We start from the raw sequence: 72,089 nt of genomic DNA on the forward strand, positions 1-72,089 counted from the left end.
AGAGACACACACACACAGAGAGAGAGATTGGGTTTTGGGAACCCAAGATAGTGGATTATTATCCACTCAGTGTCCCAGATGGTAGCCCCTACTCGCAGCCTCTTTATTATATTCATACATTCAGGAGATTCCTCCTCGTTCCCATCCTTACGTTTCATAGCCAGTGTTGGAACTCATCTTTCAAAAGAATGACTAACGGATTCGAACACGTACAGTAGCACCAATCTCACCCATGAGGTGACTAGTGTAACCAACCTAACCGATAGTTACTGTTGCTTCAAACCTCGAGCCACACATTAGAAAAGAACTCAACTTGCGTCAGTAGCAGCCAACTTTCCTGCCCGTGGCCACATCGTGCCCTATTGCCTCTCGACAGTTGCCACCTGCTTGCGAGCGGATCTTCTTGATTCCCATTAATAAAACATTAAACCAGATTGGGGCCCCCCTACTTGCCAAGGAGGAGGAATTTCTTTTAGTCCACCTATGCGTAGGATGTGCGCACATCCATAGTGTCCAGTATATTGAAGTACATAAGACAAATAACTCAATATCAAAGATGCAATTATTTTTGAAACAAACAAATTTTTTTGTTGCATCTCTATAGCGTACCCACGTTGTGGCACTTGTGGTGTTGGAGGGTGCAAAAACCTAAATTCTTTTGCTCTGGGTTTGGGAGCAAGTCGCTCGGATTTTTCCTTGCTCGAAAATATCCGCTCGCCACTTGGTAAGACTCACAGTAATGTAAGCTCACAGGACATTTATGACACTTTGTTGCCTCTTTTCAGTGGTGGAAATACGAATGTAAGTTCCAATGAGGCAAATGTACAGCCTATGGGGGTTTTTGAAAATGTTACAGATCAGCCTATTACTGATGCAGATGTACATGATGTACTTGATGAGGAAAGGGCTGAAAAATGAGCAGGCTAGAGGTATGCCAAAATGGCTGGTGCACGCTTTGCATGACAATAAATTGGATGCACCTTTGTCTAGTCGTACTCCTACAGGCTCTCGCCATGCATCTTATGTATCAGATTGTTATCCTTTGGTTGTGTCTAGCTTACATGATGTTGAGGAGCCTCTGTCTTTTGATGAAGCACAGAATTCAGAAAATTGGATGGCTGCCATGCAATCAAAATATGATGCACTTATAGAAAATGACACATGGAATTTATGCGATTTTCCTCTTGGCAAAAAGGCCATTGGTACGAAGTGGGTTTACAAGTTGAAACGCAAGCCGGATGGTGAGATCGATCGCCATAAGGCTTGACTTGTTGCAAAGGGTTATGCATAGCAAAAAGGCATAGATTATGAAGAGACTTTTGCTCCCACTTTTCGTATGACTACTGTGCGTTTTCTATGTGCATTGGCAGCTCATTTTGGTTGGGATGTACATCAATCAGACATTGTTACTGCTTTCTTGAATGGTGACATATTTGAGGAAGTTATGTAACGCAACCTCGCAGTTTTGTCATAAAAGGACAAGAGGACAAAGTGTGCAGATGTAAGAAGGCTTTGTATGGGTTGAAGCAATCTCCTTGTGCTTGGTATGAGAAAGCTGACACTCATTTGGTCAAACAAGGCTTTCGTAACAGTCCAACAGAAAGCACATTGTATGTAAAGCGTGAGGGTGATGTACTTCTCATTGTGGTTCTTTACGTAGATGATTTGCTGATCACTGGACCAAATGAGAGACATATTGCTGAATTTAAGGCTGATTTGAATGCTACTTTCAAAATGAAAGACTTGGGGCTATTGCATCATTACTTGGGTACACGTTTAAGCAGTGTGATGGTGGTATTGCCTTGTGTCAGAAAAGTTACATAGAGACATTGCTATGTAAATTTGGACTTGAGGATTGCAAACCTATTGACACTCCCATGGAAACAGGTTTGAAGTTAAGTCTACATGATGTTGGTCCTCAAGCAAAGTTAAAATGGAGACTGATATCAAAGCAAAGCTTATTGAAGATGATTCATCTCCATCAAACAGAACTTCAGAAGAGCTTAAAGCAAATCAGGCAATAGCAAGTGCACATCAAATAAGGCAAAGAGCAACCACGGAAGCTATTGAGCAGTAAATGCTACCAAATCCAGAAGTTAAGAAGAATGAGGTTGCAGACAACCAGAAGCAATAGGAAGTCCAAAGATCAATCACTCAGTGCCAGTCGAATCAGCAGATACAAGTCAGATTGGAAAACAAAGTCTCAAGTCACCCTCCATAGAGACACATCTAGATCAAGATGAGATCGTGTAAAAGGCAGGAAAAAGATCTTCAATAGAACGAGCAATGAGAATATCTCCAGTTCTCAACAGTACAAAAGGAGCAAGTGTCAGACGCAATGCTCTATTGGAGAAAGAAGCAAATTGCAATATGGTTGCACCCTTGTGTGGATTTTGCTTATTGTGGTTTATGTATGATGATTCTTGCAAAACCGAGCATAGATGAGAGATACTAGGTCTAAAGCTAAGCCATTCAAGCCTTCAATCACTTGATTTGATGGAGAATGTGTGGCGACGGTCGTGGTCATCCTTCTACCCCATTTTAGGAAATGTCGATTGGATGGTCTAGTTGTGTTGTCCATAGTCCAAAGACCTAGATCTTGAGTTTCACGTTGTTTGGAGTTTGTTTGATGTCGATACGACAAATTGAGAGCTAGATAGCCATACATGAGACATTAGGCATTTGCAATGGTTGTTTCCTTGTAGATTTCCCATGACTCTTCCTCCTCAGTGCATTGTCGTACATGACATTGCATCCGACGCCTCCATGCCCTAGTCAGGTTGACTATGCCCTCCGATTGACATATTTATGTTGGTTTGAGTTCTCACTAGGCTACTTCTTTTGTCATGGTGATCTGCCAACAATTATGCTTCCCGAATTTCAAGGCCAACCCTAAACTACACGAGCCACATAGATCTCTGCAAGCATTCGGCCTATTTTGACCTATTTTGGTTTTAAGCTCACAATAAATAGAGTTTAATGTTTTTTGGGTTTATTACTGATTCCTTAGAGAAAATCTTCGCCTATACCTAGGGGAAATTCCCTCAAAGTTTCACGCTTCTTCATGTCATATTCAAAACACATGCTTCTCTGCAACAATTCACTTGTTTTATCTTTTGAGGCTTCTAGCTTTTTAAAGACCATGATAAATGCAACTTATTGATTAATTGTTTGTTGATTTACTTCAATTACAAGAGAAGTCCAACTCAAAGCTTCAAAGAGGATTTGCTTTTTATTAAGTATCCAAGGATTTTACTCTTTACCTTTTAGCAAGTAAAGCTTCAAGAAGACGGTCACCCATCATCGACAAGGAGATCAAGCTACCATTGCTATTGGCTTCAAGGATGAAAATTATTCATTACACTCTCAGCCATTTCTTTGTATACCCATCTATTTTGCAATGAATGTCATGGTGGTCATCCTCTTTGGCAATGATACTCTCATCTTGTTCTTGTAAGACACTTGTGGATTAGACACTGCCCTAAAATTGTCAAGGGTAAGAACTCACATTTGGTAGAGACCACGATGGGCAAAGATGCAATTGACAAGTTCCAAGGGCACGGCTTCCATACATGGCAAACCAAGGTAAAAGGGTACCTGATGAAAAAGAACCTACGAGCCATTATTAAACCCTTTAGGAGATGGAGAAAGAATAGAAACTACGTCAGCTCAAGCACAATTCTAATTGAAGGATGAACAAGCTTTTGGTATCCTCCTCACATCACTCAACGACAACTACATCCATCAGCTTGACAATTGGAGGACTGTAATTGAGTCTTAGACCAGTGAGAATAAAAGGTCCAAGAAAAGGTAGGAGAAGTGTTAGGTAAACCCTACCTTCATCCTATGTAAACACATTAGGGGAAAGATGGAGTTTAGGAGGGCCACTTATCTTGGCACTTTAAGGAATTAAGGATTTCAACTGAAGAAGCTAATGTAGAGGCATCCCACTGACCATATTTTCAAATTTGATATTCAAACAAAAATTAAATTTGAAGTCGGTAGAGAAAAAGCATATCATGTGACATATCTATGGAAAGCTCTTGTTGAATAGATTCAAGAACCTTCTCTACAAAAGTTTAAGCATGTATGAAAAGGTTCAGATGACCCAAAATTTGAAAAAGCCATCGCACACCTTTTTGGGAAGGAAAAGTATACCAAATATCCCCTCTTACACACCCAACATTTTTGTACAGATGGCATGTAGCCATTTGCCACTTCATTAAGCACCCCAATTAGATCTTGCCAAGATAAGTGGCCCTTCTACACTCCATCCATCACCTAATGACCTCTAGTAGTGCATTCTCCCACACTCTTGTGGAAAATAGCTCTTACACCTAGTTTGCCGCTTAGCATGCCATATCTCTTCACATGAGCTTGCCCACTACTAGGCTGTATGGCTCATTCCTATCACTTCTCCTACTCCTATATCAAGAGCCCTTGTACAAAACTCTAAGCTCTCTTAAATCTATGCAACTCTAGTATTTGGAATAAGCTCTTGCATATTGTCTCTACTTTAATTAAGTGTCATTAAAATAATTATGCAATTATGAATGCAACGAATCTATATCCTCCATAGCAATTAAACTTACTATTGGTATCAATCATGTAGTTCCTAGGCTATTTAGGTATAAACCCACTTATAAGCTAGAGCAATTATATTTTCTCTTGTCTAATTGATTGAGTCAAATTCTTGCATTTGCATTTAGATTTCTTACATTTCTTTTTCTAATCATTTTGGCTTAACTCTAACTGTGTGGGATATGCACATGTGTCACTACTCCCATTTATAGAAGAACTAAATTAAGAAGAAAATCCCTAATACTGGAGTTTGGAAAATATCTTATTTATGAGTGGAAAGTCTTTGAGCTGTAGACACTTGGTCAATATTTGGCTTGGTGTGTACTACAAACTTAAATGGTCTGTTTAGGTTGTATGGGACTTCTTGATTGCTTTTGAGGTGGCAAAAGGAACTTATATTTGGTGGCGTGACGATACTTCCAATGCCTTGTGTGCCACGTGTCTTTCACGAGATAATCTTAACTTGGCATACCTACCTCTTTTTTTCCTACAACAAGCGCTATCCCAATAAGTAAAGCTCGGTTGCCATTGTGCCACTCCCATGTTCTTCACCGATTCACCTCTGCTTTCTTGACCTAGCCCAACAACACTTTGACTCAAAACGCTGCATCGCTAGCCCTTCAAAACGTCATGGATCTCATATACGTACACGAAGTCGTAATTGCTTAGTGCACACAAGCTCGCACCAAGATCCCACTTGGCATTTGTTGGCGGTTGCACCTAGCCTCGCGTCAAGTCACTGCTCCTTCCTTTGAGCCCATAGGCTGTGGCCACACCAACATCGTTCGATTCCTCTTTTTTTTTTCGAGCATTCTTCATAGCCAAGCTGATGTGGCCTCTGAAGGAGTACGAGCGGAAGTGCGACGCAAGAGAGAGTGCGAGAAGAAGAGCATGACGATATGGTGAACTCGCTCTACTGTAATGTGTAGAGCATAGTGAGTTCTTATTAGGTTTTTACAAAAGAATATGTGTACATACCTGGCGGCGCGCCCACTTACCTGGGCGACCACATTGGGCTTTATACCCCAACAACCTCCCACTTAAAGTCCAATGTGGTACTTTAAGTGTGAGAGAAGATACTATACAAGCTAATATACAAGAGATGTAGAGAAGTGATGTACTACCCTACACCTAACTGCTTGCGAAAATGCGCAAAGCTCTCTGAGGGAAGTCCTTTTGTAAGTAGATCAGCAGGATTTTCTGTGGTGTGAACTTTCACAAGCTGAATTTGCTTATCCTCGAGCATTTCTCTGATGAAATGATACTTCATATCCACATGCTTTGTCTTTGAGTGATAAACTGGATTGCGAGCCAATTGTATAGCACTTTGACTATCACAATATAACACATGCATCTCCTCTTTGATTCCCAAATCTGTTACTAGTCGATTAAGCCAAATTGATTCTTTGCATGCCTCTGATGCTGCAACATATTCAGCCTCTGTAGTAGACTGAGTAACACAATCTTGTAATCTAGAACGCCATGATACTGCTCCACCAGCCAATGTAAAGACATACCCTGACGTAGACCTTCGCTTGTCTAAGTCACCTGCATAATCTGAGTCTGTAAAACCCTTTACACTTAGCTCCTGACTCCCATAGCATATATGCATACTCTTTGTAGCTTTCAGGTATCTCAATATTCCTTTCACTGCCTCCCAATGTTTCTTGCCTGGGTTTGACATGTATCGACTTACTACTCCCACTGCAAATGCAATGTCTGGGCGAGTAGCAATCATTGCATACATCAAACTACCCACTGCAGACGCATATGGAATCTTATCCATTTCAGCCTGTTCTTCCTCACACACAGGACAATCTTGTTTGCTAAGTTTCACATATGGTGGAAATGGAACACTCAGTGCCTTTCCCTTCTCCATATTGAAACGTTGCAAAACCTTGTCAATATACTCTGTTTGAGATAACCAAATCAACTTCTTTGATCTGTCTCTCTCAATGCGCATACCAAGTATATGACTTGCCTCACCCATGTCTTTCATGTCAAACGATTTTGCCATCTTTGACTTTAAAGCTGAAATTTCTTCCAAGTGCTTGCCAGCAATCAACATGTCATCCACATACAAAATAAGGATCAGCCAACTACCATCCTTAGCCTTCTTTGTATATTGATCGAACCCACTACGTTTGTAGCCTTGAGAAAGCATAAACTTGTGGAATTTATGGTACCATGCCCTCGGTGATTGTTTTAAGCCATAAAGACTCTTTAACAATTGGCATACCCAATCTTCCTTGCCTTTCTCAACAAACCCTTCTGGCTGCTGCATGTAAATTTCCACATCTAAATCACCATGCAAGAACGTTGTCTTGACATCCATTTGGTGCAACACCAAATCTAATATGGCAACCAATGCAAGAAAGCATCTCAATGTAGTCATCTTGACCACCAGAGAGAAGACTTCATCAAAGTCAATGCCTTGTTCTTGCTTAAAGCCCTTGGCAACAAGCCTTGCTTTGTACTTTGGCTGACTATCATGAGCGGTGATCTTATACCTGTAAACCCATTTACAAGGTAGAGCCTTTTTGCCCTGTGGTAATTTAACTAGCTTCCATGTCTTGTTTTTATGCAGAGCTGTCATCTCTGACTGCATGGCCAATTGCCAATTCCCGGAGTCCTTCATTTGCACTGCTTCCTTGTAACATGAAGGCTCATTGCAATCAGTCAACATGACATAGTTCATAGATGGAACAAACCTATCAGGAGGTCGAGTGACACGTCCAGATCTACCCACAATAGGTGGCTCAGGCTCAGCCACAACCTGTGGTTCCACTCTATCCGGTCCTTGCTCCTCTTGAGCCCTGACATTATGTCTTGCACGTGCAGGTCCATCTTCTTGGAAGACAACTCTTCTAATCTCCTCAACCCTCTCTGGTTTAGAATGATATTTGGATTCATTAAAGTGAACATCATTGCTGCGGACAACCTTTCTGGATTCGGGATCCCAAAGTCTGTACCCCATCTCACCATAATTACCATAGCCTAGAAAGATGCACTTTCTACTCTTTGGCTCAAGTTTGTTCCTAAATTCCTTTGGAACGTGAGTATATGCCTCACAGCCAAAGACTCTGAGATGCTTGTATGAGGGCATTTTGCCTGACCATACCATCTCTGGCACTGAATCCTTCTGCAAAACCTTGCTAGGATATCTATTTACAAGATGAACAGCTGTTGATACGGCTTCAGCCCAAAATCCATTTGGCAGCTGTGCATTAGACAACATACTTCTGACCTTCTCTTGTATGGTCCTATTCATCCTCTCAGCAACACCATTTTGAGGAGGATTGTAAGGAGCAGTAAGTTCACCTTTTATACCTTTTGACTCACAAAACTCTTGAAAGGCCTTTGAAACATACTCTCCACCATTGTCAGTGCGTAAGCATTTAAGCTTCTTGCCACTCTGATTCTCCACAAGTGTCACAAACATTTTGAAAACACTAAACGCTTCATCCTTGTGCTTGAGAAAGTAAACCCATACTTTCCTCGAGTAATTATCTATAAATGTCATAAAGTAAGAAGCTCCCCCTAGAGATAGGTTAGGCATAGGTCCACACAAATCACTATGAACAAGTGCGAACTGTGTATCTCTTCTACTGCTTCTATGCTTATGTGGCTGCTGTGTTTGCTTACCATACAGACAATGTTCACAGAATTCAAAATCATTAAATGAAAAGCTAGGCAAATAACCAGAACGAGACAAGATTTCCATTCCCTTCTTGGACATATGTCCTAACCGGCTATGCCACAAAGAAACGTTCGGCTGCTCGGTTACATTGATTACATTTTTAGAGACATTTGATACATAAATCATGTAAAGTCCTCCAGACTTTACTCCATCTGCTACTGTCATAGAACCCTTGGATATCTTCCACATGTTCTGTCCAAAAGTGGTGACGTAGCCAGCATCATCAAGTAAACCTGTGCTGATCAAGCTCTTGGTAATTGCGGGAACATGTCTCACATTCTTCAGCGTGAAAGAAGAGCCATTCTGAAACTTCAATTGAACATCTCCAACACCTAAGATCTCACATGTCTGCCCATTGCCTAGCCGAACATGATCTTTAGTGGTCACATAAGAAGTAAACCACTCCTTGTTTGGAGACACATGAAGTGATGCCCTTGAGTCTATAATCCAGTCACTCAGTGCATTTCCATCAGATGCTGTAAGAAGAGATGAGTCCATTGTATTCTTCAAGAAGTAGATGTCTCCTGACACTAGACTGTCATCCTCTGCAACAGTGTTTGTCACATTTATTTCTTGAATCTTCACTGAGGACTTGTTCTTCTCACCATGGTCTTCAGCTTTCTCTTTGCCTTTTTCTGCTTTCGATTCTCTGCAGTCTCTTTTCATGTGACCCTTCTTGCCACAATGGTAGCATTCTATGTCACTCTTGCCTTTAGCACTGCGGGACTTGCTACGAGACTGATTCCTCTTTCCACCTTTGTACTTTTCTTTGGTCCTTCCCCTGACAACTAAGGCTGTTCCTTTGCCTTTGTCCATTGTCTTTCTATTGGTTTCTTCAGTAAGGAGACTTCCTTCTACACCTGCTATGTTCAAACCATCTGGAGGTGCAGAATTACTCAAAGCTGTGCGAAAAGTGTCCCAACTTTTCGGCAATGTGATCAACAGGAACATAGCTCTAACAGGTTCATCAAACTTGACACCTTGAGCTGACAACTGACTATAGATTGTGTTGAATTCATTCAGATGATTGGACATAGGTGTCCCTTCTTTCATCTTCAAGTCAACAACCTTCTTAAGCCAGTATACATGTGAAGCTGCACTCTGCTTCTCATAAAGATCACTCAGCTTTAACCATGCTTGATAAGCCGACATCTCGTCTGCTACATTGAAGTAAACGCTTTTTGCCAAAGTCAGCATAATGGTAGAAAGTGCCAATTCATCCATTTCGATCCATTCATCTTCGTCCATATCTTCTGGTTTTATCCCCTTGAGCTTTATAGGTTTTATCTGCTTCTTTTGTACCAGCACATGCCAAATCTGCTTCTTCCACAATGGGAAATTGGTTCCATCCAGCTTCTTGATATTGTAAAGAGCAGTGTCCTGTGATCCAGCCATAGCTACGCTTCACAGTAGTTTACTTTCCTGGGAAAAATTCGGCAGAGTTTCTCCTGTAAACTGACCTCTGAACCAATATCAACCTGTCAAATGAACCAAGAAAGCTTCAGATTCTGCAGAAATTTTGGCAGAGTCTCCTTTGTAAAATGGCTCTGGTGTACTAAAAACAGACCAAAAAACATCTCCAAAAACCACTGTCTCTCTAACACTGTAAGCTGTGGGTAAACCTGTCCTGCACTTGTACTGTCTCTGACTGTCCTGTCACTGTCTTGTAAGCATAGACTGCGACAATGCCTCAACGGCAGTAAAGCAAAGATGCAATCCCAACTGTCTAACTCACAGTCAATACATCCTAGATGCCTATCTAAGGGTGCTCGAGGGATCGCTCCAAGACCTGTATCACCGAAAGGATCTCAACATTCGAGAATCCCCCAGCTCAATAAAACCTCACTCGACCCTCAACAAAGGCTGCAGTAAATCTGACAGTACATAGACTTCCCACAAAGTCATACATCCACAAATTTCCCATTGTATGCTGTAACTGTTGCGGCGGTTGTTTGTTGCGTGACTCACAGCCAGCAAACCCTCAACAGACATACATCATCTCTGACAATACATCCCATGTGGAAGTACCTGCAATGTCATGATGAAATCTGGAATATCAAGCAGCAAACACAAGCTACCTGATGAACTAGTGGATGTCGCCTATAGTCTGTGTGTAGATGCGCCCGTGTCGTATGTGACACACCTCCAAGAACTGTGAGCCATCCTTCGATGTGTAGACAGCCACAAATCAACACTCTGGGAGTGTCGATATCCTCAACACCTGTAGTCGTAGGTCGAAAACCCCAAATTTGCAGAGTCGGATCTGCACCCGTCGAGACCACGCAGTCGAAAATGGCTTGTGCAGACCTTTGTCGAAGCCGAATGGTGGATGAGATGACCTGAGAATGAAATTTTGAGAACACCGAGCCCTACGGGTTCGCCCACAGGATTTGGGGCCGTGTCTTCGCCTGTCGAATTTCACTCCAATCTGAGCTGGTGACTCTAGCCTCCTGCAGTGCTGCCCCGAGCCTCGATCTGAGCTCTGATACCAGTTGAAGGAGTACGAGCGAAAGTGCGACGCGAGAGAGAGTGCGAGAAGAAGAGCACGACGATATAGTGAACTCGCTCTACTGTAATGTGTAGAGCATAGTGAGTTCTTATTAGGTTTTTACAAAAGAATATGTGTACATACCTGGCGGCCCGCCCACTTACCTGGGCGACCACATTGGGCTTTATACCCCAACAGCCTCAACCACATTTGGGTTTTCTTGCTAGCCCTTACCTCTACTGCCCATGCACTCCCCACATGGACTTCTTGTGGTCATCCTACTCAGGAACTCATCAATACACGTACACTCCTACACGTGCTTGAATTGTTGTCCACAATGCTGCCCTCATCAATTCAAATCCCCAAACCATGGGCCTGCTCTTCACGCATGGCCAAGTGCCTTTACACCTGAAGCGCATGTCGCTTTCTCACTCACACACACACACACACACACACACACACACACACACACACTCATGGGCACATCCTACCCTCTGACTCCATTGCTCACGATCACATGTTGTGCAGTGCCATCTTGCCAATGCTTATTACTATTCCCTTTTCATCTTTAGTTAATTTTTAAGGCTTTCTTAAGCCTTTTGTAACACGCTAGTGTTCTCGCGCTGCTTTGACAAAGAGGAATCTTCCTCCAAAGGAATCAACCTTTTGCGACTCACACAATGCCAAATGCGAAGCAAGCTTCCTAGCTAGCAACAACAAGGCAGAAGATTGAATTCAAGATTTAATGTTGCTCTTTATCTTTGTCGATGGTATATTAATTATAACACGAATATAAAATGTGTGTATTAGACACTAAGTGAATCTCATTCTCATCAATGTAATGAGTTCAGACACTGCTTGAGAGAGTCTCTTAAGTAAGACCACTATGTCAACAAGAATCACAAGAATCTAGAAAAGTTCAACGGTAAAATTTCCACACGTAGCAGGTGAAAGTAAAGGGATACCTAATGAAGAAAAATTAATGGGCTGTCGTAAAACCAATTGAGAAAGGGGAGAGTAGCACAACATTAGGTGCACAAGAACAATGTGCAAGTAGAGCCACTAAGCGCTAGGAATCATAATCACTGCACTAGACAACAACTATATACATTACAACGACGAATGTACCACTTCACTACAAGCATGGGGAAATTTGTCACAAATGTTTGGGGCAAAAGCTAAACACTCTAAAATTAGCTCAAAGATGCACCTTATAGGGGCTCATTATGGAGTCACATGAAAATATTGCAAGTCTCATCAACAAACTGCAATCCATTTACACTCAATTGACATCCCTAGATGCTAAGGTAGAAGATGAGGATAAATTGCACTTCTGCTTAAAGCGCTTCCAACCATGTTTGATCAAATTGTAACGGTGATAAAGGAGAAGTAACCTGCTCCAAAATTTGAAGATATTGTCAACTCATTACAAGATGAAGAAAAGAAGCATTCTAACAATGGCTCTATATCAATAAACAGAGCTTATATTGCATTCAAGGCAAATTGCAAACATTGTGGTAGAAACAACCATAGGTCCAATGATTGTTTCAAAGTAAAAGCTTGTACTATTTGTGGTAAAAGTAGACATTCTCCTTCTAGATGCTATGAGAAGGATCAAGGCAAAATTCACCTTACCAGCAATGATAATGAAGTAAATGCTACGAGAAATCTATAAATTATCTCAAGAAATCCTTTTGCAAGCTTATGATATGAAAGCCAAAGTATGTATAAAAATTATAGTCCTCCACTTTTTTAAACAAACTCATAAGCAACTACACTCATGAAAAGCACCTACGCAAAACAGCAGTTGACGTTTCTCTAAAACTTGTACCCTAGTTTAAGAAAAAACTAAACATGTTGCTTGCTATAATCTAGGGTGATTAGTTATGTTCTCTCTTCACATTTTTGCAAGTCTCATGTGAAAGAAAATCCCTTTATGATTCAAATTAAACGTACAAAGTTGTGTGGGTGTGATATGCAACTTTCATGGATTCAGTTAATGGCAACATAGAACATGATGTTCATAAAAATTCACATTGTATTATGTTACATATGTAGTAGCTCTACCACATAAATGTACAAAGTTGGGTGGGTGCGATGTGCAACTTTCATGGATTCAATTAATGGCAATGTAGAACATGATGTTCATGTAAATTCACATTGTATCATTTTACATATGTAGTAGCTCTACCACTTCATTACTTAAGCTTCGAATTAAATGTACAAGTTGTGTGGGTGCGATATGCAACTTTCATGGATTCAATTAATGGCAACGTAGAACATGATGTTCATGTAAATTCACATTGTATTATGCTACATATGTAGTAGCTAGATACCACTTCATTACTTAAGGTGATACTATTTTGAGGTTTATGCAAGCTACATTTGGTGAATTGAGTCATTTTGCAAAAACTGCGCGTGTTAAAATTCTCATTCTTAATTCATCAAACATTAGCCTAAAATTTGAGTCAACTCTTCACATTTCTCATTTAGCTTAGTCACTTGTATGCAAATACTTCATATGGAGACAATTGGGGAATTTATATGCACACTTTCATAGGTTTTTGATAGAATGTTGGTTTTGCAATATATTTTACTGTACAATTGTTTTTAGAACAAGCTTAAATTACAAGAAGAGTGGGAGTTTGAAATGTCTAGTTGATTGGTCTTGGCAGATGGATATACTATAAACCTTAAGATTTTCCCCATAACCTCATCATGTAGGTGAAACAGGCTCTGTAAGGCCAACTTTTACCTCTTTGTCAACATTTTCAAGATTTTGGTTTTTTGCTTGTAACACAAATTTGGTGTGAGATTTAAGTTGTGAAGCTTGAGTTCTTGTTGTAATAAGTGTTTTTCTATCTATAAACCTTGAAAACTATGCAAAATCTTGTTTTGATAAGGAGCTATATTCATTTTGTCAAAATTTTGTTAGCACTAAATGTTTAAGGATTTTTTTATCTTAAAACTTATCACCATAATGATACTAAAGCACTCATTTTGATAATTTTTTTTTGACTAGTTTGTTGACCTCATAACTAACCTAGGGTATGAGCATGACATGTAAATTGTGTATCTAGCTTCACCAAATAATTATGACAAGTTAGTTAAAAAACAGGACACTTCAGTGTCTTAGGACATTCGAGTGTCTGATTACAAAACTAGTGTTAAGCTCTTTTGAATCTATGTAACTCTAGTGTTTGGAATAAGCTTTTACATATTGTCTCTACTTTAATTAAGTGTCAAAAACATAATTATGCAATTATGAATGCAACTAATCTATATCCTCCATAGAAATTAGACCCACAAGAAGTGCATTGATTGCTATGAAACCCGAAGGTAGGAAGATGAGAGAATCACACAACACAAATTGAAATGTAGAATAACCGATGCCTTTTTGATGCAAAGCTAGCTAAATTTTGAACATAAAAACCTCATTAAAATTGCATTGCTTATAGGAATAGTGCCATGTGTTTTTGAAAACGTGTGATATTATGAGATGTTTGAAATATTCATCCTTAATATTAGTCACAATGAAAAATCCCAAAAAATGACAATTACTTTATTTAAAATGACTTGTAGTAGGTGGTCCCAATTCTTTTTTATTCCCTAAATAAAGGGAATAAAGAGATGATGCCAAATGAAATTCTTTGAGATCTCTCTCCTCTCTCTCTCTCTCTCTCTCACTCACCCACACACACACACACACACACACACACACACACACACACACACACACACACACACACACACGTGGTGAACATGCCTCTATGTCTCTTGCTTGTGTGCGTGGGGGGTTAAGTTAGGGGTTTAGCAGAGCACTTCGTTCTCTCTCTCTCTCTCTCTCTCTGTGCGCGCGCGCGAGCATACAGATTGTTGATGATCGATAGTGGCTGCACTTGCACAGATTGCGGAGGGATCACAGACTAAGCATAGGTGTTTTGGCAGCCGGTTGCATCGATCACAGAATTGGGGTCATCATTGAGGTAGCAGGGTTGCGGCAATAGCTGAGTAAAGGTGGGCACTATAACAAGAGGCGCACCTGCTATGTGTGCAGCCCGTATGGGGGGACTTGCCTTACTCTCTCAAAATATGGGGTTGGCGATGGGAGGGTGAGGGAAGGAGGGATGGTGGAAGAGGGCGAGGGGAGGCACTGGGTGGGGCGAGGAGGGGAGGCCTGCAATAGGGGCAATAGGGGAGGAGGGGGAGGAGGTAGCGGTGGCGCAGAGGCAGGAGGGGAGAGGAGGTAAGGCGGTTGCGCAGAGGCAGAAGGCGGGGGAGCACGAACAGGCAGATAGCATCAGGCAGATAGCATCTCGCTAGATACCGCTCCTTTTTATTAAAAGATGACCCAATAACTATTTTTTTGAAACTATCATCTTAGACCGCCTTGCTACAAGTGCCAAGCCTCTCAAAAAATAAACCTGCGAACGCACAAATATTCGTCCCCTGCTCATCACTCTCAATACACATACACTGCTCACCACTGCGTGCGTTCATCGCTCCTTCAACCACACGCGGTTCCTGCGTCCCTCTCTGCACTCGTCTTGGACACGGTGGCCCACTCATCTCACCCTGAGGAACACACGAATCCTGCTCCCCTCTTTGCAAATGCTGTGCTGACTACTGAGTACACCTACGACCAATCTTGGCAAAAACAACAGCCCACGATTCTCTGATATTCAAATTTCTTACACAGGTTTGCAAGATTTTATGGCTTCTTGTATGATTAAAATTTACAGCATGTTGTGAGTTACTGTATTTTCGAGAGAGGGATTTCCTTCATTGTAGACTTACGTGATGCATACATACCTGAAGGATGTAATTTGTGATTCTTGATCCTAATCAAAATTGTGGTGTATTAAACTTGCGAGGTTAAAACTTCACCAGTCAGGTGTATTAACTTTCATGATATGTTGGTCTGATTTCTTGTAGCTCAAATAATAGAAACGCAGCCTGTCATGGTCTATTTTGGGATTTTCCTACACTTGTTGGCAACAACATCACAATCGCATACTGTTTCTATATACATGCGCAGCCTCATTACATATCCCTGCAAGTGGTTTAAAATTTCACCAATCAAGGTGTATTGTACTTTCATGATTTGCTGGTCTGGCCCTTTTCTGGTTCAAAAAACGCAGCCTGGTGTGGATACCCGTATCCCTGCAATTGCTTAAACCTACACCATGCATATAGAACTGTACCCTCAGGATGCATACATACATAAATGATGTGAATTAGGTTCCTTTGAAGCGACACCATACTCGCATGAAAAGACATTCTTTCTCATGTTGATTCATTTGTGTACAAACGACACCATACTTGCATGACGATTCTACACATTTGTAGGGGCTGGAAATTAAGACCAAGTGTTTACACCTTGGCTCTGGAATGTGTGACAAGCAGGTGTATTTCGGTGATTGTTTGAAACTACACTAGTACTATACTGTCATATGCGCATGATGCTTACATATATTCATAAGGGCTGATTAGCTATGTCCATTTATGACATGATTTGGAGGGAGTAAAGTAATAAGTTGATTGCCCTAATGACCTGTTACCTACAAACGTATGCTTTTGTTGATTAACTTGCCAGCATCATTGTCAATTGTAGCATGTATTTACAATCTCGTAGGTCTCACACTTTGATGCACATCTCATGAATACGTGTTTTCATAAGCAGGTTTTGTTCCACAAACTTTGGAGTCCAGGTGATTTTCCTCCACAATCAGGTCTACACTACTCAACAAAATCACGTGATATGGCGGCCTCTTCAACTACCCAGGTAAATTCACACATGAATTTACTGAGATATGCTCTAGTGTGACCTCTTTAGTAACTTAATACATAGTTTATATGTCATAACAAACTTTGGAGGATGTGATCTGATCTAACCAGGGCTGGTTGAAAGTATATCTTGAAGGTTTTTTACAGGTTAAGAGTTGATTCATATAGAGTACTCCTTTAACATGGAGATGGTGAACCAAAGGAGTTAAAAGTCTCTTTTATTTTTGAAACTGGTTTGGTCTTTGTTATATTCAGGTTGCAAAATCCTCAATGTGAGGTCGTTATGGTTAATCGGCGCATGATTTTTTTTTGAAAAAGTATTGGTTTTGCAGGGGAAACTTTGCCAAAATTTTCAAAAAAACAAAAAAACAATTAACATATGTGGTGGCATATTCACAGCACAATATAGTAATCACCGCTAGGAAGTAATGCAATAGATATGGTTACTTTTCTTGTATGGTCATCTTATATACTAGGTTACAATAAAGATACATTTTAGTCTTGAAATCCTCAAAGTGAGGTCACTGTGGTTTGTTCGGCATTGCGAAATTTGAGAATTTATCGAATATACAGAGGAAGCTCTGCCCAATTTTTCCAAAGTTTGAGTTAGTCTCGGCTATGGATTTCTACACATATGCCCAAATTATAGTATATATGTGTCAGTACTGACCATCTTGGTTGTGCTTGTGCTTCCTATTTCTCTAAATCTCTACTCACTTTGGATTGGACGGTTTCTTGCTCTCTTTATCTCTATTGTTCTTTTTCAGTCTCTCCTGCTGTCTACTGGTGCTTTTATCTTGCTCGCTAAAATGCTCTTTCTTTTTTCACTCCTTTACTCTGTGATGCTCTCTCTCACTTTATTTCCTATCTCTCTCTTTCTGTCTGTGACTCTTTCTCTGTCTCTCTCTCTCTCTCTACTTATCTCTCCTTTTCTTTCTCTCTCTTTATCTTTCATCTCTCTCTCTCTCTCTCTCTCTCTCTCTCTCTCTCTCTCTCTCTCTCTTTCGTTGTCTCTGACTTTGTTCTCCCATTGTTCTTTCTTTTGTCTGTCTATGATTCTCTCTTGCCCTCTATTTTCTCTCACTTAATCTCTCTCTCTCTCTCTCTCTATCTTTCTGGTTCTCTCTCTCTCTCTCTCTTCCTCTCTTTGTTTCTCTCTCTTTCTAGTGTTATCTTTCATTCTTTGTATTTCTCTCTCTCTCTCTCTCTCTCTCTCTCTCTCTCTCTCTCTCTCTCTCTCTCTCTCTCTACATGGTTAAATCTTGGTCCGTGTAAGGGTGATCTTGACATCTGATTCTAGCGATGTGGTTATTCATGGATCAAATGCTAACTTTGATGTGGCTGACCTAGTGGACTTTATCCTTGATTAACATAAGTTTCCCCCTTAAGTACCACTGATAATGGTTATCATGATATGATAGGGAGTTACAAAGGAGCTGTGTAACAAACTGTTGACGTGTCGAAACCCTAATTCTGTTGAAACCCTAATCCTAAAATCAAAAACCCTAATTCTGTCCGGAACCCTAATTTTGCTAAAACCCTAACCCTAAAAGTAGAAACCCTAATTTTGTTGAAACCCTAACCCTAAAATCAGAAACACTAATTTTGTCCGAAATCCTAACCCTAAAATCAAAAACCCTAATTCTGCCCAAAACCCTAACCCTAAAATAAAAAACCCTAACCCTAACCCTAACCCTAACCCTGATTTGCTGACGTGGCAGGCTGACACGTGGCTTGCTGTACGGACACCAATGCGATTTACGAAAAGCTGGCAGCTTTTGCCATTGCTTTTTGGACCAGGAGCTTTTGAGTTTTGAAGGCTTTTCACTGTAATTGCTTTTTAGGCCAAGGGCCTTTAAATATGAGGCTAGGGCTCATTCTCTGGCATGCTTCTTGGCGAAGGTGCAGAGTCTGGAGTACCGGCTTGTATTGTGTTGATGCAATATAAAGAAATACCGAAAGGGGCGCCAAGGTTTGGGGCCAATACTCTATGGGGTGGAATTCCGCCACTCCGTGTCGCGTGTCGTCTCTCTCTCTCTCTTTCAGTTCAGTTGTTATTGAAGTGCTAAAAGTTTGTTTAGTATGTTCTTTTCTATTGGGACGTGGTGCCTGTCTTGTGCCAGTGGTATCAGCGCATCAGGCGTGTGCTTTTTTGAAAGCATACCGGTCCTACAAAAGAACAGACAAAGCTATTGATGGAATTTTATTTGAGAGATCTTCGCCCTTTAACCCGGACCTATTAGTGACTCCCACCCTTCCTTCATCGCGCATCGGGCGCGCTCCCGTCTTCACCGCTCATGTCTTACAGGGCATAAGCCAATTAAGATTACTTGCAAGAGAAGGATCCAGATTTGTTTCAAGTCACTGTTTTTCTCAGAAGCAGTGCCATGCAGATGTTGATGTCTACAGCGACCAAGTAGCATACTCCAAGTACTTGGTAAGCTTTCAAGAAAAAATTTGCCCGAAGTTATATGGTTTTTGAAATTTTCCTTCAGAGTGCAACTTCTGGCAGAGTGGGGTATCCTGAAATGCTTGCCATGGAAACCCTAGCAGATTATATCTTGAAATTTCTCGACATCTCTTAGTAGATGTCTCTTCACGAGTAGATGACCTTGGAGGTTTAGTGCGATTGCTATCTTGGGACTACCATCGCCGCCAAAGCAACAGTGTTTGTCCAAGAGGTGATGGATCATGCTGTGCTCGGCTACGATCTCATGGAAGGAACTTAACCCTAATTTTTGGTGGAGGTTTCAAGATGGAAAGTCAGTCGACTTTTCGAGTTCGACTAATGTCGAGATTGCTTTTTAAGTTGAGTTCTGTTTGATCTTGTTTGGTGATCCTGTTTGGAATTTGTTTGAAATGGATGGTATTTGTTTTGAACCTGTTTTGGTGCCGATTTAAATTGTTTGACTCTGGTTTGATACTGATTACTTCGTTAGCGTAGGAGCCTCTTTTGAAAATCTGGAAGCACCTTCGTCCCTGTGGCTGGAATTTTGTAACGATTGCATCCATATTATTAACATTTGCAAGCTTTTTTAATCGCAGGCAATGCTTGCTTTTTAGCGCTAGCTTTATTAATTGCAAGAGGTAGTCGAACATCCTCTCTGTGATGTCATCTCTTGGAGCACGTTCATTGCAGGATATGCCCAAGCTGGCCATCTGTTTTTACCAGATGCAAAGGAAAGGTCTATTGATCCAAGCACACATATTGAAGGGAAGACCTTTGCAGAAGGCGGAGGTGCCAACATAAGTGAGAGAATTCTCAATGAGATTGCTAGTCAGGGGCCATTGCCTAATGTTGTCATGTTTGGCAGTTCTTTAGTTGATATGGATATGTAGGCCAAATGTTATGCCCTCGCGGAAGCACAAAAAGTCCAGATGGGCATTCTCTTCGTGATGTCATCTCTTGGAGCACGTTCATTGCAGGACATGCCCAAGCTGGCCATGGAAAGGAAGCTCTGGGCTGTTTTTACCAGATGCAAAGGAAAGGTCTTTCTCCAACTACAATCACCTATGCTTGCACCTTGAAGATGTGTGGCCTTATTCGAGGCCTTCAAATGGGTGAGAGAATTCACAATGAGGTTGCTAGTCAAAGATTGTTGGCGACACATGTTGTGCTTGGAAATGCATATGCCAAATGTGGCGCCCTTATGAAAGACAAAGGCTATTTCCCAATGATGTCATGTTGTAGGTTTGTGCGCCAGGGTACAAGACGTCCCTTCATGGTGAGTGGTTCCATCAGTGCCCTACGAAGGCTCTTCTACGCTACGAGTTGACCCAACAAGGAGGCCATGAGTTGTGCACTGTCAAGCAGGTTCATGGAGCAGATTCAGTGTAGCAAGGCATTAGCCTCTCACTATCATTTGTTTCAAGATTTGGTGCCCGCATTGGGCTGTGATAGTGATTCCTCTCATTGGAGTATGTTCATTGCAGGATATGCCCAAGTTGGCCATGGAAAGGAAGCTCTGGGCTGTTTTTACCAGATGCAAAGGAAAGGTCTATTGATCCAAGCACACATATTGAAGGGAAGACCTTTGCAGAAGGCCGAGATGCCAACATAAGTGAGAGAATTCTCGATGAGATTGCTAGTCAGGGGCCATTGCCTAATGTTGTCATGTTTGGCAGTTCTTTAGTTGATATGGATATGTAGGACAAATGTTATGCCCTCACGGAAGCACAAAAGGTTCAGATGGGCATCCTCTTCGTGATGTCATCTCTTGGAGCACGTTTATTGCAGGACATGCCTAAGCTGGCCATGGAAAGGAAGCTCTGGGCTGTTTTTACTAGATGCAAAGGAAAGGTCTTTTTCCAACTACAATCACCTATGCTTGCACCTTGAAGATGTGTGGCCTTATTCGAGGCCTTCAAATGGGTGAGAGAATTCACAATGAGGTTGCTAGTCAAAGATTGTTGGCGACACATGTTGTGCTTGGAAATGCATATGCCAAATGTGGTACCCTTATGAAAGACAAAGGCTATTTCCCAATGATGTCATGTTGTAGGTCTGTGCGCCAGGGTACAAGACGCCCCTTCATGGTGAGTGGTTCCATCAGTGCCCTACGAAGGCTCTTTTACGCTGCGAGTTGACCCAACAAGGAGTCCATAAGTTGTGCACTGTCAACCAGGTTCATGGAGCAGATTCAGTGTAGCAACGCATTAGCCTCTCACTATCATTTGTTTCAAGATTTAGTGCCCGCATTGGGCTGTGATAGTGATCCCTCTCATTGAGGGTCACGTTGCCATTGTTGTTGGGATGTAACGCAGCAGGGTTGATTATTGCAAGGATCAGATGCGAAGCAAAGACCTCTCTATACAGGCAAGCACTTTGAAAGCATCACGCTTCCCAAGATGTTGACATGGGTGAGATTTCATGATGAGAGTGCTAGTCAAGGGTTGTTCAAAAAGATGTCTTTCTTGGTTGGGAAGACCTCTCTCTAAATGCAAATCTCATATGCCTGCACCTTAAAGGCCTGTTGCCTTCTGTAAGATGTTCACATGGGAAAGAGAATTCACAATAAGATTCATACTTAGGGGCTGCTGGACAAACATGTGCTTGGCAATGCTTTGGTCGATATGTATGTCAAATGTGGGATCCTTATAAAAGCACATAAAGTTCTTCATGAGCTTTCTGTCCAAATGGTCAACTCTTGGAATGTATTTGTTGCAGGATATGCCCAGCATGGCTCTGGCAAGGAAGCGTCAAGATGTTTTCACTAGATGTGAAGGAAAGTCCTTTCTTCACAGCTAAGATGCTCACTAGATATGCACAACATGGTTGTGGCAAGGAAGCATTGAGATGTTTTCGCCAAATGCAAAGGAAAGGCCTTTCTTCAAATGCAATCACCTATGCAGTCGGGCATTGTGAGGGGGCCCTTGGAGAAACATGTTGTGTGTGGAAATATGCTGGTTGATATGTACACCAAATGTGGTGCCCTTATGAAAGCACGAAAGACTTTCTTGATGGGCCAAATGTGGTGTAGTTAAGAACACAAAAAGTGCATTTGATATGCTTAACATAGAACGCTCTAGGTTGTTTTCAGTGGATACGAAGTGAGCGTCTCTCTCCAGGTTTGCAATCACCTATGCTTGCATCTTGAACGCATGTGGCAATTTGGAAGATGCTTGCATCTTGAATGATGTGGCATGTGGTTCTACGCAAGGTGCTGAAATGGGCACATAAATTCACAATTATATTGTTATTCAGAGGCTGTTGAAAAAAGAAGCCGTGCTTGGCTTTGTCTTGGTTGATATGTGTGCCACTCAGTAGATGCAAAGCGAGGGTCTCTCTCCAGATGCAATCACCTATGCAGGATGCTGAAGGCATGTGGCTCTACGCAAGGCGCTGGCAGGGCACAGAAATTCACAGTTATATTGTTGATCAGAGGCTGTTAAAAATAGAAGTCGTGCTCGGCATTGTCTTGGTCGATATGTATGTCAAATGTGGTGCGCTTGAGAAAGCACAAAAAGTGCTTGAGGAGCTTCTTATCTAGAACGTCGCCTCTTGGAATGCATTGTTTGCAGGATGTGCTCACGAGAGCAAGGCTAGAAAGCTCTAGGCTATTTTCAGCAGATGCAAAGCGAGGGCCTCTCTCCGGGTGCAATCACCTACACATGCCTCTTAAAGGCATGTGGCTCTACTCAAGATGCTGATATTTCTGTCCGGAATGTCGCCTCTTGTAATTTGCAGAATGTGCTCACGAGCGCAGGGCTAGAAAGCTCTAGGCTATTTTCAGCAGATGCAAAGCGAGGGCCTCTCTCCGGGTATAATCACCTACACATGCCTCTTGAAGGCATGTGGCTCTACTCAAGATGCTGATATTGCCGTCGGGAATCTCGCCTCTGGTAAGGCACTGATTGTGGGAATATATTGTTAGTCAGAGGCTGTTGAAAAAAGATGGCGTGCTTGGCACTGTCTTGGTTGATATGTATGCCAAATGTGGTGTGCTTGAGAAAGCACAAAAAGTGCAGGAGGAGCTTCCTGTCCGGAATGTCACCTCTTCCAAGGAATGCACTAATTGCGGGATTGCGCAACAAGAGCAGGGCCAGAAATCTCGAAGTCCAATTACCTGCACATGCATCTTGAAGGCATGTCGCTCTATGCAAGATGCTGATATGGGCACAAAAATTACATTGTCAAAAAATATGCTGTGCTTGACACTGTCTTGGTCGATATGTATGCCTAATGTTGTGTGCTCGAGGAAGCAAAAAAATTGCTTCAGGAGCTTCGTGTTTGGAATGCCAGCACTGATTGTGGGAAGTGCGCAATGAGAGCTGGGCTCGAAAGCTCTAGGCTGTTTTCAGCAGATGTGAAGCCAGGGCCTCACACACAATAGGAGCAGGGTCAGAAAGCTCTCGACTGTTTTCAGCGGATTCAAAGCGACGGCCTCTCTCCAGCTGCAATCACATACGCATGCATCTTGAAGGTATGTGGCTATACGCAAGATGCCAATATGGGCTTTAAAATTCACTCTGATATTGTTAGTCAAGGGTTGTTGCAAAAAATTGTCTTGCTTGGCAATGTCTTGGTCGATACATATGCTAAATGTGGTGCACTTCAAAAAGCACAAAACGTGCTTGAGGAGCTTCCAGTCTTGAATGCCTCTCTTGGAGTCCATTGACTGTGGGATACACGCGACAGGAGCAAGATAGAAACCCTCTCAATTGTTTTTAGCGGATGCAAAAAGCTCTGGGGTGTTTTAACCAAATACGAAGGGAAAGTCGACCCCGCCTCCAGTATGCACCTACTGTGCTCAAAACCAGTATGCACCTACGCACTCAAAATGGTCCTCTACCACTGTAAAAAGGAGCCCTCTTGGCGCTTCCATATCAAAGCTTGGTAACGCAACTTTAGACTTTGCAATGTCCACTCCGCCTCCACTATCATGTTTGTTTCGAGCAGTGCTGTTATACGAAAGCTTAAATGCAACCTGCGTGCCTTGAGGATAGTCAATCTATTGTACTGTGAGTAACCATTACCATTTCTTGATTTTTGACACTGAGAACACAGTTAATGAACTCACTGAAAATGGCGCACTGCCCTGGGAATGGCACGTTCCCTCGTATTATAAAAATTGGGGAGGACTATGCAAACTCTCCCATGCAAGGAGACTTGCATGTTTTCTTTTTTTTCGAATCATAAAAATGGGACAACAAACAATTAGTAACAGTAACATCTTGTATGATTACAAATATCGAGCTTGATAAAACTCTAACCCTCGTGTTTTTTTGCAAGGTAAACCTCTGAAAGACAAGGTCGATTTGCTCTAGATTGTCTTTGAGCAGATACAATGTGAGTGCTTCGCCAAATGCAGTGACATACGTTTACGCATTGTAGCTTGTGCCACAATCAAAGCTACGAAGCTGATTCATGATGAGATTCTAAGGCAGCGGCTTTTGCAAAGCCATATCGTGCTGGGTGATGCGCCCATGGACATGTAAATTTGAAATGTCGTCTCTTGGACAATGTCACTCGTGGATGGGAAGGGAAGAGTTGTCTTCAAATTCAAATCGCCTATACTTGCACCTTCTAACCTTGTTGCCTTACGCAAGAAATCAACATGGTTGAGAGAATTCATGACGAGATCACCATATGAAGCAACTTTGGGTGGAGTCTGCAAAAACTACTATCCACAAATTAATCAAGAACCATTGCATGCCAAACTTGCATGCGTGAAAGGTATCAAGCTCTCTCTCTCTCTCTCTCTCTCTCTCTCTCTCTCTCCATCCATTTTCTTTTTCAGGGATATATACTCTTGTTGAATCTTAAAATGACACAATCACACTTACACAAGAAGATTCAAGATTATGGCGTTGTAAACACAAGACCGTGTCTAACTTCGGGTCATAGGATTTATAGAAAACAAAGCATAAGCTCTCTCTCTCTCTCTCAGCTTTTCCCTTCTAGGTTCTAATTACCTCATTAGTACATAGCGAGATTCAAAAATTTTGTTTTCTCTTACCCTCGGACTCACTTCAATTCAATACAAATGTAGCTAACGAAGCATTCTAGTTTCAATGATTGGTGATTTTACTTTCGGGTGGAGAAGTGAGAAATATTGTTTTGGTATTGTTTGAACCTCGGAACGACGCAGGCCGATGCCTGGGGAGCGTTTCGTTGTATGTTTGAAAACCTCCGAACGACGCAGGCCGATGCTTGGGGAGCGTTTGGTTGTATGCTTGTAAAATAATTGTTGTTATGACTTCCGGCCCGGACCTGGATGGCTGTGCGGGAGGAGAGAAGTCTGAGCAGTGGTTACTCTTAGCACCTCCAAACGACGCAAGCTGCGGTCTGAGGGGCGTTTGGTTGTAAAAGGCCTCTATATCTCCTGGCCTGGACCTTTTTAGGTTATGCGGGAGGAGTGATGAGGGAGTCGTTGAATATCTCTCGGCCCGGACCTTGTTAGGTTATGCGGGAGGAGTGTTCATCGGCGGCTTTATGTTTCTATGTCTTGTAACAACATATGTAAGCATTTGTGTTGCATTGTGATGTGCCAACCACTGAATATTCCTAATTGGATGAGATTGCGTGGGTATGTAATTTTAGTGCATCAAGACGCCCGTGGAAGATCAGTACGCTCTGGGTGCGATGGCTAATTTTACTACGCCGGAATATCAAAAGTTCCAATCTGGACGAAAGGAGAAGCTAACTCCTTGATCAAAACAGCCGAAAGGAGAAGCTAACTCCTTGATCAAAAGAGCAGAAAGGAGAAGCTAACTCCTTAATAAAAAGAGCAAACTGATTGTCCCTCAGAATGTCCCTCGGAATGACTCTCGGAAATTTTTGAGTTGTTTTGCAGATATGTTATAATCGCGGACGATTACTCTCTTTCAAGAAGGGGAGATGTAACAAACTGCTGACGTGTCGAAACCCTAATTCTGTTGAAACCCTAACTATAAAATCAAAAACCCTAATTCTGCCTGAAATCCTAACCCTAAAATCAAAAACCCTAATTCTGTCCGAAACCCTAACCCTAAAATTAGAAAACCTAAATTTGCCCAAAACCCTAACCCTAAAATCAGAAACCCTAACCCTAGCCCTAACCTTGATTTGTTGACGTGGCGGGCTGACACGTGGCCCGTTGTACGGACTGCAGCGTGATTTACGAAAAGCTGGCAGCTTTTGGCATTGCTTTTTGGACTAGGAGCTTTTGAGTTTTGAAGGCTTTTCACTGTAATTGTTTTTTAGCCCAAGGGCCTTTAAATATGAGGCTAGGGCTCACTCTCTGGCATGCTTCCTGGCAAAGGTGTAGAGTCTAGAGTACCGGCTTGTACTGTGTTGATGCAATATAAAGAAATACCGAAAGGGGTGCCAAGGTTTGGGGCCAATACTCTATGAGGTGGAATTCCGCCACTCCGTGTCGCGTGTCATCTCTGTCTCTTTCAGTTCAGTTGTTATTGAAGTGCTAAAAGTCTATTCAGTCTGTTCTTTTCTTTGGCACGAGGTGCCCGTCTTGTGACAAGCTGAACAATGGGATCCCCACTCCATTTCATAATGTTAGATCCCTAGGGATTTAACTGACCCAATAGTGCGAAAAAGGATGTTTTTATCTAATGGAAAACCTAGGCCTAGTTCTAAGAGGGATTGGTCGGACGATTGTGGCCCACGGCAGGCTGACAAAACTAACCATGTTGTAAACAATGTTCCCGTTCTACCTTTGTTGGACGATATTACCCGTCAATCTTTACCTAGGAAAGCAAAAACTTTCACAAAAAGCCCCTATGTTGAGTAAGAGAAAATGAGAGATTTCCAGTAATGCGTGACAGCAATAACAAGCGGGAAAAGCCGATTGGATATCTGTCACCCGTTCACTGTTTGTCAGTTCTTACTAACAATCGGTAATAGTTGGTTGGCAGGTATAGGTTTTTTTCCTTCATAAAGCTAGGAGGTTCTCATCCTGGTGGTTTGTAATGTTTTAAGGATCAATCAAAGTGAATTTCGTTAACATATGTACTTTGCCTTTTAAAAAATTTCAAAACCCAAAATATGGTTCATAATTGAGGGGATTTTTACAATAAACTCTCTCTCTCTCTCTCTCTCTCTCTCTGTGACTATATCTCTCGTGAGCATCATGTGTATGTGTCAAAAAGTGTACCTAGAGGGGCTCAGGGGGCGGGCGTGGCGTGGGGTGCCATCGGACGTGGCGTGGCTAGAGCTCATCGGGCTGGGTGTGGCTGAATCTCCGTTTGAATGGTGGGGTGTGGCCGAATGTGTGTGTGCACATGCGTGCGTGCGTGCGTGCGTGTGTGTGTGTGGGGGGGGCGGCGGCGGAAGTCTCTCTCTCTCTCTCTCTCGCGCGCGGGACTGGGCAAAGACCCAGCCTGCGAAGAAGAACAAAAAAAATTTTCAATCGCCAGCCGTCGCTTAAGCTACAAATATCAGTATGCAGACGTCGCAACACCCGTCGCATGAGCGACACCCATTGTGACGCTTTTTCGTCGCTTTTGCGATGTCCGTGCGTCGCATAAGCGACGCTCCCCAGTTTTGAATATTTTTGAAATTTCAAATTGGCGGGCTTCGCTTATATGATGCACAAGGGTTCCATAAGTGAAGCCCGTGAATTTAATGACGTCTCTAACCCCCCGTTGCCTTGTAGTGGCCTTATGGCCATACGAGAGAAATTTCGACAAGTTTCGTTGGCACTGCTCTGAGACGACGTCGTTTGGTCACCAAAATTTGCACGCTTGGGGGAGAGCGCACGTCCCCCACGCATGCAAATTTTGGTGCCAAGATGGCGTCTTCTCTTAGCGGCGCCAACCAAACTTGCCAAAATTTCCCTCACTTGACATCATCACTTGACGTTTTATGGCCATGCAAGATTGGCGTCGCTCCGAGACGATGTCGTTTGGCCACCAAAATTTTCACGCATAGGGAAGAGTGCGCCTCTCACATGTGCGAATTTTGGCACCAAGGTGGCATCATCTCATAGCAGCATCAACCAAACTCGCTAGAATTTCTCTCGCATGTCCATAGGATGGCAAGTGAGAGAAATTCTGGCAAGTTTGTTTGGCGCCGCTCCGAGACGTCGTTTGGCCACCAAAACTTGCACGCATGGTGAATAGTACACGCCCCCCACGCGTGTAAATTTTGGTGCCAAGATGGCGTCATCTCATAGCAGCGTCAACTTGCCATAATTTCTCTCGCATGGCCATAAGACGTCAAGTGAGAGAAATTCTGGCAAGTTGGGTTGGCGTCGCTCCGAGGAGACGACGTTTTGCCACCAAAATTTGTACGCATGGGGGATAGTGCATGTCCCCTACGCGTGAAAATTTTATTGCCCAAACAATGTCAACTCATAGCAATGCCAACCAAACTTGCCGGAATTTCCCTCACTTGACGTCTCATGGCCATGCGAGAGAAATTCCGGCAAGTTTGGTTGGCGTTGCTCCAAGACGACGTCGTTTGGCCACCAAAATTTGCAGGCTTGGGGAAGAGTACACGCCCCCCATGTGTGCAAATTTTGGCGAGTAACACTAACACAAATGTTACTCAATGAGTAACTAAGCAATCTCGCAAGCCAGTATAAGTCTGCCACATAACTCGACCAGTTACGTGGCAGGACGGGCATGCCACGTAACTCGCCAGTTACATGGTAACCCACGTGACGTGCCACGTAACTTGTCGAGTTACGCGGCATGCACAACTCGGTAGCCCGTTGGCATGCCATGTAACTCGACGAGTTGTGGCACGCACAACGTGGTAGAGCACGCGGCCATGAGTGTTTGCCACGTAACTCGATGAGTTATGTGGCACATCCAACTAGGCCACCCAGTGGAACCGAGTTGGAGTGCCACGCAACTCGTCAATTTACGTGGCACCTCCAACACAGCCGCCCACTGGAGACACCTAGACTGACACGTAACTCGTCGAGTTACTTTGTGGCAGCTACGTGTACCTGCCACGTAACTCGTTTTGGCCTCCATGTGTAGTGGCCACGTAACTCGCCAAGTTACGTGGCGGGTACACATGTCATGAAATGCGAGGTTCGGTTCTCATGAAACTTACCGAGTTACGTGGCCCTGCCTCACGGAAGGATGTCACACTCCGGGGTGAGTGCACCAAGTGGGTACACCTGATCATGCACCCGTCCCTTTTCACTATGTCTCGAGTGATATGCTGATTCACATCTTTCCAATGAGCTCCCAAGGGATTCGAACATTTTGAGCAACTAACGGCTATGCACGTAGTGTCATTGACCCCACAGCCTTGCAACATTGACCACAAACGCTAATAGCTAGCGCGTTTGCTCGTTTAGGATTGTCCCCATGGTGTCGTCTACATCAAGACATATATGACCACTTTTAACATATGCTGGCACACTATTTCATTGCATAAACAAACATTGATGGACACACCATTTAACAGACATAGTCTTAGAATAGGCCACCACCAACAATTACACCGTCCAACTTAAGAGACAGCCTTCGAATAGGACACCACCAACATTTACACACACCAATTGAAAAGGCATAGCCTCAGAGTAGGCAACCACCAACATTTACGCACACCAACTTAAAAGACATAGAGTAGGCCACCACCAACATTTCACACACCAACTAAAAAGACATAGCCATAGAGTAGGCCACCACCGATAGTTACAACTTCTTAAAAGACAGTGTTAGAGTAGGCCACCACTAGGAAATTTAGCCATCCAAATTATACATTACACAAGAGTATTGTAGCATAATTCAAGTCATCAAACTATATGTACATCAAGGATAACCTCAAATCCATATAAAATCTATAAATGATAAAAAAAAATTAATGCCCGTCTCAGAGATAAGGATATAGAGAGTGCTCAGGATGCAAGTCAAATCCAATCAAATCTTTTTCTAGATGATGCAATCTCCTTACATCCACCGCCTTCTTCTGCAGCCACCCCTCTTCAAGCAGTCTCCTAATCGCTTGCACATCTACAGAGACTGTCATTGACACCCAATAGTGTTGTAGCAGTCAGAAAATGTGCCACAAAACTTGCAAAATTGTCATAGCACCCATGCTAGTACATAGACATCCGTTGCCTTGGTCCACGGACATGGATCTTTTCCATTGAGAAGTTCTTCACATCTCCACAGGCGTAACTGTGCCCATGTTGCATCAATGCAGTTTTTGACCCCCTTCTCTACACCAACTCTGAGTGCAAAGCCCCAATCAATTAGTATGACTCATGCCTTCAAAGAATACTTGAGAATATTCTTCGATATATACATGGACGACTTATGTGTCTATTCTCTATTGAGAGGAGACCATATCGATCATCTTAGAAAAGTATTTGAGAAATGTAGGACATATAGGATTTGCCTAAATCCGGAGAAATGTGTATTCATGGTATGACAAGGCAAAATCCTAGGCCACAGTGTGTCGGCTAATGGAATTTCCACTGATGAAGACAAGGTAAAGGTGATTGTAAAATTGCCAAAACCAAACATTGTACGAAAGGTGCAATCATTTATGGGACATTGTGGATACTACAGACGTTTAATCTACATGTACGCTATAATCGCAAAGCCCTTGTATAGTTTAACTACAATCTTCATATGGACTGATGAATGCGATGAATCATTCAAGAAATTGAAAGATGCACTGATCTCTGCACCAATTCTGAAAGCACCAGATTTTTTCATGTACATGTTGTGTAACAGACTTGGACACTCCAAGTCAAGAATCAATCACGATAGCACCAAATAACCACTTCAAAACAATTCACAGATCACAATAGATTTGCACTGGCCCGACGGAGTTCCGTGCCTAGAGATATTGGCCCCAAAGACTGGCGCCCCTTTCGGTATTTCTTTATGTATTAATCAATGTTCAAAGTACAAGAGAGTGGTTAGGGTTTCACTCTCAGACTCTGCGTCCAGATGCTCTGCAGAGTGTGTGCCCTCACCGCTTATTTAGATTACAAGGGTTGCCAAAAGCAGAGCCCCAAAAGCTTCCAATCAAATGCAAGGTTTTCTCTCTCTCTCACACAAGCTCTCTCTTGAGCTTTTAATAAAAAATAAAGCAATAGTGCTCTCTCTCTCTCTCTCTCTCTCTCTCTCTCTCTCTCTCTCTCTCTCTCTCTCTCTCTCTCTCTATCTATCTCCCATGCGTAGGAAAATAAAGCAAAATTGACGCAAAAGCAACTGAAAAGCTGACCCAATTTTAGCCAGCGCAATTTTTGAATTTTCGGCCTGCTGCTAGGGTTAGGGTTAGAGGGTTTGTAGGTTTTAGGGTTAGCGTTTGCAGAAGTAGGGTTTTCAGCAGCAGTCAGGGTTAGGGTTTCCCGCATGCTCTCGGGCAGACACGTCATCACTTTGTGACATACTTCCCTCTTGAAAGCATTGTAATCGCCCTCGATTACGCCTGCAAAATAGACAGAAGCCATAAACCGTCTTAGCAGACACTGACTGTTAGTACCTACGTACTAGGAACACACATCTAGCACATGTACCAAATCAACAGTCACATCACTCGACATCACAGGACATCACTCGACATCACAGGACATCACATGACATTCAACATTCATTCGGATCTTAGACCATGATTTATCGGCAATGTAGCTAGCAATTGCATCTAGATCCAATCGGAACCTCATCAATGTCCGATTGACTAACCCCTATTGCAACCATGTCTATTCGAGATCAATCAAACCAAAATGTTGGAGTCATTTCGTGTATCAGTTCCTGCACTAAAAAAAAAGTCAAAAACAAATCAGTATCATAATCAGGAATTCCATTTCATAAAGTCATCTAGCAGAATATTGTTAGCTCTCAGTATCCCTGAAGCTCAAAGAGACATCAGTGACTTTAGTATCAAAATCAAGGCATATGTTGACAAAGGAGCGGAGTGACTTCCCTCTTGTGCATCCCACTGCACCGGATCTTCGGCCAAGCTGAATTCTAGGTTCCATTTGGAGTAGACTATGTTAAATCAGAAGCATCGAGGTAAAGTTTCACAATCTGAGGAGTATCTGCTAAGTCCTCCTCCTCCATCCACTTCGCATCCAATGCAGGATAGTTCTTGAACTTAACCAAGAACCACCTTCGGACTTTACCTTTCTTCGTATCCTTATGTGCCAAAATTCGCTTAGGAACAAGGATCTCCTCGGTTTCTTCCACTTCAGGTTGCTCATCTGGCTCCCCATCATCAGGCACATCACCTTTAAAAGGTTTCAAGAGACTCACATGAAATGCATTGTGAATCCTCCAAGTATCAGGCAGTTTCAGTCGGAAGGAGACGTCATTTATCTTTTTAGTGATATGGAAAGGTTCGTAGTATCGCATACTAAGCTCTGGGAAAAGCCTCTCCTTTCCTTTTTTCTTTCTCAGGCGTGCCTTCTCAAAACGTAAGAGCACCCAATCATCCTCCTTCAATTTCATGTTGCGACGATGGTGATCCGCTGCCTTTTTCTGTCGTTCTTGAGATTTCTGCAAAGTCTCACGAACCTTGGCAAAAGCCGTATCTAAGTCTCGCGTATATTCATCTGCTTCAAAGATCTTATCTTTCGTGCTTAGGAAGGGTGGAACCTTTGCTGCACCTTCAACAATCTCAAATGGCGCCTTCTTCGTCGAAGAGTGTATCGTGTTATTGTAGGCAAATTCCACCAAAGGTAAGTACTTTTCCCATTGAGTCTTCTGATCCGAGATATAAGACTTCAATAAATCTAAAACCACTGAATTGGAAATTTCAGATTGCTCGTCAGTGTGCGTGTCGAACGATGACGAGAAGTGCAACGCGTGCCAATGTTCTCCCAAATTGCCTTCCAAAACAAACTTGTAAATCTAGGGTCTCTGTCGGAGAAAATCGTCTCAGGCATGCCATGTAATCTGAAGATCTGGGCCACAAACAGTTTCGCCAAGTGATCCGGCTTGTCTGTTTTCTTCACTGGAATGAAAAGAGCCTGTTTGCTAAATCTGTCAATAACAATCCAGATACCATCGTGACCACTCTATGTTCTCGGGAGATCAAAAATGAAATCCATTACAATACTTTCCTAGGGGCGGGTGGGTATGGGTAAAGGCTGTAACAATCCCTGTGCTTTATGCCTGTCAAACTTGACCTTCTAGCATACTAAGCAACTGCGCACAAACTCTTCCACATTCTTTTTGAGTCTCGGCCAAAAGAAGTATCTCTCTACCCCTTTCATGGTGGTAGCAATGCCGCGGTGACCTGTAAAAGGTGGACAGTGGCATTCACTCATAACCTTTTCCCTCAACGGCTGTGTAACGCACAACATGGTTTTTTTTCTCATCAAGTAGCCATCCCGAATGGAATATCCCGCTACTGTCTCCCCATCCCGTATCCGTGTGAAAACGTCTGCAAAATCTGTATCTGTGGCATACTGGTCGACCATATCCTCGAAGCTCCTATGATGTATCGCGGAAATAGCCAGAACCAACGACTTCCGAGACAAAGCATCTGCCACCACATTCTTTTGTCCCTGCACATGGACAATCTGGAAGTGAAACTGTGACAAGATGTTCGCCCACCGCATCTGCTTTTTCGAAAGCTGCTTCTGTGACAAGAAGTAGCGCAAACTCTGATGGTCTGTAAAGACAGTAAAATCCGCTCCAAGTAGGTAATGCCGCCACTGAGTAAGAGCATGGATAACTGCCAAAAGCTCTTTCTCATAAATTTGTGCTGTCATCTCCGGCCTCGAGAACAATCGGCTCTCGTAATCAATGTCATGGCCTTCTTTCATTAAGACCGCACCCAGACTACGACCACAAGCATCACAATATACTTCAATTGACTTTTGCAAGTCCGGCAAAGGCGGCATTACCTACTCGGAGCGGATTTTACTGTCTTTACAGACCATCAGAGTTTGCGCTACTGAGTAAGAGCATGGATAACCGCCAAAAGCTCTTTCTCATAAATTTGTGCTGTCATTTCCGACCTTGAGAACAATCGGCTCTCGTAATCAATGTCATGGCCTTCTTGCATTAAGACCGCACCCAGACTACGACCACAAGCATCACAATATACTTCATTTGACTTCTTTAAGTCCGGCAAAGTCAAAACTGGTCCCGTAGTCAATTTTTCTTTCAATGTTTGAAAGGCAGTCACCTCTGTGGATCCCCACGAGAAAGGGACTCCTTTCTGTGTCAAGATATGCAAAGGGGAAGCAACCTCTACAAACTTTCAAATGAACCGCATGTAGTACGAACACAGTCCCAAGAAGCTTCTAACTTCATGGACATTCTTCAAATTGGGCCAATCACGGATAGTCTCTATCTTGGCCGGATCCATTTGCACTCCTGCTGCTGAGACAATGTGTCCCAAAAAGTGTATCTCTAAAGCAGATGATCTCTATGTTTTGCCTCATTCTTGGAGAAAACAATGATATCGTCAAAGAAAATGCCAACTAATAGCTTGTCCTCTCGAAAAATCTTGTCCATCATCTGGTTATATGTCGCAGGAGCATTGGTTAAGCCAAAAGGCATCACCAAAAACTCAAATAACCCAAAAGTCGTCCGGAAAGCTGTCTTGTAGACGTCTCTCGGCGCGATTCTAATCTGATGATATCCACTCTTTAGATTAATCCTGCTAAAGCACGAGGATCCCTGTAACGTGTCGCGTATATCATCGATCCTAGGAATCAGAAATCTGTTCCTGATGGTGATTTTGTTGAGAGCTCTATAATCAATACACATTCTCCAAGATCCGTCTTTCTTCAAAACCAACAACACTGGAGAGCAATACGGTGAAGTACTAGGCTGGACAAGACCTTTTTCCAAGAGGTCTTTCACTTGGTTCATAATCTCTTCATTCTGTGCTTGGCTCACACGGTAAGGTGGTCGGTTTGGTAGTGTGCTTCCAGGTATCAGATCAATGGTATGATCTTCAGGCCCTCGAAAAAAGCAATCGGCATGAGTGTGGAGAAAAATCTTGGCGTTCTTTTGTTCAGGTCAAAACATATTCAACCTTTATCCATCGTTCAGTTCTCTCCCAAAAGAACGAGTAAAGAAACTGAAGTTCATCAGGTACAATCTCTGAGCCCTTCATTTGTCAAAGTCGCTTTCTCGGCCCGGTAGTCAACCACGGCATAGTTCTTGTGGTACCAAGGGATTCCGAGTAGAACGTCACTCGCGTGCCCTGAACACCCTTGTCATTGCAAACGAAGTTTGCCAATGCTCGGTGTAATGGCAACATCCCGTTCGGGTGCCAGTCGAACTACCTCTGCCTATGGCCTCAGCCTGTCGGGCGTAATTCCAAATCGAGCCGCCAATTCCAAGTGAAAAGAAGATGGCTTGGCTCCTTCAAAAGAGCTTCGTGATCCTTCACTTTGCCTGATTCTTGTTTGTACTTTCATTCATTTGATATAGTTCAGATCCCACGCCATGTGGTACCAGTTCTGGATTTTATCTGCCTTTTTTGCCATGTCTCTCAGCTGCTTTAGAACTTTCTGGCCTTTCTACATCTTGTTCATTCGGTGCCTTGTTAGGGCACTTCGCGGAGATATGTCCATGTTCCCCGCATCCAAAGCACTTCCCCTCCCTGATGAAGCGAGTTCTCTCCTCAGGAGTAAGCTTGGGTCGTGCATCCTTCTTTTCTGGGTTGCTCTTTCTCTTTCTACTTTCATTCGTTGAAGTCTGGTCGGCTCGTTGTGTCATGACCTCATCGGTGGGGTAGGTCAGACTGCCAGAGTGAATGGCAAAACCCCGCTTCGCATGACTCATCAACTCCTGAATAGAAGTTGACTTTTGTTCCAAGCACTGATCTCGGATCTCTGTAGGTAGACCCAAGGTTAATTGCTCAATCTGTTCTCTGAACGAGATCTTCTTGAATGAAGAGGCGGGTAGAAAAGAGCTCCAGAATCTCTTGCAATAAGCATCCACTGTATCTCGCTTGGTCATCCGAAGATGGTTCCAAGCAGCTCGTATATCGTGTTTATACTCTTGAGTCAATTAAGAAGAAATAAAAAGCTTCTTAAATTTCAGCCATTTAACTGGCGCAGTCTTGTTTAAAAGAAGCGTGGACCACCAAGTTCGAGCATTCCCCGTAAAATAAGAGGCAGCTCTTCGAATCTTGAAGTGCTCTGAGTAGTGTCCTCCCGCGAAAGCGATGCCAAACTGCTGTATAAAAGACAGCCTTCGAAGCATCTTTGTATCTTGAAAAAGTGTTAAAATTGATCGACTGTCCACCTTCCTTAAATTCTTGGACTTTCTTGCTTTTATCTTCCAGAAAGTCATACTGGTTGGCTTTATAAAAATTCTTCTTGTTCGCATAAAATTTGCTGTCATCAAAGTCTGAACTAATTGTAGACGAGTCCTGTGTAGAATTGTCACTCACAGGGCCAAATTTAGACTTCTTTGCCTTATTCTTGCCCTTTCCGAAGCGTTGTTTCTTGCTTCGTTTCTTGCCTTTTCTGTCTTCTTCGCTCGAATCTGAAGAGCTAGAAGAACTGTCAGAAGAAGAAGAAGAAGAAGAAGAAGAAGAAGAAGAAGAAGAAGAACTGGGTACTCCTTCAAAGCGAACACGCTTCTTGTGTTTCTTTGCTTTGTCAAAAGTCGATTGACGACCCAAATAACCCGGGAAGTTAGTGCTTTCTTCTGCTTTTTGTCGTGCTTTTTAGCTTTCTTCTGCGCGTCAAAAAGCTGAGCAATTCGTGCATCAACCACCTCTTCTAATTCCTTCTTTGAATATTGCTTGTGAGCAAAAGGTTTCTTGAGAGCGGATTTCGGGGGTGGTGTGGTGGTTTTCTGCCACTGTGCATGCACTTCCTGAAAAGAAGTCTCGCTCATATATTTTGTTAATTTCGGGTCCTTCGCAAAACTGAGCATCATCTTTGTTGCATCGCCGATCAATTGACGATGCTTCATCTCTCGTTGCTCCGTCTGAGTAGGCCGAGGTGGGCCATAATCTTTGCCGGAATCTTCGTTGTGATCCTACCCGCATCTTCGGATGCAGAGGGAGTCGATTGATCCTTGCGTGAAGCCATAGGTGCCGCGGAAAAAAAAAATTGGGGATCGGATTTCCCGTAGAAGAGAAATCGGCCGTGCTCTGATACCACCACTGTAACAGACTTGGACACTCCAAGTCAAGAATCAATCACGACAACACCAAATAACTACTTCAAAACAATTCACAGATTACAATAGATTTGCACTGGCCCGGTGGAGTTCCGTGCCTAGAGATATTGGCCCCAAAGACTGGCGCCCCTTTCGGTATTTCTTTATGTATTAATCAATGTTCAAAGTACAAGAGAGCGGTTAGGGTTTCACTCTCAGACTCTGCGTCCATATGCTCTGCAGAGTGTGTGCCCTCACCGCTTATTTAGATTACAAGGGTTGCCAAAAGCAGAGCCCCAAAAGCTTCCAATCAAAAGCTAGGTTTTCTCTCTCTCTCACACAAGCTCTCTCTTGAGCTTTTAATAAAAAATAAAGCAATAGTGCTCTCTCTCTCTCTCTCTCTCTCTCTCTCTCTCTCTCTCTCTCTCTCCCCCCCATGCGTAGGAAAATAAAGCAAAATTGATGCAATTTCAGCCAGCGCAATTTTTGGATTTTTGGCTTGCTGCTAGGGTTAGGGTTAGGGTTTCTAGCAGATTTTAGGGTTTGCAGAAGTAGGGTTTTCAGCAGCAGTCAGGGTTAGGGTTTCCCGCATGCTCTCGGGCAGACACGCCATCACTTTGTGACATGTTGACGCTTCAGCATTTGCGATATGGTGTATATTAGCACAACCTGGTGAGGGTAACACAGCTTTCCCTCTCAGCTATGCTAGTAGGAAATTCAACAATGCAGAAAAGAATTATACCACCACAGGATGAGAAAGATTAGGTATGATTTATGCAGTAAAGAAATTTCGTTATTACTTGCTTGCAAACAAGTTCACATTCCTTTTGGATCATCAAGCACTTTTGTATTTAGTAAACAAACCTTGCAATACTGGACTCATTGTAAGATGGTTCATTGTGCTGCTTGAGTTTGACTTTACAGCGGTAGTGAAGAAAGGGAAAACTAATCAAAGAGCAGATCACCTTTCTAGGTTACTACATGGCGAAGAAGCTATTGGTGTAGATGACGATCTCCCAGATGCATACCTATTAAACATAGAAATGGTGCCAAGGTGGTCATAACAGATCATTCCCTTGTTAACATATGGAATGAACCTTGAAGAACGACACACGGTGGAAGACATTAGACAAGCAAGGAATTTTACTATACTTGCCGGAAGGATGTACCACATTGGTAACGATGGAATTCTGCGTTTGTGTATAGGACCTGTCGAATACGACGCCTATCTAGAGGAGTCACATACACAAGCAGGGGGTTTTCATTGTGGAAATAAAATAACTTATGGACAATTACAAAGACTTGGAGTGTATTGGCCTGAAATGGCAGGTGATGTAGCAAATTACATAAAGAAATGCAATTTTTGCATGGCCAACACCACTGTGGATCATGCCACATTATACCAAGTAACAATAGCAACGGAATGGAGTCATGCCATTGTAGAATATTTGGCAAATAGAGAACTACGAGGTGATTGGTCTAAAGCCAGGCGAAAGGCTTTACAAATTGAAGCAAACAGATATGCTTTAATAAGTGACCAATTATATAGAAGAGGACTGGATGACCAACTAAGGCTAGTTGCTCATGAAAATGATTATTTTCCCTTGTTAGAGCAAGCCCATGCATGCATTACAGGAGGACAGGCATTACAGGGGGACATTGTTCTGCGGACAAAACGGTTAAAATTATATTGACAATAGGAATTTGGTGGCCAACAATGATTCAAGATGCGAAAGAGTTTGTGAAGAGGTGTGACAATTGTCCGCTCACTAAAGTGCCAGTTAAAAGAGATGAAATGCCTTTACGACCAATGGTGAGTGCTGGGGCATTTGCAAAATGGGGATTGAATTTTGTAGGTCCTATTTCTCCACCAGCTTATTGCTCTCACGCACAATACATCATAGTGGCTACTGATTATTTGACAAAATGGGTTGAAGCTAAAGCCACGATAAAGGCAGATGCATGAACCACGGCACAATTCTTGTATGAATGTGTTTATACGCTATGGCCTACCTATAGAAATAGTAAGTGATCGAGGGACACATTTTGTAAATGAGGTTATCAAACATCTCTTAAATGAGTTTATGGTACTTCATTGCAAATCTGTACCCTACCATCCACAAGCTAATGGCCAAGCCAAAGCAACAAACAAAACACTATGCACAATTTTGACTAAACTAGTTAGCGAAACAAGAACCGATTAGGATCAAATGCTACATTCAACATTATGGGTATATCATGCTGCATATAAAACAACACTTAACGCTACACCGTTTAACATGGTGTATGGGTTGAATGTAATATTGCCCATTGAATTCTTGATACCAACATTAAGAGTAGCTAAACAGTTAGAATGGATAGGTCATGAACTCTCTGAGCGACTTGATGACCTAGAAAAATTAGACGAGTTGCGACTGAATGCAGTAGCAACCATTTTTGCCAAGAAGAGACAACAAAAGGAGTTTTTTGACAAGCATGTCAGAAACAAGGACTCTAAACCTGGGGATTACGTCTTAGTATACACCCTTAAACATCATGCAAAGAAACTTAAGAAGAGGGAAATGGGACCATATTTAATTCATGACATCTCCTCTAGTGGAGCAGTAAAAGTGTCTACATTAGATGGAAAAGAAATGCCAAATTGGATTAGCGGTTGTTGCCTCAAAAAATACCATTTACCTCTGACTCCTGAAATGTTGTTTCAATTACGTTATGGCAAAGCTAACAGAGAGGAACAAGAGCGAGTTCGTGAACAAGCACAACAAGAAGCCAAGGAGCGCATCGCAAAACGAAAACCATTCTTGCGAACGGTGAACATGGTCACACCAATTACAACCAAGAAACAGGTGACACAGGAATATCCTCTTCCTTCCATTCAAACAATCGAAGCGGATACACAAAGTGAGGAGATAGCAAGGATGATTACAGACCTTATGGAAAAGGATGGGACTACCATAGAAACTTTGGAACAAAGTTGGTGTAGTCCTTACATTAAAGCATATGCACGTCTAGAAGGTGTGGAAACCTACGCGTTACTTCATACAGGTGCAAAACTAAGTGTCATCAGTTTTGAGTTATACCAAAAGCTTGGGCTGATGATCCAATTAACACAAACACACAGGTTAAAGGTAGCATCAGGTGATGAAGTAACCACCCTATGGTCTACTATATTATCACTTCCAGTACGAGCATGTGTACACTCATAAATGTCCAGTGATGCAACCTAACAGATGTAAGGTGCAGCGGAATGAATGTTGTATTTTCTCAAGATTAGTGATCTTTATTGCTCAAGGTTCCTTTTAGTTCTTAGGGAAGGAGAGAGCCTTCTGTCTTTATGGAGAGTGCTATGATCACGAACAAAGTGAGTGGATATTGTGCGTGCAAGTGAACGAGACTGAGAGAAGGAGAGAGAAGAGATACGACACCCGAGAGGTTGTAAAACCCTCCTCCGAAGGCCTCGGTCTACTTTGATTGCACAAAGGTGTACAATGCGTATGCAATGGATTGATGCAATGGGACTATGCCGATGACGACGACGACTTGGTGGCTGAAATCTGAGATCTTCTAATCGCTGAACTTCGGGACTGTTTCGGTGGCTGAAAATGATTGTTTTGGCTGCGTTTTTATGGCTGAAAATGGGGGAACATCGGCAACCAACTTGGGATGAAATCTGCTATTGTATCCTAGGGCTGGAAATGCTGTGGATCTGATGTGGGTTTGGCTGAAAATCACTAACGTTGGGGCTGCCCTTTCCCTTGCCAAAACGCTGGGCTGTGGAGACCAAAAACGCCGAAATGGCAGCAATGGAAAAACGCTAGCAAAGCTGAGATTTCCGGCGATGATGGGGATCTGCAGTTGCTAGGATGCTGAGGGTAATGGTGGCGACTTTGCAATGGAAGGAAGCGCCAAGTGCTGGGAACTGCCTGCGAGGATGGAGGTCCAAAAACGTTGGGGGTGCTGGGGTGTACTGCTGAGAAGTTGCCTATTGACCGGGAAGCTCCTGCTGCCTCTTCTCCAGAAAGTGCTAACTTGGGTTTTCTTATATATTAACTTAGCAAAATTGCCCTACCTACTTTTGTTGGAAAGTCACTTAAAAATAATAAGTGAAAATACCAGTAAATAGGAAAATAGGCTAAATGCACTGGAAAATTTCCCTAACTGATGCTAATGGATTCTGATGGGAATTCCGATGATCATGCTGTGTGCAACCGGAGGATATGCATCTATGCTAAGTGATTAGGCATGCATGGTCTACGAATAGACTCACAAAAGTGCCAAATCACTGCTAATCTAGACTTGACTGAACTAACTGAACTCTGCTGTGGTGTAGCTTGTCCACGGACACATAGGGTTGGGATGTGTCCCTTGACATCCCCTCCTTTTCAAAGTGAGGTACTGGTACCGAACTGTATGGCGTTGAGGGAGATCGCGAACAGCATCCGGAATCCTGGAACGGACTCTTCGCCGGCCCACTCTGATGTGTGGGTCGCGCGGTACTTGAACTTCATAAATGTCTGCAATGCTTGCTTCTTTGGGCCGCGCCGAAAGCGACACAGTCTTCTGAATCTCCTTTCTTGCTTCAACTTCGTGTAGAGTCCTGCTTCTTTCGTCTTCAAGAATCTCCATGGCTGAAAATTCCTGAAACAATCTCCAACACAAAACCATGAACATACCCATTTCATGTAAAGTGAAAGAAAAAAATCGTGTCGTCTCTAAAGACTGTGTATGCAATGTAGATGAACATAGAGACGGAGTGACAACCCGTTCATCAAACACATGCAACAATGCGATCGAATCGTTTCTGTTTGATCAAAATCAATCAACTGTGGCAAATCACAATGGAAATGCCTATGCTTGGTGCTCATACAATCATGTGCTCGTTCGGAAACTGTGTCATGCCAAGGAAGAGACATGGAATGTGACTTCCTTACATACATACTTTTCAGCTTTTCATGAACAATCCGCATACATTCGTGTTCATCCATGAGAGAAACGTGCTCAACATACAATATGTCATGCCTAGGAAAAGGGATCACATAACGATGCTGACTAAAATACAGGAAACGATCACGAATGAAACATTCGAACAATGCGTGCGTATCAATCATGCGAACACATAATACTTCCTGTGCGGGTTCTGTGGACCTAGGCTCGAGAGCCAAGATTGGTTCTTTCTGAATGATCGAATCGTCCTGTGGGGGTTCTTTGGACCTCGACTCGAAGCCAAGATCGGATCTTCGTGATTTTACAACGAGGTTAGTTTCGCTAGGAAAAGCATCCACTAACACATCATCCTTGTGAACAATCACATCATCTTCATGCAACTCATCATACTTGTGAGAAATCACATCTTGATCATGCAAATCATCATGCTTGTCATGTCATCCAAATCATTATGCAAATCATTGGCATCTAAATCATCATGCTTATCATTGTCATTCAAATCATCATGCAAGTCATTGTCAATCAAATCATCGTGCTTCTCATCATCATGCAAATCATTGTGCTTATCATTGTCGTTCAAAACATCATCATGCTTCATACAATCATGCAAATCCTGTGTATCATGCGATGGAGAAGAAGAGACTGAGAGAGTCTCCTTTTCCCGAATCTCTTGCATCGGTGCTTGCACTTGAGAAAAGAGTCGCAACATCTCTTGCAGTCGTGCTTTGTTCTCGCGATAAAATTCTGCTTGTCTTGCTTGGGTCTTTGCTTGTCTACGTTCCATTTCTGCTTTTCTTTCTTTGAATTCACGATCCAATGTGGCTTGTCGTTCTTTGGCTTCCAAGCGCGCTTGCTCACGCTCACGCGCTATGGCTGCCATTCTTGCGGCATTTCTTGCTTTGCGTTGTAAATTCTGTTCCATAAACAACAATTTCAACTCCTCCATTGGAGTTAGTGCAATCAGTGTCGTAGATGGGGAAGGGTCAAAAAAACCTCCTGGTGGGGAAAATTCTTCTTCGTCTCTCTCATGCTCATCACCTCCAAGCGAAGTATCCATTCCGCTTCGAGTGATGATCATTCTGAAGTCGTGGGTTCTTGTGGGTTCTTGTGGTCTGGGTTCTTAAGTTCACGAGGAACTTGGGTTCTTGGGGTCTTGGGTTCTTGAGGTTCTTGAGGTTTTTCTTTCGCTTGCAAATCGCGTTGGAGAAGGATCTTCTCTTCACCCGAGTTCTACCCTTTTCTACGGGCGCACCCCTTGGTGGCCTTGCCCTCACACCAAAGTTGCTTTTTCCCACCTCATGTCGATTGGCCGGCCGCTAAGTGCACGGTCCGCTCTCAATGAGTGAAAAGAGACACAAGGGGAGGTTGGACAAGCCCTTCTTTTTTGGGATTCCTGTCACTCTTCAACAAAACACGATTAGGAATCGCCACGCCCAAGTAAACTTGGGTTCGTGCGATCGCAACAAGCAAAAAAATTTCTTGTGGTTCTTTCCTTGAGTAATGCAGAACACTTCCAAAGCTCTGATACCAATGTAAGGTGCAGCGGAATGAATGTTGTATTTTCTCAAGATTAGTGATCTTTATTGCTCAAGGTTCCTTTTAGTTCTTAGGGAAGGAGAGAGCCTTCCGTCTTTATGGAGAGTGCTATGATCACGAACAAAGTGAGTGGATATTGTGCGTGCAAGTGAATGAGACTGAGAGAAGGAGAGAGAAGAGATACGACACCCGAGAGGTTGTAAAACCCTCCTCCGAAGGCCTCACTCTCGTCGGCGAGAGTGGTCTACTTTGATTGCACAAAGGTGTACAATGCGTATGCAATGGACTGATGCAATGGGACTATGCCGATGACGACGACGACTTGGTGGCTGAAATCTGAGATCTTCTAATCGCTGAATTTCGGGACTGTTTCGGTGGCTGAAAATGATTGTTTTGGCTGCGTTTTTATGGCTGAAAATGGGGGAACATCGGCAACCAACTTGGGATGAAATCTGCTATTGTATCCTAGGGCTGGAAATGCTGTGGATCTGATGTGGGTTTGGCTGAAAATCACTAACGTTGGGGCTGCCCTTTCCCTTGCCAAAACGCTGGGCTGTGGAGACCAAAAACGCCGAAATGGCAGCAATGGAAAAACGCTAGCAAAGCTGAGATTTCCGGCGATGATGGGGATCTGCAGTTGCTAGGATGCTGAGGGTAATGGTGGCGACTTTGCAATGGAAGGAAGCGCCAAGTGCTGGGAACTGCCCGCGAGGATGGAGGTCCAAAAACGCTGGGGGTGCTGGGGGGTACTGCTGAGAAGTTGCCTGTTGAGCGGGAAGCTCCTGCTGCCTCTTCTCCAGAAAGTGCTAACTTGGGTTTTCTTCTATATTAACTTAGCAAAATTGCCCTACCTACTTTTGTTGGAAAGTCACTTAAAAATAATAAGTGAAAATACCAATAAATAGGAAAATAGGCTAAATGCACTGGAAAATTCCCCTAACTGATGCTAATGGATTCTGATGGGAATTCCGATGATCATGCTGTGTGCAACCGGAGGATATGCATCTATGCTAAGTGACTAGGCATGCACGGTCTACGAATAGACTCACAAAAGTGCCAGATCACTGCTAATCTAGACTTGACTGAACTGACTGAACCCTGCTGTGGTGTAGCTTGTCCACGGACACATAGGGTTGGGATGTGTCACGTGACAAGAGATCAACAACGCCATGTATGCTAGCAGTCCCATGGATGAAGGACAATAGAGTGTCCATTGATTTGGATACAAATGAAGCACTATTTAAGAATGACAATTTTTCAGATCCATTCTTGTCCTATGATGAGTATGTGTAAATGTGGAGACAATGATTGGCAAGAAACATTTTATCAAAAACCAACAATCATGTAGAGAACCAGGCAAGTGTGGGTGCGATCTAAAGATCTATCTTGAGCACAATTCCATCAAGGTAGCAAATATCAAGTGTGGATCCGGAAAGATAGCTTGATTTTGGCAAAGAAAGTGGAAAGAGAAGAGCTAGAAGAACCTAGGCCAACACAGTCTCGATTGACAAGCACATCCAAAAGTAATTCACCGCAGATTTGGCTGATATGGCGCCCAAAAGCACCTTATCAAACCAGATACACAGAACATATTTGGATGCCCAAGAAGAACAAAGAACAGTTGACTATCAATGCAAATAACAAACAGGTCATCACCATACCTAGGCCGAAACCACAGATACCACACCAGGCTATCCGCAACAATAAGGCTATACAAGAGATCTGGAAATGCAAAGAAGGTCAACAACAAACAACAAATACAACATCTGTCATATCAACCTTAACGGATGCCCAAAGAAGCCCAACAAAACCTCTGAAGACCATCAAACAAATTGCGGCAGAATTACAACTTCTTATCGCCAAGAAAATCTACCAACAAACTCAGGTAGCAACAGGAAGCCTCACCGACAAATGCCAATAAGCATATCGCTTATACCTTCCTCTTGCACCGCATAAAGTCTTTTCAATGCATTGATTGTGCATGCATATAGGGCTGCAATACAAGGCCTGCATTATCACGTGTTTATGCCCATGCACATCACATACCCTTGACGATACCCTGTCATCCGGGAGGACAACAAGGAGGGGGGGAGGCATTCTTAATGCGTACCCATGTCATATGAGTAAAAATATTAGAGCGCAATGTTTATGATTGACGTTTCAACCAATTTTGCGTTTTATTGTGCAATTTTTGGGGGAAAAAATATGCCCTCATAGATAATCAGAATTGGGGACCAAATGATGATATATGAGCCCCTAGGGATGTGTATATACTGTAAATTTATACTACTATGAGTAATTTGAGTCAAAATTGGCCAAAAAATCATAAAAAACAGCAAAAATAGGCCAAGGATGACGATTGACATCAAGAGTGTACATAAAAGAGAGAAAAGTAAGTAGCAGAGTGTAACACTCTTTATTGGTATTTTTCTAGGGTAGAATTATTATTTTTGGGTTGATTTGGGATTTATTTGATTGTTTTGAGATATTTTCTAGCAAAAAATATAGAAAAAAATCCATAATCCAGATGAAAACGCAACAGAAGAGACGCCTAAGCAGAGCAGGGTAAAGAATGCATAGAAAAAATATGGAGCACAAAGGTGACTAGGAAAAGTTGGCCACCGTCATGCGGGCCCGACCTTTGAAAAGAGCAAAGTGTGAATATTGGCGGAATGGAGCAAACGGAGTCCAAATCAGGAAATTTGCGACCCTAAACCGCATCTCGTAAAAAGTTATGGCTGCAAGTGAAAGATGAACAAATTTCATATCGGGGCCCCAAACACATATAGGTAAGCTTCACCTTCTCATTTGTGACTTGTGACATTGTGGAAGACAGCTAGCCACGAGCTTGCAGAGACTTCCAGGAGCCCACACCTCGCGCACACTCATCCATACGGTATCAGACATGAGAGGTATGCTTGTCAATACTACTCCTAAGTGTTGTTTACTCAGTTCAGTCGCGAAACCTCGCCAACAGCACCATCACAACACATGCAGACCCAACACAAAATAGCTGCTAGGTAGACCTAGAGGCCACCAAATCACACCAAAATTGGAAGGCACAATGCCTATAGCTTAGGTAACGAGTCTATGACCTCGGGTAGTGCAAAAGATGCCTCTCAAAAAACCCTAATTCCACAGGGCCTGCAGAAGTGCAGCTGACCAAAGTGATAAGAAGTGAACCAAAACTCACAGGTAGGAAGCTAATGGATTCTACAAACCAACCAAGTGGTTAGACCACAAAATAGGTAGTCCAAACCGGACCTAAGTCCTTGACCTAACGAAAACTACGCAAAGTGTCATGAAGCTCTCATGTGCCAACCAAGTGACCAAATGACACGGAATTTGACAGGGCACATCCTAAGGATGTCGACTACAAGATACTACTCAAGAAAAGGTACATCCACAAGGGCAAACACCATCATCAGGCCAGAAAAATGTTCAAATGGTCGTTCTCGGTGATGTAAGCACCAGAAGAACAACCAACTACTCCAACAGAATGTCCAAGGAGGCTAGAAGCCAGCCTGAGTCATACAATGACCAACAATTATGGCGGCAATCACCTAGGGGTCTACTCCAACTCTAGAATGACTAACTGCTACAAAGCAGGGAGTACACCTTTCAAAATTGACTAAAACTTAATGTGTGTATCTAGGAGAGCCTATTAACACATGGGGAGCTAACAAATGGGTCAAAAACAAAAAAAAAATGACAACTTTCTTGCTCTATCGCGATAGAGCAACTCAGAGACTAAACTGCACCAAAACTTAATTGTGACCTCATATTTGAGTCTTAACAAGGCATATTAACCCCATATAGCTCATTAAAGTGCATAAAATACTCTATCTTGATACAACTCTTGCTCTATTGCGATAGAGCAACTAACTCTATCTAAGGGGGACCCTTTTCAAATCTCAGCTCATAAGTAGGTTCCTTGACGTATTTAGTGTTGGTAAACAACTCTTGGGAGAAAATAGAACCCATACCACTGGAGCAGATAGACTCATCAGACAGGTCAAGAGCAGAACATGTGGATATCAAGTGAAGGCAAGGTCGAAACTACAGCTGAGAGACAAAATAACTTTACAGCAGCTAGAGGAAGACAACCCAATGGCTACAGATGTGAAATTGGCCATAATTGGGCTAACTTTTGCTCTATCGCGATAGAGCAAGCAGAGTAAGATACTATTAGGAGCAGTTAGAGACAAACTGGACATTACAGTTATCTTTAGCATGCTAAAATAAGCCTACCCACCAAGTTTGGGCCCAAACCAACAAAAATTGAATGAGATAGACTCACATCTCCTCAGAAGATTCTTTGAAAAGTGTAAGTGTGCTCTATGAGGGGCTAAGTAACATCCATTGATGATGGAAAACCTACTACATCATGTCCAAGGATGGGGGAACCAGATGGTATAGCCACAGATCCAAAAAGAAGCCTCAGATAGAATTCCCTTGCTGTATCGCGATAGAGCAAGCAGAATGACAGATTGACCATTTTTCAAGGATTTCTCAGCATGAAGGCCTCAGTTACCATATGTACAAGCCCTACAAAAAGTTTCAGGGCAATTGAGCATATTTTCATCATTATAAGCATTATTTTTGGAGCTGTTCTGGATCAGACACCACAGTGACTATGCAATCTGCTGACATTTATTACTAACTCATCTTGGGAACTAATTGGCTCATCTAGATGCAATAGTTGAGAAAAGAGTACTGTGCCTTTGCCCTAATAACTGCTTGTGAATACAGGATCTATGGAAGCTTCTCCGGGCAAGAGAAAAGGAAAGAAAATCATTTTGATGACGCTGATCCATACACTATTTTGCCAGAATCATTGAAGCTAGCAGCCACCTGGTTACCAGCAGAAGTACAACAAGCTGCATCATTCCAGCTTTATCAAGGGTCCTATCTAGATGACAAAGGCAATTTGATAGAGACAGTCATGATCGCCAAAGAAGCGGAATATTACTTGAAGAGGTCACCTCAAAGGTCTTGGCTACAAAAAGTTGGACTATGGGATTTTGTATCCCTTCCACGAGTAGCAGTGGACTTCAAGAGAGTACGATAGCTAATTGAGACCATCCAAGAGAACGGCACTTGCAGAGTCTCTGTATTGGATGATGAGATGATGGAGATATGGATTACCAAGGAGATCATAGCTGAAGCCCAAAAAGTGACTTCACATGGAGTCAACATGAATGAGAGAAGAAAGAATATCACAGTATACCTCAGATCAACCTCCTTACCATCTTCCGAAGATATAGTGAACCCATAGGTAAGAGTGGTGACACAAATATGCATCCAGTGTTTACTGTGTTAGAGCAAGAGACCACCCAGGTACACCACACCACATGGGGCAATAACCACCACTATGACTTGGGTTATGGGGACAGAACATGGTACTTTCATAGACCATGCAACTTACTTGTTTGAAATGGTGTCAAAACTGCGTGAATAATCACCAAAGTACATTGCAGGAGGAGATGTTCTCACCAGGCTGATATATCATGCCCTAGGAGCCAAGGATCAGTTACAACCAGCTCCCCAACAAAATGATTGGCTGGTATTGAGAGAAGAGCTTGGAGATCAACAAGAAAGAAGAGTACCTCCTCCTACCAACATGATTGGAGGACGTAAGCTGGAAAGAGTACAGAGAGAGAAACGAAATCCTCAAGAGCAAAAAGAAGCTGAAAGGCAAGCTGAATTAGAAAAGGTAAGGCTTGGAAAGCGGAGATTGATGATAGCAAAAAGTGCTATTAGATCCAAGGAGGACTTGAAGAAACAGCTGATAGAGCTGCAAAGCCAACAACAAGAGCAACCAAGGCATGACCTGGAAATAGAAGGATTGGCAGTTATGTCAATCATGGATGAAAACGAGGATTTACAGAAGAAGGTCAAAGAGTTGGAAGCAACAGATGCAAAGAAAGAAGCTGAGCTACAGACATTAAGAGATGAACATCAGAGAATGGTAGCTCAGATTACAGCATTACAAGCAGCTGCAAATCAACCTCCAAGACAAGTAAAAGTGCACACAACGGAAGGGGCCACTGACTCGACAAACTTGGCAGACCTCTATGGAGGAGAAGAAGATTCAGAAGAAATACCAGAGGTCCAAGGAGCCCAGCAGATAAATGTTGCCCAAGCAGGACATGTTGAACAAGCTGAACAAGCAGGCAATGTTGACCAAGCAGGCCCAAGCAATATGTTTGATGATGATGATTCCCTGACGAGCTATGAAGAACAGAAATTGAGTAATCAAGTGCAGAAAGAGGTGGACAAGATGTGGAAGAATGCAATGAAGAGAGAAAGGGAGCTGCTGAATTGCTCTTTCCAAAGCAAGCAAGACAGCAGCAGAATTAAGAGCGGAATGGACATAACCAATGCTGCCATATGCCCTTCTACAGTATGAGAACTTGGAGCATCAAAAATAGTTGGCAAACGAAGTATATGTGCCAGTTTTTGAAGGAAACTTGCAATCACAGGAGGACTGCACAAGAATAATCGACAGTCAACCAAGATGGCGGTGCCAGTGGCTTCTCAATCACCTAGATTATCTAATCCACTTAGTTAATGCGTCCTACGAATTACGAGAAGATCCCACATTTTTCCCAGCGCCAAGAACTTTCACCTACAGCCAACACAAAGCCTTTTAGATTAGAAATTCCACTTGGCTGAACTACCCGCTCTTGCAAGGACCGGCCAAAAGAGAGAGAATATCCGGGCAGTACATGGTGAAAACCCTTGAGGGCGCCATTGTTGACTTTGGTGGCTTTCCAGATCTGTCCTGCAAAATGCTCTGCAGGATATGTAGAACATTTTTGGCCTGCCTAATAGCATTCACCGAAAGCTGGACTTTAGAGTATATCAATACACGACAAACGAAAGCTGAATTATCATACGACTTAAGTGCCCCTCCGACAGTAAAAGTTTTGCATGCCTACTTTTGGAGATTAATGTTCTTGCCAAGCTATCATATACAAACTTCTGAAGAAGCATTTTACACTTGATTTTTCATGTTCAAGTCACAGGTTTTTGGTCCCCTAATGGCTAGCGACTCTATGAGATACGAAACATTCATGGACCAAGTCAACAAAGAGCGGTGACAAAGACAACACTGAAGTCAAAGACAAAGTTCATGTCATGGTAGACATGAAGTAGGAGGGGGGGAGTGTTGGAGACCCAACAATTGTAATGATTCCAAACTTCCCGTGTAATACCAACGGTGTCTTTATTTTTGATCAGATTATGAGTAATTGTGTACTTGATTGTGACGCAGATGCGTTTCCACTTTGTAAATACAGTGAGTAGGATATTTAATAACCCCTTTGAGCCAAAGTGACTTAAGTATAAAGGTCACTTAGGTCACATTTTTGAGAACAGTAATCATTATTATTACTCATTTGCTGTGTCGTACGAGTATTGTGTGTGTGAGAGAGAGTGTGAATCTTATCCTCTTCGCTACATGCATCTCCCTCGCCGTATCCACGAAGCAACCACACCACCGCGATAGCCTCGCTGAGAGCTACGCGCCCACGCCAAGCATTCACGATTTCATGCTTTTCACGAATAATCTTCCCTCGACCTTGTTTTGCTTGTAAGTATGGCATATGTTAACTGTTATCAGCATTCAAGTGCTTTCTAGAACAAGGACGAGATTAGCTATGCATAGATGTTCATAAACTTAGGTTATGACCTATTGCTCTATCACGATACTGGACTTATAGGTAGGCGTATCCTAGTGAGGGGATGGTGACTAGTAAGTTTAGTGTTAATCTGATGTGTAAACGGTGTTAAGGGCATTAAGGGATAGAGTGGGTTGAGGTTAGTCACAAGTGAGTAAGTAATGTATCATTTAAGTGCATATGAGTAGGTTAGTCTCAACCTAACAAGATAACGAGATTACCTCCGTGCACCTACGGGTTAGTCGTGTCTTTCGATGATAAGTATGTTGTCTGGGTTGTGCTTGTGAGCATGAGCAATGGAGTAGTTTTCCCTAAAATATAATTCCACTTTGTTCACTAATTTTTTTTGATTGTACACGACAATAGCACTAGATTGGTAACAAGACACTTATATGTCCTTGGACACTTTTGTGTCCTCTTAACTCAGTAACTTCCAAGAATTGTTGCTTGACATGCCAACTAGCTTCTAAAGTGTACTATATCCACAAAGCTAGATTATGACCTAAAAGAAACTCGGATTTTTGTTGGGCTAGTGACAGTGTGGTTTGAATTACATTCCTAAACCTAACTTGAGTCAAAAAACATGTGCTGTTTTTTGTCAATTCTCATGAAATTGACATTAGATCACCCTAAAACACAACTTAATGACCTTTAAAGTTCTACATAGCTTGCATGAGTAGTTACAAAGGTGGTTTCATACTTCTAATAACTGGAAAACCTATGTATTGGAAGCTATGGTCCATTTATGAAAAATTCTTTGTGTTGATTTAATAGTAAAATTCACACTTTGCAAACTATAAGGCAAGTATGAGTGCGTTCATGGAGTGATGACTATGTAACTCTTGTTCCTTGAGTTTTGGGGCACCTAAGACCCTAAAGAGAAAACAACAGAAAGGAGGGAGTGATTTTGCATTTTATCGTAATCAGACTCATTTTGAGTTATGATAATGTTGTCTTCAAATTTCTAAATTTCACTTAATCAACATGGTGCGTTTGAAGCTTAGGTCCAGACTCCAAATATAAGCATACAATCTCAATTTAGCACCAACTTGATAGGTTTATAAGCGATATGAAAGGCCACATTGTGGAAGCTTCTCTTTTCATTGGTGCAGTTTTGTATTTCATATGTTTGTTCCAAATTGTCTTATGAAGATAGGTTTTTAAGCTTTTGATGCTTTCTATGCCTGAACATAAAAGTAAAGAATCAAAGTGTGCAAGATGGAAGCATTTATAGTGGTAATGATAGGTGTAGGCATAGAAACATCGATGATAGTTCAATAGGATAAGAAAATTGTAAAATTTTTGTACTTAATTGTATATCCAAACAAAAAATTTTGGGCCTACAATAACCATATACATTGGTCAAGATCCCATTGATGTTTATAGGAAAAATATGCTTGTTCGCTAGAGAATTTTGTACATTGTGTGTTTCTTTTAAATGATCAATGTTTTTGTCTTATAAGACTAATTCTCTTTTTATTGTGCACAAATTTAAGTAGTATGCATGTTTAGAATCATGTTTGTGATGACAACGTCTCTCAAACACCAAGAAGAATTTGCCACTCTACTTTGGGAGAATGAAATGGGCTCAAAAGCAGACATGCTTGCCGCAGCTACGTCTCCCAAGCCCCAAATGGATTAGTCATCTATCTTGGAATGATGTCGTAGGGTAAAAAGGGATCCTCTACCCGCTAAGAAACATCGACTAATGACAAGGCTTTATCTGGTCTACCTCATAGTCGAGGACGACTATGATTTCAAGAGAGAGGTAATGTCATAAAATCTAATATCTAACCAACCCAAATGATTTTCTCATATTAAAATGATATACAAATTACTGTCAGCAGAAGCATTAGGAATAGGTGATTTACCACTCACAAAATAATAATGAGAAGTGGATACATTGCTATTACCACCTTTTCTTTGAGAAACAATAAAGGACTATTTCAACAGTACGTTGTTTAACCCTATTTTTCTTGGAAAGTGAGTCTTGCAACAAAAATGTACATAATGCATCAAACTCGACAACTTCTGGATTCCCTTGGGTTATAAGTCTCCAAATACTAGCAAAAGTCTAGTAAGAATCTGGCAAATCATCAAGAACAGTCTGCATAAGGGAACTGTCAGAAACGACTTCACCTAAAGAAATAAGTTTCTCATTCATATCCTTGACACCAGCAAGGAAAGTGTCCATGTCATCTTCCTCATGCATAATCTTTGACTCTAGCACTTTACGCAATTATGCAATTTTAGCCTCATTGTGACTTGCATAAAGACAGCCACAATATCCCAAGCCTGTTTTGCTTTACCCACATTTTAGCCCATACCATCGCCTACATACCTTTCTCTCCTAGCCACCTCATGCATTCAACTTGTCAGTGGCTACCCTTATATCCATAGTCTTCAAGCATGTTACATGTTGTTCTCGGTCCGATAGGTCAATCTGACCTTTAAGGATGATCTCTCTCTCTCTCTCTCTCTCTCTCTCTCCCCCCTCTTAACCTTTGAGATCACTGTGATTGTTTCTATGATATTAAAAGTTATGTCCCCTTCTCCTTGTATAAGTATGTGAGCATGCAAGCCCTTGAGTTCAAGAATCAACGTTCATCGGCTAAAGTTTTTAGTTCTCTTGTGATCTTCTTCTTCTTCTTCTCTCTCTCTCTCTCTCTCTCTCTCTCTCTCTCTCTCTCTACTAACTTGCTATGCAACATGACGACTTGTTGCCAACAATGATTGGATTGGATAAGGTTTGTCTAAACTTAATAGATGAGAGTCAAGATTAGTCGGTTTAACGGGTCTCAAACCACATTAGTAGGAAGAAAAATGTCTCTCTCTCTCTCTCTCTCTCTCTCTCTCTCCTAACTTGCTATGCAACATGACGACTTGTTGCCAACAATGATTAGATTGGATAAGATTTGCCTAAACTTAATAGCTGAGAGTTGAGATTAGTCGATTTAACGGGTTTCAAACCACGTCATTAGGAAGAAATCTCTCTCTCTCTCTCTCTCTCTCTCTCTCTCTCTCTCTCTGGTTGCATGTCTAGTTTGTAGTATTAAAATGAAGCATGTGAGATGCTTAGAGCCTGGTCGCATGTACCAACGAGCCTGCTTTCTGTCCAATCACGAGCCTGCTCTTCTCTCTCTACCTACCTAATCGTGGTAGTTAAGAGCCTCGAAATGAGCATAGCGTTTCACATGGTTGACTTTTGAGGCCCTCTCGGTTAGCAAGAACGTGCTCAAGATTTGTCTCATCACTCTGTCAAATCAAGCATTTATCTTTGAAGCCACCGATTTTCTTGACTTGCAAACAAAGCTGGAAGGCTATTTAGCCGTTCCAAAGTAAACAGGCTCTAAATGGAAGCAAAATGGCATGGAGGCAGTTCTGCAATGGAGGCACATGCATGGAGGCAGCCCTATTATAAGAGACCGAAGTCATCATTTCTAGGGGGAGGCAAAGGGCCCACATTAGGTGTGCAACACCAAGGAGGATCCAAATGAGCAAAGGATTGCTAACTCCAAGACCAAGGCCAATACCCTCGACTGGCAATGATCATCCTCCAATGCAATCACATCAGTGTTCTGGAAAAATCATTTTTTCAAACATACAAAATTGCTTCCTTTAATTTTTCAAGAGAAAATTAGGTTTAGTTTGCATGTTTTTACACTATTTTTCTCTATTTTGAGGCGGAATTTCTCCTTTTCTCCTTGCCCTCAACTGACATTTTTGAAATTGAAACCGGCATGATATTAAGCTGAGACACATTTTTACCAAACACTGAATCGGAGACACGCCTTGTGCATGAGCAGTTAGCAACAGGCAATGCCACTTGTCCCCTTGCAGAACCCCTTTTTACTTGCCTATGTCAGGAGTTCGAGATGTGAAAACTTGGGAAAACTAAAAAGCCTAGATGATCACGTTGGAGCTCTCAACATTGTAGCATCCACTGACTGGCCGAAAAATGACAAAAAAAGTGTGGAGACAGATCTCTCTCTCTCTCTCTCTCTCTCTCTCTCTCTCTCTCTCTCTCTCTCTCTCTCTCTCTCTCTCTCTCTCGGTGTGGAGGGCCGCAACTAGGAAAAAATGGAGCTCGTTGGGATCAAGGGTGGCGGACAGGCAGTGGTAGAGGAGTAGGTGGCTCAACAAGCGCTTGTGGTAAGTGGGACATGTATTGGATCTAGAGTCTTGACGTCTTGGAGAGTAGAGGATTGAGGTTGTATAAGGGTGTGGGGCTCATGGCAGATCAGCTATTGGTAGCCAGCGGTGTTGATAGAGGAGACTACATGAGGCATGTTGCAGAAACATTTGAGAAGTTGTACATGAAGTAAGTTGTGGCTTTGTGTTCATGATCGAGTTTTTTTTTTTTGGGAGGGAGGGGGGGACTCTTTGTCAAACTTCAAGGCCAATCAATGACACTCTCTCTATCTTTCGAACAAAAATAGACACACACTCTCAGTAGGACTGAATGGGATTGGCCCTGTGTGTGTGTGTGTGTGTGTGTGTGTGTGTGTGTATGAGATCTAATCTGCAACACACACGATGGTGCCGTAGATCTGTGTGTGTGTGTGTGATCTGATCTGCAACACACATGGCGGTGCCGTAGAAAATGAAACATGATCTCTCTCTCTTAGACGTGCAATGTGCCGCATCTCTCTCTCTCTCTCTCTCTCTCTCTCACACACACACACACACACACACACACACACACACACACACACACACACATGCATGCACATTTGAGGCAGACCGACTTATGACACATCTCATTGCTCGTTATTTTCCCAAGCTACGAAGTAGAGCCACCCTCTACAAACACAAAAGTAATCACCCTTGAAAATTGAAGGTTGGAGTGAAATTCCATGGCTTTGCTAAAGAGTTTAAATAATTTAAATATATATATAATACTAAGTATTGTGACTTTTTGCCAGGACAAGAAGTCAAAACCAAGTCTTTTCATTTTCTACCATTCTACCATCATAGTCCTTGCTACTTACCCTTCACTTTTAAATTTCAAACCAAATGACTTCTGACTTACCCTTCACTTTTACATTTCTTGAAATGAAGGAGAGAGTGACACATGGATGCCCTCTACTTCCTTGAAAATTTTAAGCTCAATTATATATAGTATAGATGAGAGAGTTCCACACTACTCACACTTGTTAAAACACTTAAGCACCTTAAGAATTCCACACAGACGTGCGCTAAAAATTTGACCCAAGGATGAACAACTCATTTCAATATAACAACAATACCCAAAATGTTTGTGTAAATAATTACATCTGACGAGAGGAATTTAGAAAAGGCTAGGTTGGCTTAACAATATACATCACGGGAAATGGATTTCCCTGCACAATATAGCTCTCTCTTTACATTTTTGCACCGGGATGTCATCCACTACAAAGGTATAGTCGGCCTTTAACCCAAGCCGGAGGGCCAAATACTCTTGCAAGTTTGATAGTGACCAATTATCATTGACGGTGAGGTCTTGCACTTTGTCACCCTGCATGCACACATGCAACTCCACTGCTCTATATTTGTCAAGTATGAATCCAAAGGTTCCCAATGTTTTGCTTCCAACGTCTATAAGGAAAACTGATGGACAATTGTTGTTTGCCAATGTGGTAGTGCACAACAATCTTCTCCTCAACTACACAACACCTGCTTGTATCTCCATTGTATTGCACAACCTTTGAATTCCATGTGTGTGGTAGAAATTGGCTCAAGGCACTCTCCCCTTTTGCAATCCACATTGTCGGAGTCTGATGTACCTCACATGCATGAAACAAATGCACAAACATGTTCAAAGATAAAAACATAGCAAGTGTGGCCTTGTGGGACACATAGGTGCACTTCATTGTATTTTCAATATCATAATCCACCCTCCTACTTGTGAACTGAACGGATACCTTGTTGGGGATTTTCCATTCTGGACTAACAAGAGACGGTGTGGGAATTCGCTCAACCTTTCCCCATACACTTCTTGAGGTCGGCATAATGCAGGTTTCCCCATAGAAAAAAAATTCATTTTCCTCTTGAGAAGCTCAAAGGCTAATACTCCTGCGTACACTAAATTTCCAAACTCAGTGTGCAATGCCTGGAAGGTACGTGTGAGTGCCTCCAAGGGCTCCCATTCAACCAAGTCCGATGGAAAGATATCTATTGCCATAAACAAAATATTGATTATTATATGCTTAACTTAAAACAAGATAGAAAACTAAGCTCCACCCTCAAAACCAGAGCACATGGCCCTCTACTAGGATTGAATTAGCTTTCAATTTGGTGGATATCGGCGTCGTTTGTCCTCAATAAGCTTGAGTTGTGATGCCTTATACACATGTTGAACCTTCACCATTTTCTTACCGTCCATAGAATGCTTTAGCTCCAATATTTGACCTTTCCAATGGTGGATGCGAAGCCCAATATGACGATGGGGAACCTTGTGAGCTCCTTTAGTGCTTGGTTGCATAGTGACCCGCATCCACTTTGTGAAAACCTCTGTAACCTATTGCCCATCATCATCTTAGCCATTGCTACTCCTGAATGAATAGATTGTAGATTGAGGCCTACGGTTGAAGATTCTGACATGTTAATCAATACTATTATCATATGTATGAGTTTTAAGAAGTCCTTACATCAACTCAAATCCAAAACCACACTCTATGCGGCAAAAATAGGAAACAATCACAACTCTTGATTATATGGTCATGAGGAGCTTTCAATGCCAAAGGAGTGCTCGAATTGACCAAAAATAGCATATTTGCTAGGTGATCCCTTTTGTTAAGGGATATAATTTGCGCACAAAAAGAGACTCTCCTTCATGTAGTGTCTCAATGCTATGTCTCACATTTAACGGAATGGCCCAAATGACTGTTATGATATAAAATATGGGTAAGGGCAAGCATGTGAATGGTTGAATACAGTCTTCTCTCTCTCAAAGAACATGCATGTGTGTATGTGTGTGTGTGTGTGTGTATGTTTTGCAGCACGCTCTTTCTTTTAGCATGATGCCCAAAACTCTTGCAAAGAGCAACGATTGAGTGAACTTTTTGGCTTTCATTGCCCTCAGGGTGCCAATGGTACCCAAATGTACACAAACAAACAACATGCGCCTTATATTACTAACCTGCTTATGGTCAATTGGAAGAGACTTCAACATCCATGCGACGAGTCTTGGTAGATGCATGTGTACATGCTAGCTACATTGAGTGCAATCCAACCTATAAATTTTGAAATTTATCCACATATAGAGACAAAGCTGCTATAGCCATGCAATCACCCCCAGGTCACACACCCATCATGAATACTACCTTTGAGAAGCAAACGACACACTGATCACCAAATCACTTGTGCATACCAATGGAAAATTTTCTTCTACTACTATGTGGTGTAATGTTGGCATGTTGGGTCATGGCTAGTACATGCATCCTAAGTGCCAACAAATAGCAGCTGATGACTTAGTTGACTGTGATGCCCCAAATGCAAGACCAAAACTACATGAGAGAAGCATGGGAGAGTTGCTATCATGACCAATGCCTTGATTGGTAAGGATGGTGAGAGGGAATGCTAATGCATCTAAAGAATTCGTGGCTCAATGCAAACACTATATCCAAAGAAGGATACGAGCTCTCTATTAGTATATTTAGAGGACCACTACCACTCACCAGGGTCTCATATCAATTGTGTGAGGGGGACGTCTCTAGCCTAATTGCAAATTCGCTACCTCCTTGGAGAGAAACAAAGGATGCTAAGACAAGACATCATGCGTAGGGAGCCCATTACTTAATTCATTCCCAAGAGACCTCAAATTGACCTGATAATTCTTGAACTCAACACACACACACACACACACACACACACACACACACATATAGAGAGAAGGGGGAGGGGGGATCATAGGCATTTGCCCTCCCTGTGATGGGAAGGAGAACAATGGTTGCTTCAATTGACGCACACGTAGCCGCGGCAACGCGCGGGTCACATACTAGTTAATTTTAAGTAGTACAAACTTAAAAAATTCAATTATAGCTATAAAAGTCATTTGTGACTTGTTGTAATCATTTTGAGTGCATACTTTAATAGCTATAAAAGTCATTTTGTGACTTTTTTCAATCATTTTAAGTTCGTACATTTTTTAGATCTTGTGATCTCTCATCCATCCCCTTATGCCACTTCCCTATGTTAATTCTCCGCGTGTTAGGGCTACAACGCAGAGCGCCTTGATTTCTATGCTTGAGAGCCGCTTGCTAAATCTTGCATCTACACCCCCATGTTCTCTTGTTGCATATATAAGGTATCACTGCACGACTACACCCAGAAGCGTTCGATGAGATCTTAGAGTACATACAATTGCATGTCAAGAAAGAAGTATTCAATTGTTTTCCCTGATTCTGTCAATAGATGCGTGTCTATTGACTACAGCAAGTACATCCACAGGGAGTAGGGGGAGGATATCCTCTTTGTCAGCACATCATGACAAAGAATATTGGGCTGGGGGTTGTTATGAAGTGAGAGAAGGAAAAAGTGCTGGTGGAGAGATAAATAGGAAGGTAGAGTCTAGATAAGTAGGGGGGAAATAGAGAGAGTTTTCCGGGTATTTTAGAGAGAGAATATGATTTGAGAGAGTAGATTTGTACTTTTCAATAGGTCAAGAAAGCGAAATAAAAAGGGCACTCAAGTTTTGGTGGGGGGAAAAGAGAAAAGAGAGGGTATAAGGGGGGGAACACCATTTTAGATTTAAAAATTCAAAAGGGTTCCCTTTTTGGGGGAGAGTTACCTCCAACCAAATCTGATAAATTCTCCCCGTTTTTTGGGAGAGAATATGGAAAAAAGATTTTTAAAAATCCTCTCCAACCTACTTACCCCACTACTCAAACCTAGTGGTCAAACCTTGCTTAGGCTTAAGCTAATTCCTTAAACTACCAAGATAAGTGGCTCTTCTATATCCCATTCTCCCTCTAATGCTTAATTAAATCACTGCTTATTTTGGTTACAAAACAAATGTGGACCATAAAAGCATTTCTCCCATGGTCCCACCCTTATGTGAGAATATCATTCTTTTGAGAAGATTGAGAGCCAAAATTTATTAGAGAGCATTCAATTGCGGAACTTGAAGGACTCTAAACTAATCACTCATTTTGCTTATTTTCACTCCTAAGGGGTTGAGTTATCCATTGAGCTTCTCGTGAGTCTCTAACATAAGATCTAGGTTTGCATTACAAAAGACTCAACCTAGTAGGCTATGCTTTACAAAAGACTAGACCTAGTAGGCTATGCTTGTTGGATAATATTTCCCATTATGTAAATGACGTAAAAGAGGATTGGTCTTTTCCAAATTTTTAAGCTAAGTTTTTGTAATATCGAGTACTTTAAAAGTCTACAACAAGTGATGCCTTACTTATTACTTATTTGATTGAGCAAGCAGGTCACATTAATTGGAATCCACGAAGATGCTTCAAGCCGTCCAAGGCGAAAATAGAACGAAGCGGCAGGTGGAGCAAAGACGTAGAGAGAGAGGGAGGAGTGGAGATGCCAGGCGTCGGCGTGAGAGAGAGAGAGGGGGGCGGGAGGTCTCGAAGCAAAAGGCAGGGAGCTACATGTGGAAGAGAGAGAAAGAAAGGCAGATCGCGTCGACACGACCTTCGTTCTTTGCAGAGAATGGCCCGGGTGCAGTCACTGTGCAGCTGTTTCATGGCTCTCTCTCTCTCACTTCGGTATAGGGGCATGGCTGAATGGAAGTGTTGCATCTCTGCATCATTTCCTTGTGGGGCAAACCCGGGCTGTAGGTGCTTCATCACTCCCTCCGTATCATTTCGCAAGAGCAAGGCCACGGACTGTAGTGGTGAAGGGAACAGGAAGTGTGCGCATTGCAAATGTGGGCAGAGCAGAGGCGAGCTGGGGGGGAAAGGTGGGGAGCACTGGTAACCAATGCACAGAGAGTGCCTAGTGTGTTCGACCCCGAGTGGGTGGCAAGGAGATGCATGGGCATGCAAGCCAACGGAAAGATCACTATAAGACGGACGTCAAAGCATGAGAGAGAGAGAGAGAGAGAGAGAGAGAGAGAGAGAGAGAGAGAGAGAGAGAGAGAGGTGGTGAGCGTGGTGCATGAAAATTGCAGAAGGGAGGGCATGGGCGAGGTAGGACGATTGTCGACAGCAGTGCAGACGGAGCGATGAATCAGGGTGGGTTGACGTAGGAATGGGCTCCAAATTTATTTTGCTTCAGATTGAAAGATTCCAAAGGATCGAATCATACAAATCAATCGGTTTGTGTACTGGGTTTGTGTAGAATAGACCCAGTATGTATGAATAAAACTATTACTTATTTGATTGAAAATAGGGATGAAAAATGAAGGAAAATATCACAATACAATTTACAAGGTATCATAGAAATTTTAGTGGAGTTTCGTCCTTGGGACTAAGTGACACCCATATTAAATGTGGGGTGGAGTGATGGGATCGACGGTCGGGGTCGCGGCGCGGAATCTCGAGGCGCACTAAACTTGGTCAGCGAAAAAAACGAGGTGCGTCGTCAAAAAAGCGAGACACATTAAACATGGCTAGCGATAAAAACGAGGCACGATGGGGTGATTTGAACCCAAGACCTGGCTATCTGAGATTAGGATCACATAGGCTAACCACCTCACCTGCGCACACATTGTGTACTCACAACCCTTTTTACAACATTATATTATAAAATAAAATACATTTCCCAAACTGTTCAGGTTTAGTGCGTGTCCAGGTTTAGTTTTTGATTTGATTTTTGGGGCTGCGATCTTCTCGGCTTTTGTGCGTGAGCTTCTCCGCCTTTGATCCCATTGCCTCCCCCTCTTAAATATGGGTGTTACTTAGTCCTGAGGGTGCTTCATAGTCCTACAGCACCTTGGTACTTTGCATTCCCCCACCACGTGGCACCCTTTGCTAAGTACGTCCCCTTTCAAATTCATAATAATGTGCCCACCAACGCCCGTTCGCTCCTAACGTGGCCTCTCCTCAGAGTGCACTGTTTAGCCATCTTGTGGTTTGCGTAGCAGTAGACCCTAGAGCCACTGGGAGGCAATAGCCTGCGCCAATTAATATAAAATTTTAATTTGAATTGGAGCGCTACAACGGCCAATATATGGCCCCAATGGTCACGGACTCAGCTTCCACGAATTCCAATTTCCCCCTCTTCTTCTCTTCTTCTTCTTCTTCTCTATGCCACTTCGTCTGCTCCACCCAAAGCTTGCCCTCCTACACGCAGAGCTTGCAATGCTACACCATACAGATCTCCTACCCAGTTTGCTCCAGCCGAAATATGGGGGGCTTATCATGTGCCCTTAAGGCGCCATATGGGGACAACCAAGGTGGAATTCTGCATAAGGTGTTAATAAGCAGATATTTGAGTGCTCTATTTTAGACAGAGCGATCCTGAGGGCAAGTCTAGGTGAGGGTGGCAACATGGCCGTAGAGGCGCTACTTGCTGTGTACACTAGCTGGAATGCCCAATGTGTGTGCTGGCTAGAATGCCCAGAAGGACTGCGTTGCTGCAATTGGCTGCACCCTGTGTGGTCTACGCAAGTTGGCCATGCACTCGGTTTTGGGCTGCCCAACTTGAAAGTCATGGGACCATTTTGGGCTGCTGGGTATGCAGTTTTTTGATGCACCCAGAGCGGGTTCCCTCTGGCGTGCGTGCGCGCGCACACACACACACACACACACACACACACACACACACACACTTCCTTGAGTTTGTAGCTATGTTTGCAGGTGTGTGAGAGAGAGTTTGGAGGTGTGTTTGTGGCTGCAAACTTGGTAAGTCCTCTCTCTCTCTCTCTCTCTCTCTCTCTCTCTCTCTCCCCCCTGCCTGTTGTTTGTCTTCCCTACACCCCAGCTATGGAAAGGTCTCGAGAGGGGACAATTTAAAAGCTGCATTTGTTATCTATAATTATCCTTGGATGCAATATCTTTCTGAAGTTTGCTACATTGTGTCATCTACCTTGAATCTTGCTCAAGATTTGTAGATAACATCTTGCTTGGATGACTGAGCGTAGAAGGATACAGAGTTATCTTTATGTATTTTGCTAAATACATACACTTATTTGTACACATGATGTTAATACAGTCTTACAGAGATAACATGGTGTGTTCTATTCTTAAGGTGGTGAGGTGAAAGTAACATATGTGATTGACTAAGTTAGTATAGGATAATTCACGTATGCGAGCTTCATGCATCAACTTCACATACTTGCTATAATTTAGAAAAATGTGTAGATGCTAGATGTTGCACAAAGGCTCTCAACGTTTGTTAAACTTAAAGAAGGCACAGTCAATGCCATCGATGATTTTCGCTTGATTCACAAGGTATTTACTGCGTATACTATATTGGTAAATGAAAACTTAGTGGCCAAATTTCTCTTGGTTTTGAATGGTAAGAAGGAATCTTTGATTTTAGAGAAGGATAGACATTGTGTACCCTTCAAATTAACGCACCAAGCTTTATTGTAACAAACTTCTAAGCATTGCAGTAATTATTTGCCTCCATAATCTAAGCTTTGCTACATATAAAAACATGAGATTGTTTCTCAAGTGGTTGATGATGTGTTGTGAAACAACCAAGAGATTTGTGCAGGGCTAGGGTTAGGGCTAGTTAGGATTAGGGCTAGGGTTTCTACACCTTCATGTTGTACTACACATACCTGCATTAGACATAAACATGACCATGCCATATGAAGACATACTTGCATAGGTGTCCATGGATAATTGAGAAAACAGCCGAGAACACTACAAGAGGTTGTGTGCTCTTGTGATGCTGTTAGCGACGGAAATACACTGGGTTTTTATAACCTCCGGCGTCGCTAAAATCGTCGCTACGAGAGCGTCGCTATAAGTGTCGCTATATAGAGACGCTCGTACACTACAAGAGGTTATTCATATTAGCGACGCTCACATAGCGACGCTAAAAAAAAAATTCTTTGCGTCGCTATGAGCGTCGTAAATTTACAAAGAAATTTACGACGCTCATAGCGACGTCGGCTGGGCTAAAAAAATAACCGAGTGCGCCCAAAAACTCAGATCTCGGATCTAAGTTTTTCGGCGCCCTCAAGCAAAGAGCAGGTAATGCTCTCTCTCTCTCTCTCTCTCTCTCTCTTTTTCTTCTCCACACACACACACACACGAGGAGAGGAAGGAGAGCCAGGTATGCTCCTTCCCTTTCCCTCTTTCTCTCTCCCTCTCTCTCTCTCTCTCTCTCTCTTTTTCTTCTTCACACACACACACACACACACGAGGAGAGGAAGGAGAGCCAGGTATGGTCCTTCCCTCTCCTCATTCTCATGTTCCCTTCCCCTCTTTCTCTCTCCCTCTCTCTCTCTCTCACACACACACATACACACACACACATAGTGTTTTTGAGAGAGAGAGAGAGAGAGAGAGAGAGAGTACAAACAAAAACAAAAACGCACACACATACATAAACAAAGAATGCACACACACATTGAGAGAGAAAAAGAGAGAGAGAGAGCATGCATAAACAAAAAACGCACGCATTGAGAGAGGAAAAGAGAGAGAGAACATGCATAAACAAAAAACGCACACATTGAGAGAGGAAAAGAGAGAAAAAACATGCATACGATCCAAAAAAACGCACACATTAAGAAAGAAAGAGAGAGAAACTAATTTAATGTCGTAGGAAACTAATTAAAATTAAAAGAACTAAAGATCTAGCTGACGAGGAGTTGAACTCAAGACCTATTATTCAAGAGGGAAATGGCATAATCAATCTATCATACTTGGCATGGTTGATAGAAAGGTTATACCATTTATCTCTTTTTATTGGCACACACATCCACACACGCGCACACACACAAGAAGAAGAGAGTTATAACGTCGTAAGAAACTATCTTAAAAGACGTTAAAGATTAGGTTATATGTAGACTTATATTAAATTAGATTTAGGTTTATTTTTAATTAGATTTACGTTTATTTACGCTAGATTTAGATTTACGTTATATTAGATTAGATTTAGGTCTCCATAGACTGCGATGCCTGCATGAAGCGGGTGAAGAAAGCCCTCAATGGAATATAGGGTATTGCTGCCTTCACTCATGGTGGGCTCCGTCGATCCAAAAGTACTGGTGAAATGTCTTCAGAATATAGGGAAGAAGGTGGATCTTCAGGGCGGCAAGAGTCACTACATCCCCGACACAATGACCATTTACACAACCTCTAGTCATTCAATAGCAACTTCAAAGTTAGTAACAAGAGCAAGAACGGTCTAAAGGGCCAATTGCTGTCGTCAGATGTGGATGGAGATGAGGCAGCGTCACTGTCGGAAGTTAACTCTCACATCTTTAGTGATGAGAATGCCAACTCTTGTCGAGTTATGTGAAAAATTATGTGTTAAATCAGTTTTAAGGTTCTTATAATCCCTGTTAGTTTAGTTCTTTGTTTTTAATATAACATAAAATATTTATGTTAGATTTAGATTTATGTTATATTAGATTAGACCCCCCCCCCCCCCCCCCCCCCCCCCCCCACACACACACACACACACACACACACACAAAAGAAGAAGAGAGTTTTAACGTCGTAGGAAACTATCCCAAGAAAACTATCCCAAGAGACGTTAAAGATTAGGTTAGATGTAGACTTACGTTAAATTAGATTTATGTTTATTTTTAGTTAGATTTATGTTTATTTAGATTTACGCTTATTTACGTTCGATCGAGTCCACGCAAGAATTACTTACGGTTTAGGGTTTAGAGTTAGACGAATAGAGAAAAGATCTATTGTGAAAAGATGTTAAGATACAGTGAAGTGCTACAGCTAGAGGAGAGGCAAAGGGGTTTTGTCCACTACATACAGTATCATGTAGACGTGGGTGTGTAGATTTCTTGTACCCACAAATATAGGTATTGACCAATAAAGACGAGATTATAACCCGGTGGTTCTGATCTCCGTGCACCTCTAGACCGAGGTGTGCGGGGATTGGACATGACTAGAGAATGTGAGAGAGAGAGAGAGAGAGAGAGAGAGAGAGAGAGAGAGAGAGAGAAAGAGAGAGAGAGAGAGATAAGACGAAGAATGCCAATAGAATATGAAATTTGTTGTTCAGGTTATAAGATTTTTATCCTCATTATGAGTAGTGACGAGGATGTGGGACCGTCCAACCGAAACACCTATCTCTCAACGAGGGTCTTATGTCCTTGTAATCAATGCAAGCATGCTGTGCGACGGACAAGACGTGTTTCTTTGCAGCACGTTCACGAATTTAGCGAGTTCGATCCATCTATTATAGATCGAGTTGTTGCCAATTATAACTCGTCGGACTCTGACGCTGGCCAACAAGCAGCAATCTTGCAACCCAATAGACGTGTTCGCAGGCGCTTTGGTCAAGCAGCATATGTGAGGCCACAAGATGTAGCCTCTGACAGCTCGGGGGATGATCATGCAGAGCACATTCCCAACGAGGCAATGTTTGAGCCCGAGATTGATGAAATAATCGAGACGATCATGGATTCAGAAAGGCTTATCTATGATGATATGAAAAGTGAAGCCGATACGCCATTGTATAATGGAGCACGTATGTCTAGATTGAAAGCACTCCTGGTTCTTCTCAACATGCAGGCAAAGTTTGGATGGAGTGACACTGGCGTCACAGCGCTTTTCAGGTGATCTATTACAATTAGTTTACTTTAATAAAAATCTAAATGTATAATGATCTGATAGATTTTTACACGACTGTATCGTATTTTTATGTCGTGTAGATTGCTTAAAGAGCACATACTACCAGCTGACAATGTGCTGTCAGATTCTCGAGATGAAGCAAGAAAGATTTTGCGAAACTTGGGGATGGATTACAATTCTATCCACGCTTGTCCTAATGACTGCATTCTTTTCAGAGGGGAATACATAGACATGGAGAAGTGTCCGAAATGTGATTCCGAAAGATATCGAGTAGATCTCCACGGGACAAAAATTCCACAAAAGGTTTTGCGACATTTTCCTCTGCTTCCTCGCATCAAGCATTTCTTCGAATGTAAGTCCATGGCCGCCCTAGCATCATGGCATGAGGAGAATAAATCTTCGGATGGTGTGCTACGAATTCCTGCAGATTGCGCAGCCTGGAAACATATAGATGGAACATGGTCGGATTTTGCCAGGGAAGCTCGAAATTTGCGCTTAGGCCTGACTATGGATGGCGTAAATCCATTTGGTCAAAGATCAACATCTTACAGTGTATGGCCCGTTGTCATCGTCAACTACAACATTCCCCCGTGGTTGACTACGAAGAAGGGGCACCTATGGCTAAGCTTGATTGTGCCAGGGCGATATAAAGTGGAGAATATGGATGTGTATCTTCGTCCACTATTGAAAGAGCTACAACAATTATGGATTGGCATAGAGGTGGTGGATATGAGCCGACACACAGGACGACGGAATGCTTTGATCAGAGGCATTCTAATGTGGACCATGCATGACTATCCCCGGCTAACAGAATGCTCAGGTGATCTATTGACACTCCTCACTCAGACACTGTAAATCTTGTTTTTTCCCATAGTTGATCTATTATCATGTGTATACATGCAAGGCTTCAAACAAGCGGATACAGAGCATGTGTCACATGTGGACCTAGACTGAATGCACGTAGGGCGCCCTCACTGAAGAAGCAAATATACGAAGGTCATCAAGCGTATCTTCCAGTGAATCATGTGTTACGCGACGGCTTTTTGGGAAGAGAGCCACCAAGGATGTCTGCGTAAGCATGGTTAGAGCAGAAGGAGATGTGCGATGACGGATTGCCTCCAGGGATGAAGAGACTATCTCTATGGTACGAGTTACCATACTGGCCCCGACTCATGATCAATCACTTGCTCGATCCAATGCACATATTCAAGAATGTGGGTAATCTACTATGGGACCATCTGACCGGCAAGAAAGATACTTTGGGAGCCAGAGTTGATCTTAGAAATGTGGATCGTATGGAGAAATATTGGCCGCAAACAGTGTCTGATGAATCGATAAAACTCCCTAAAGCACCATGGATTTTCACAGGAGCCCAAGAACGCAAAGTAAAAGAGACCATTCGATCTTTGCGGACCCCCAGTGGCGTAATGCACTCGCTCCGAACGTGTTTTACTAAAGAAGGAAAGCTTACCGGTTTGAAGTCACATGATTGGCATAAAATGTGTCAGGTACGTTCATAGTGGACTTTAATATCATTGCATAAAATGTGGACTTTAATATCATTGCTGCACATACATTACAATTTATTTTACCGGTTGCCATTGAGGGATGTTTGTCTCTCGACATCCGTAACACAATTTACAAACTTGCAAAGCTGGTGCAATAGATCTCACAAAAGGAGATCAACGTAGACTCCATACCATTCGCCAAACTAAATGCTGCGGAGCTTGTGTGCATGTTTGAGAAACTTTTTCCTACTACCATGCTAACCATTCAGGTGCATCTTCTTGTTCACATAGTTGATGAGGTGGAAATAGCTGGCACAGTTCATTCCAGATGGATGTTCTTCTTAGAACGTTTCATGAAAACGCTTAAGGGATACGTGCGTCAAAAGGCACGTCCGGAGGGTAGCATGGCAGAAGGTTGGTTGGTATCAGAGTCCCTAGTGTACATTGGAGAGTGGCTAGACGGATTTGATAAAGCCCGGGACACGCTATGGCGAACCATAGATGATGAGCGCATATCTGGGATTGTCATGTGCAATCTCGGTGTTGAGAAAAAGCTGACGGAAGATCTAGAGGCTAAAATCAACCGATTTTGCATGCTTCACAATCCAGTGATGCAAAAGTGGATTTCACAATATAAGGATGCAAAGCAAGAGCGACAAAGGGCACGAATCGAGTGGAGACGGGGAAGACGACCACCGATGCACTATCCAGCGGTTCTGGAGAGCCTACCAACCTTCATGAGCTTAAGATGGTTGCACAACCAATTGAAAAGCGCACAACAATGCGGTGACGAAGTGACTGAGGAAGAGTGGGAGTACTCTCGGGGTTGCGCGACCAAGGTAAGTTTGCAATGTACGACTAGCAAGTGACTTTATTTATAAACGTTTGAACGGCCACTCATAATCTTTGTTCGTTGTAGTATAAGTCATACACAGCAGCATGGTGTAAAGGTCGACATTTTAGGGTGGAACGAATCGACAAAAAGCGTTTTACTCAAGATTGTGGAATCGTGGCAAAATTTGAACAGTCTAGTCGACGACGTTCCTCTGATGCAGATCCTGTGGTGGCGGAACTCACTTACTTCGGCACGCTGCAAGAGATTTTGAGGATCGATTACAAAGGATTTTTTGTCGACTTGTTCGACGTGCAATGATTCAAGATAATCATGGAGGGTCGCAACGCTACTGTGCGTAGAGGAGAGTCTGGTTTTCTTGAGGTGGATTCTACTAAGAAATGGACTGACCTAAGAGACACTTTCGTACTACCCGAGCATTGTGAACAAGTAAGTATGTAAATAGTTAACATCCCCCTTTTACAAGTTATGTGCTTGAAAGCTCTCATGTAAGTTATGTGGCTCTGGCAAGTAATATTTCATCCTACAAAGTCTACATCAAACTGGTGGTACGTCATAGAGGTAGCCCCTCGTAGTGCAAGGACGTATGAAGGCTACCATGTGCCAATCACAACGGCATCAATGGAGGAGATCAGAGAAGATGCTCAATCAGAAGCCGCTGCGGTGATGCCAGACGAGCATCAAGATGCTACTACTCTATATGGGGTGCATGCAGAGGAGCTACAAAATGAAACAGAGGATATGTGTTTAAACGGAGAGCTCTATATAGATATAGGAAGTTATGCTGAGTTATGCGAGGATGAGAGAGAGATCTCTTAAAGCCACAAATATTGTATTAGAACAATTTTGCTCCGTGTTGTAAAAGCTCTGGCTCTCTAAGTACCTTCCATGGTGTATAACGCTCTTTTCTACTCGCGCTCACATCTTTTGATTGAAAATTCTGAGTTTTTCACTTGCCTCTTCTATCACTCAATTCATTGCGTCATTGTATTTATATGCGTCATTACGTCATTGTATTTAATGGTCTTTGCGTCATTGTCTACTCTATTCATTCAATATTAAGTTTAAATATTCGTGTGTTTAATGCATGTATGGATGATGAGGAGTTTCTTTCTTCTTTGTCACCGCAGCAGAGACAGTGGTACGTGGAGCGTCATCGCTCTGGCGCATCATCGCGCGTTCCTACTCCATCCGCATCTCTCTCTCTTTCGGAGCATTTGGCGCGCTCCGAAGCTTCGACGTCGACGAGACGAGCTTCACACTCGTCTAGACACCGACGCTCTAGTGGTGGCGGTGGCGGTTGTTGTGGGGATTCCGCCACCGATGCCTCCACACTGCCTCGTGTTCGACGAGGCTCTTTACCCTCCCCTTCTTTGCCCGCCCCCACACCAGCCACAACATCGCCATCTACGCCAGGTTTTGCACGGCTGACTGTTCTTAGAAGCTACACACCTCTACCTACTCTGCCAGGAGCCACCCCACTCGACACAAAGGCTCTCAACGTTTGTTAAACTTAACGAAGGCATAGTCAATGCCATCGATGATTTTCCCTTGATTCACAAGGTATTTGCTGCGTATACTATATTGGTAAATGAAAGCTTAGTGGCCAAATTTCTCTTGGTTTTGAATGGTAAGAAGGATTCTTTGATTTTAGAGACGGACATACATTGTGTACCCTTCAAATTAACGCCCCAAGCTTTATTGTAACAAACTTCCAAGCATTGCAGTAATTATTTGCCTCCATAATCTAAGCTTTGCTACATATAAAAACATGAGATTGTTTCTCAAGTGGTTGATGATGTGTTGTGAAACAACTAAGAGATTTCTGTAGGGTTAGGGTTAGGATTAGGATTAGGGCTAGGGTTTCTAGCCCTTCATGTTCTACTACACATACCTGCATTAGACATAAAAATGACCATGCCACAAGAAGACATACTTGCATAGGTGTCCAGGGATAATTGAGAAAACCGAGAACACTACTACTTAGGGAAACATCGGTTAGCCCCGATCTGAGCATGCTTAATCCTAACCCTATAGCTCGAGTTGTAAGGTATCAACAACTAGAAGATTTGTATCTCCAAATAGGAGGGCTTTAGAGCATGAGCATGACACATGCAGACATACTTTTGCCTAGGCGTCCATGGATAACCGAGAAAATAATTGAGAAAACTACTACGTGGAGAAACATCAATTTTCCCTATTTTGAGCATGCCTTAAACCTAACACTATAGCTCGAGTTGCAAGGTATCAAGTAGGAAATTTGTAGCTATATTGCTTCCCCTTCATGAACGTAGTTGATCATTTGGGAAAGCAAGCACATTTAGTCCGATGAGATAGTAGAAGCACTTGACACAAGCCTTCTAAAAGTTGGAAGGGACACAGAAGCATGCAAAGGATGCTTTAATGAGTGCATCGAGTGCATCTCCCGCCATCACAAACATAGGCATTCCCAACAAGCACAAGGTAGTGCAGCCTGTGTACTTCGTTTTTTTGGGAACGTAGAGTGTTCAGGTATGTGCAAGGGCGTGCTGATGTGTGCACCGCATTTTAAATGATTTTCAATCCTTGTTAGTGCATGTGCTCGACAGATAGTTATATAGTCTTGTGGTTGATTGCCACCATGAGCTTAAAGTTGTACTTTTCTTTATGGGTGAATTTGGGTCTTTTCTTGGATTCACCTAGGGATATATTTTAGTCATATAAGTGGTCATGCAAATTTCACAATGCGAAATTTTTGTCCGAGTTGAAACCAATAGATATTGTCTAAATTCTTCCAATCTTTAGTGGCAAGTTTCTCTTTCCAAATCTTTTGCGGTGACTCTCTCTCTCTCTCTCTCTCTCTCTCTCTATCAACC

General features: G+C 42.6%; 1 protein-coding gene across 2 annotated transcripts; it reads left to right on the forward strand.

Annotated features, from left to right (window-relative positions):
• Positions 1-15,155: 15,155 nt before the first annotated feature.
• Positions 15,156-50,931, forward strand: LOC147459603 (uncharacterized). 2 transcript variants are annotated; one of them, XM_086510825.1, is made up of 4 exons: positions 15,156-15,468; positions 16,453-16,554; positions 48,282-48,931; positions 49,010-50,931. In XM_086510825.1, exons 3-4 carry the CDS (start codon positions 48,904-48,906, stop codon positions 49,939-49,941), a joined length of 960 nt encoding a protein of 319 aa, XP_086366951.1. In that variant the 5' UTR covers positions 15,156-15,468; positions 16,453-16,554; positions 48,282-48,903; the 3' UTR covers positions 49,942-50,931. The 2 variants fall into 2 exon arrangements, with proteins under 2 accessions (XP_086366951.1, XP_086366952.1); XM_086510826.1 differs by having other exon boundaries at positions 48,282-48,807.
• The last annotated feature ends 21,158 nt before the right edge of the window (positions 50,932-72,089 follow it).

Source organism: Adiantum capillus-veneris, chromosome 4 (assembly GCF_014529385.1).
Source record: "Adiantum capillus-veneris isolate H3 chromosome 4, ASM1452938v2, whole genome shotgun sequence".
NCBI classification, from domain to species: Eukaryota; Viridiplantae; Streptophyta; class Polypodiopsida; order Polypodiales; family Pteridaceae; genus Adiantum; species Adiantum capillus-veneris.

Coding starts and splice junctions, on each gene's coding strand:
- LOC147459603 (XM_086510825.1), top strand. CDS start 48,904: ATGACTTGGGTTATGGGGACAGAACATG. Junction 48,932..49,009: donor GGTTATGGGGACAGAACATG/GTACTTTCATAG, acceptor AGTACATTGCAG/GAGGAGATGTTCTCACCAGG.